Source organism: Salvia splendens, chromosome 5 (genome assembly GCF_004379255.2).
Source record: "Salvia splendens isolate huo1 chromosome 5, SspV2, whole genome shotgun sequence".
Lineage (NCBI taxonomy): Eukaryota > Viridiplantae > Streptophyta > Magnoliopsida > Lamiales > Lamiaceae > Salvia > Salvia splendens.
Window position 1 is genome coordinate 23,637,866 of NC_056036.1, and position 60,948 is coordinate 23,698,813.

General features: G+C 36.9%; 2 protein-coding genes and 2 long non-coding RNA genes across 5 annotated transcripts in view; 2 read left to right on the forward strand and 2 right to left on the reverse strand.

The window, feature by feature from the left end:
* The window catches only part of LOC121805446 (probable E3 ubiquitin-protein ligase ARI1), a 3,265-nt gene extending 180 nt beyond the window's left edge, over positions 1-3,085 (reverse strand). The window contains exons 1-7 of one of the 2 annotated variants that reach the window (XM_042205289.1): positions 2,957-3,085; positions 2,743-2,775; positions 1,887-2,166; positions 1,309-1,789; positions 554-1,096; positions 325-479; positions 1-122 (exon numbers count right to left, since the gene is read on the reverse strand). The exon at positions 1-122 is cut by the window's left edge and continues 180 nt beyond it. In XM_042205289.1, the coding sequence (XP_042061223.1) occupies positions 64-122; positions 325-479; positions 554-1,096; positions 1,309-1,789; positions 1,887-2,166; positions 2,743-2,775; positions 2,957-2,968 (1,563 nt within the window). In that variant the 5' untranslated portion in view covers positions 2,969-3,085 and the 3' untranslated portion in view covers positions 1-63. Of the gene's footprint in view, positions 123-324; positions 480-553; positions 1,097-1,308; positions 1,790-1,886; positions 2,228-2,742; positions 2,776-2,956 lie in introns of both variants that reach the window. The other variant, XM_042205290.1, reaches the window with a different exon arrangement.
* Positions 3,086-30,689: 27,604 nt separating this feature from the next.
* Positions 30,690-32,702, forward strand: LOC121802554. Its single transcript, XR_006050809.1, has 2 exons — positions 30,690-30,966; positions 31,405-32,702. It is a non-coding gene; the product is annotated as an uncharacterized LOC121802554 (long non-coding RNA).
* A 2,571-nt stretch (positions 32,703-35,273) lies between these two features.
* LOC121802553 lies at positions 35,274-42,221 on the reverse strand. Its single transcript, XM_042202241.1, has 2 exons — positions 40,557-42,221; positions 35,274-35,538 (listed from the first exon to the last, which is right to left on the reverse strand). The coding sequence occupies exons 1-2, from the start codon at positions 41,257-41,259 to the stop codon at positions 35,360-35,362; spliced, it is 882 nt and encodes a 293-aa protein (XP_042058175.1). The 5' UTR covers positions 41,260-42,221; the 3' UTR covers positions 35,274-35,359.
* LOC121802555 lies at positions 42,218-43,953 on the forward strand. The gene is made up of 2 exons (XR_006050810.1): positions 42,218-42,639; positions 43,762-43,953. It is a non-coding gene; the product is annotated as an uncharacterized LOC121802555 (long non-coding RNA).
* The last annotated feature ends 16,995 nt before the right edge of the window (positions 43,954-60,948 follow it).

Consider the following 60,948-nt stretch of genomic DNA (forward strand, 5'->3'; position numbering starts at 1 on the left):
TATGTTTTGTAAGAAGCTTAGCAAAAAAGTTGAGAAACCAATTCAGTCACACTGCCTTCATATCTAGGGTGCTTCCACAATAACAGTGGAGACCATTGCATGGCTGAACACCATTGCATCACCTGCAACGAAGAATGTCAAAAAAAGAATGAAGACACAGCTCATTCTGCCAAAATGATCCTCACATTGCAAAACAGCACTTATTATACTATACATGATAGCGGCCTAAGTTGTATCATCGCTTTATATTATATGGATTGTATTTATCTTCATCAAAATAGGCACGTTGACAGGAGTTCGAAATGATTTTCACAAAACACTCACCATCCGCCTTCTGGCCTTTTTCTTTGTCGTTTACTTGAGAGCCCCATCCGACAGTTAGCTCTCCTGCCTTCTCAATTCCTTTCGACTGGTATGGAGCAATAATTTGAACAGTGTATTGAAGTGAACCCAATAAGTCATTCTCAATACACTCGTACCTGCAAAACGAGGAAAAAGTTATGAATTTATTCGATGTTTGATAGATTAGGCCTTCTTCAACAACTTGGCTCACATTCTTCTGCAGAGGCTATCAGTAATCACTGACAAATCTATGACTTGAATCCTTATCTGCCTGACTTGTTCATCACCATACTCATCAAACGGCTCCTCAAGAATCTCAGATAGCTTCTCAACATTCGACTCGAGTTGCTGCTGCTGGTCCTCAAAAAAATGCCACTTCAGCTCACTTTCCTTTTCTTTCATCTCATCCTTAAAGAAGTCATCACCAAAAGCATAGAATGCGAAAGGATGTGAGTATAAAAGAGCCCGTCTTGATGTAAGTAGCCTGCGAAGCCCATTTGTAACCCAGCTGAAATCTCTCGATTTTAAGTCCCTTGCTTGCAGATTTGATATTTTGTCCTCAATCATCTCCCAAAGTTGAGATTCCTGCTTAAAGGAGTCTGCGTGAGCTTTATAACGGCTATAATAATGCACGTATCTGTAAAGGTTTCTTTTTGCATGCTCGGCCTTCTCCATGTCTTTATATCGACCACAACTATGACCATCAATACTCGACCGATTATGGTTACGGCCTGTAGCTCCGCCACACAGCCAACTAAACCAGGGTAAAAAACAATCAAACACTACTTCATCAAAGAAAATAATCCGACATCAGAAAACTGTGTAGCATAAACACATATAGAGGAGATCAAATCTGACTAATGGGTAAGATAATTAGTTTTCACAAGAAAGATAAGTTGAAATGTGAAGACTTGTTATCTTGTAATGTAAATAACACTTTGTTGGAGTAGGCAAGAGCAATCCTACCAAAACGATTGCCCACATACGCAACGAACTAGGTTGCAGCCACCGTTTTTCTCAACTGGTTTGTGACAGTTGGGACAAGGCATTGTATTTACAGTAATCCAATTAACTGTCTCGGATTCATCGCGCCACTTTTGTTTCCAGAGCTGCCACATAGAGCACGGACAAGGAGAATGGGCTTCCGATAAACAACTGAAACAAAACTGCAAACCACAAGAGCATTCCACCTCACAGAACTCATCATTTTCTGCCCTTATTGCATTCCCACAGTGTGGTGTACTAGGACACCATTTCACCAACTTATTGTCCTCAATATATGACTCGAGAAGAAACCTGTCGAACTTTTCAGCTAAATCAAGGCGTCTCTCACTAACTAAGCTTCTAACAGTGGCTTCATCACAAACAGTGTTACATTCATGGGCCATACACCTGATCCTCTTGCTTTGGCCCTCGTTTATCTTGACAACGAAGTGATCTGTCCAACCTATACGAGAGGCCAACAACAGACAGTTATTTAGGATATCCACAATTCCAAACTAGAAACATCAAAAGTAGATTATAAGAAAGGATGTAAATCTCACAAGTATTGCAAAAGCAATGACCACAGTCCATTCTCGACACGACATTTGTAGACACATCATCCATACAAATGTTGCAGAGCAGCGTAGAGGAAGATTCATGTGGAGTGACAACAGCAAGTTCATCCCTAGTGACTCCTACTTCAGAAAACATACGAGATTCCCCTTTCTCGAAGTATACTGTGATCAGTTTCTCAACATCCCATCTGTAATGAATGAGAAGAGTTCTAGCATGGTGTTCTCTCACCGATAGCAACTCCATCACTGTTCTCAAATTTTCCCTCTGTGAAGATCACGAAAACTCAATCGTCGAATCGGACTACATGCAATGCCATTGCCATCCTCTTTTTTATAAGAAAATACATCTCACTCTTGAATTCAAATTTCCAAAAAGATAGAGCTAGAGATATATGCATACTACACTGAAGGCTACTAAATACTCCCTTTTTCAAGCAAAATAGTTTAAAGTCTCAAATTCAAATTCCAAGAAAGCATAACTAAAAGCAAAAATAGACATACTACAACATCACAAAACTGGATACTGTAAAGTCTTCTAGGTGCCACACCCCAAAGTATAAGATACAGACAATAACTGACATTTACTCCATCCGTCCTTAAAAATAAAAACATTTGAAACTACAAGGGTATAAATGTAAAATTGATAAAGTAAGAGAGACAGAGAGAAAAATGTGTTAATGAAAAATGGGTTTCACCTTATTAGAGTGAAAGAAATTTTCTAAAAAGAAAAGTTTTTATTTTACGGACCAAAAAGAAAGGAATTTTTATTTTTAGTAAACGGATGAGTATTATCACACAAAAACAGAGGCAATTTTATGAAAAATATCCAATCTTTACATACCTGAACTACCCAGAGTGACTCTCTTTTGATCACCTGCAAATATTACGAAAAACGGAAACCCAAATCATTAAAAAGAAATGGGCATGTTTTATTCTAATAATTCTCTTATCATCTTTTACAACCTCAACAAATAGATGTGATTAATGCGTAAATTATCCTCTATTAATACAAGTAAGACTGAATTTAATAAAGATGATCAAATAAGAGAAGAAACCTTCAAACCCATGGGAACAGCAGCGAGATTAAGTCATGGAGTCAACCCCCATATTATGTTCACTCACAGAATCACTTTTCAGACAGGGTACTTAAACAGGTTTTGATCCGAATCATGTCCGGATCCAAGTACTTTTGGATTTGAAGTCAGCATAAAATAAAGTAAAATTACAGAATATGACCGGGTGTTCTTTCAGAATATGGATTAAATTTATTGACTTTGGGAGTGAAAGACCCAAATTTTTGTATAATATTTTAAGAATTAGATTGGTTAATGAATCGGAGAAGCTATTCGTTTACAATTCATTTAGTCGGATCGGTTGGACGAGCTGAATTACTATAATAAAAATAATTACATTTAAGAAAAATTATCATTTAAATCACAAAATTTGGTTGACTTCTGCTTACCTCATTACTTATAAAATTAGCTAATTAAATCATAACTTTTACACATTTTCAATTGTTTAATAAAATAAATTGGCGAAAATTTTCATATGAATCATACTTTTTTTGTTAACTTCTGGATAAATTTAACATTTTTCTATATTATGATGGTCGATTTTAGATATGTAATAATGACAAAATGTATAATAGTCGCAACAAATTTCATCTAAATTTTAATTGCATGGGATAATTGAGAAATGTACAAAATTTGTGATTTAATTAGCTACTTTTATAAGAAGTGGGATTGACCAGAAGTCAACCCAAAATTTTGATTTAAATGACAATTTTAGCTTAAATTTATAGTAGTATTATACTCCATTCGTCCCAAGGTATTTGAGTCATATTCTTTTTTGGGTTGTCTTATTCCTCTCTTTTACTTTTTCTCATCTCTCTCTTACTTTACAAATTGCAAATTAAAATCCGTGTCATTTACAAATTTTTCTACTTTTTGAGGATGGAGTGAGTATACTTTACTCTTTCTTTCTTTCTTTCTTTATCAATTATCATACTTTATTCTCTCCAATTTAATCTCTAGCTCATCAACTTTTTAAATCACTTTGCTATAAGAAATGCATCAATTAACGCGACGAAGGGAGTATGAGATAATATTAAAAAATAAGCTCATATGAAATGATAAATATACTATATTATAGAACAAGTCTAAAATTTTTAAAAATAAGCTCATATGAAATGATAAATATAGTAACTATTTTACAAAATATTTCAATAACTATAACAAATTCAACGTAAGGAAAATAATAACTTTAATTTTTACTATTATTTTAATAAAATTATTAATATTTCACGTATATCTAAACAAATCGGTAAGACCGATATATGAAAATAAGACCACATAGAGAAGTGATCAAGGTTTAACTAATTTTAACTATATAACTAGAGAACAAATCTCAGACATACATTGTATTATTTCAAAGATTAAAATAGTAAAAATTTTACATATTTAATCAACAAATAAGTACCAAAGGCCATTTATGGAAATCAGATTTTTTTCCAAATTTATGCACCCTAATCCACCATTCTCTCTCTCTCTTGTGTATCGATTTCCATTCACATTGATCATTTCATACATTAATCACTTCTGCAATTGAAGAGTCGCGAATAAATTTCTCGTCTGTGATTGATACAATCTTCATCTAGAGTCGAGCGCAATCTCTAACGAATTAGTGAACATTCTTCTCGAGCACTCTAAACACAACACCTGCAAATCGTTAGTTTCACGATATGAATCAACCTGCTTGAGTTGGTTAGTTTCATGCTATGGAATTGATCAATAATTTCCAGATTCAAGATCGAGAATCTCATCTCTTGCAATCTCCGTTGTTATTTCCAGATTTCTCACTACAAATTATCGATCAAACATTAGATTTCATGTTATGTTACATCGGAGTTTACTAGTTTAGATTTCATGCTAGAAATCGAGAATCACTCGTCATCAGTCAAACACAAAATCTCAACTTAACGTCTGAAATCGAGATCAGGTCTTCTTCACGCAATCTCCTTGTATTAATCATGGATATGATGTTTCAAAATCATATGATGTTTATAGTAAAGTAAATATGATGTTTGATATTTCAATGAAGAATATTATTTATAGTGTACTATTTATTCAATTCAATGAAGTATATTGAGCATAGACTGATGTATATTATGCATGTAATGAAGTATATTCTGCATGCCTTATCGTGTATTGTTTTTTTCATTTCAGTGAAGTATATTGAGCATATAGTGATGTATATTGTGCATATAGTGAAGTATAATCTGCATGTCTTATCGTGTACTGTATTTTCATTTCAGTGAAGTATATTGAGCATACAGTGATGTATATTATGCATATAGTGAAGTATATTCTGCATGTCTTACAGTGTACTATTTCTTCATTTCAGTGAAGTATATTGAGCATATAGTGATGTATATTGTGCATAAAGCGAAGTCTATTAAGCATGCTTTATAGTGTACTGTTTTTTTCATTTCAGTGAAGTATATTGAGCATATATTGATGTATATGATGCTTATAGTGAACTATATATTGGTATGTATATTGGCATGTATATTATGCTCACAATGATTATCTCTATAACGTATGAAGTGTATATTCTCCATGGTGATGTAAATAATAATTATAGTGAAATAAGTACATGATTAACTTTTGGTACAGTTTACTCTAAAATTACTTATATAATTATATTATATTGGCGTTGAATATTTATCGTTTACAGTGATGTGAATATTTCTTATAGTGATGTATCTGTAACAAATAGTGAAGTATAACATCATTTTTTTTAAGTCACAAATTGGGTTGAGTTTTGTCCTCTCTTCCATACAAAAGAGAGAAATGACCGAGAACTTCTACTGACTCATAAGTGCCCAATGTAATTGAAGATCATCCTCCGGATGCTGTCAATACAAAGGGAAGTGGAAGTGGAAGTAGGAAGATTCGAAGAAGGAGAAAATAGTGAGGTTATCAATGAAACCAGATTGAAAATGCCATGATATTGGACACCATGACTCGAGGAACTACAACAAGGTGAAAGAGAAGACAAATCAAAGACAGTCAAAATCTGGACAATAATAGTTCACTTTGTAGCATGTTTAATGCCCAAAACTTGTTTTTAGTTCACATTAAGTGAGTTCTATTTCATTGTAAACTTGTTTTAGTGTTCAACTCAAGAGTGATAAGTTCATTGTTTACAAGTATTTAGTTCACTTATTGGATGTTTTGTTCACTTTATAGTGAACATATACTTAAAGTGAAGTTGAAATATCATATAGTGTAGTAAATATTTTGTAGAGTGAGTAAAAATGTTTTATAATGAACATACTCTTACATGGACACTATATGAAGTGAACATTCCTTATAATGACATTACCTTCATATAGTGAAGTAATAATGTTTCATAGTGTAGTTATATTTGCTCAGTTTACAAGCAATGATAATCACGGTCACCCATCTAGTGTCTCCCAAGTAATGAATTAAACCATTCGTATAGTGAAGTACATTTGTCATATAGTGAAGTTGCATTATTGCATGAAGTGAACACCCTTTATAGTGAAGTTTAAACACTTTATAGTGAAGTAAATATGGTTTATAATGCACTACATTCGTCCCATAAAAGATGTCACACTTGTGGGACGACACGAGATTTTAGGAGGTTTTGTTTGTGTGTTAAATGGAGAGAGAAAATATAATTTTTATATTAATGTGAGAGGGAACTTTTCCAAAAATGGAAATGTGACATCTTTTGTGGGACAAACTAAAAAGGAAAGCATGACATCTATTATGGGACGGAGGGAGTAGTTAATACTATACATATACTATGAAACAAATATATAAAATTTTTAATAGAATATTAATGTAAAATATGAACTGACTATTGAATGTAAATGAACCGAATAAGGTTTAAAGTGAACTAAAAGACACACGTTATGAACCATATCACTTTGTACAATTGTTCATGAAATTTCTTGAAGTTTGCAGTAATTTTTTTCACATTTATGTTCTTGTGTTTGCTACAATCTTCATCGATGCCAAAGTTTCATTCATGATATGTTTCCGCTGCTCTATGTCTTTCTCTCTGTCTTTCTTTAAGTATATCTGCGATTTTTGAAAATGTTAATAACAACATTCAATATAAAGTCAACATTCACTGTAAACAATATACTTCACTAAAATGCCAAAATGTTACACTCACACGTCAATGCACTAGATCACTATAAACAAAATATACTTCACTATAAGCATAATATATATCACTATAAGCATAATGTACTAGTTCAATATAAACAAAATATACTTCACTATGAGCATAATATCATCACTCAAATGTCAAATGCACTAGATCACTATAAACAAAATATATTTCAATATAAGTAGAATATATTTCACTATAATTATAATATACTAGTTCATTAATAGTATAATATACTTCACTATAAAGACAAAACAATTCATTGTAAACAATATATATTTCACTATGAATACAATATACTTCACTCAAATGCGAAAATAGTACACTCTTATGCGAGTGCACTAGATCACTATAAACAAAACATACTTCACACTATAAACATGATATACTTCACTATAACTATAATATACTAGTTCACTATAAACAACATATACTTCACTATTAGCATAATATACTTCACTATAAAGCCAAAACAATTCACTGTAAACAATATATACTTTAATTCTATCATTGCAACATGCTCGAAATATACTTTTCAGTATACCTATCCTAACAATCTCCCACTTATACTCAAATTCATGTTTTCGAGTATACCCAGTGCCAAAACTCTTTCACTTATACTTTAAGCATGTCTCAGACCATGATACATTGGACTACTATACATTTCCCTTCATGTCTAAACATGTTGCCATAGACATTTTGTAAAAAAATCCGCCAGGTTGTTCTCTGATGAATCTTGGTAACTATAATGTCTTGTTGCGCACCTAATCATTAATTAATTTCATACTTCCTCTCTGTATGATTGTTTAGCTTCACCAACTCATGTTTCCCTTGAGTTAGACACGTGGCTAGAGTAATTATAACAAAATATAATACTCATAGGCATATTTGGAATCATGGTCAAAGCAATTAGGAAGTTACTGAAATGAACAACTACCTTAGCAGTTTCTTATGTAACTATACTTGTAGCTTTGATGATTGAGTTTATGATTTGATCACATTCTTTCATGTCTTAGTATTCAACTCCTAAAAAGAACACATAGTCAGAGGATGACTTGCTCGATCATCGATCAATTATAAAATTTGAGTCGATGTAACCTAAAGGACATTACATGGATGTTTGGTAAACTAGAACATACTGTTTAGTGTTCTTCAAGTACTACAATATATTCTTTACCCAATCCAATGTCCTTGGCCATGGTTAAATTGATATTATGCTACTATACCAATGACAAAGCTAATATCTAACTTAATACACATCATAGCGTACATGAGACTTCCAATTACGGATGTTGTCTCATTCTTCTTGATCTCATTCAGTGTCGAAAAACACTTAACTAGAGACAAGATAATTCCATCTAGAGAAGTAAAACCTTTTCATGAAATTTTCAATGCTAAAGTCTCTGTGTATTGTGTAGATGTAGGATTCTTTCAAAAAACATAATATTCTATTCTAGCATTAGAGAGACTTAGATGCTCAGAATGTATCTAGTTTATCATAAATCCTTTATCCTTAAATTGGGTAGACGACCAATTTCCTATGCTCAATAACACTCTTAGTTGTTTATCAATTTTATATATGTCATCATCGTAGAGTACCAAAAATACCATATATAGTGCACTTTCAACTTTATTGTACTTGTATCTATGTTAAGGGCACTAGTCAAATTCAAAAGATTTGATAACGTGGATGAAAGCACATGTTCTATGATTTAGATGCTTGCCTAAGACCATAATCATAAGTTTCCGAATCACGTATTTCTTGCCCTTCATTACATAATCATTAAGATGGTCCATCCAGATGATCTCCTCAAGACTTCTACTAAAGAAAACTATCTTAGCAATCATAATACATACATCCTAATTTATGTTAGCAACAATAGATAAAATGATACAAATCGACTTAGGCAAAATGAAAGCCGAGAATATGATTCTATGTGGGTATAACCCTTTAGCCATTATTCTAGTCTTTTAAGATCCATGTTTACACTTTGATACGCTCGGATTTTGCCCTGTTTTAAGGCCACTTTTTGGTCCATTTTGAGCGTCAAAGTTCCATTACACGTCCATTAATTGTATACTTTATATATTTTGGTATTTTGACGTGTTTTGTGAGAAATGTGCATATTTGAGCCTAAAAAGATAGATAAAAGTCAAAGTTGGAAATCTGGAACTTTCGAGACATCCAGTGGTCCGCTGCAACTCAGCCAGCGACCGCTAGGCCAATAGCGGTCCGCTCCGGGAAAGTTGTGCTGAAAAGAGGAACACGCCCAGCGACCGCTGGGGTGTGCGCAGCGAGCGCTCCGAATGATCCAGAAGCTATGGGACAATTGCCAGCGACCGCTGTTCGAGAGGCAGAGGCTACGAATCAACCCACAGCGACCGCTGGCCAATGTGCAGCGGCCCCCTCAAACCTCTTCAAAAGAGATCTTCTTTCTGCAAAATAATTCCAGAGCATATTACTTGAGAGTTCTTACTTGTTCATCAAGGTGCAAGGGTTTGAAGAAGGAATCAAGAGAAGATCAAGGCTACAAGGATTCAACCTTTGGGTTTTATTGGTATAGTTTTATGTTCACTTTGTTTTCCCTACAAACTATGTTTTTAGATTATTCTATCATGTCTAACTAAACTCATAGGATTCTAGGGATGTGTTAGTAACGACTTTGGTTATATAATTCCGTTTTTCTATTTAATAACCGTTTTGTTCCTACTTCATTTTTTCTCTAAGTGTTACATAATTGGTTCACGTTTGAGTGACACATTCTGTGATGATTTAATATAACTTGCTAAATAATCGTGAGAGGAGGTTGGCGAGTTAGATCTACTTAGTAGACATTAAAATTAGCTTCCCTTAAAACGGTACTGTTAATTGAGAGTGAGGACTTTTCAAGGGTCTTAGGAGCTTTAAGGAGTTACGGATCTAGGATTGGCAACCCTAGTGTTAGTAATCTACGTTTGTACCGCATGGGGAAAACTTAGGCGACTCATTCTACCGAAGTAGGAGCTGTGCTAGGCTATTGTAGTAGGAATTTGTATAACCATAACTGTGAACGCACATCCCTGGAATTACCTTATCTCATATATTTATCTCTATGTTTTATCTGCAAAAGTTGTTTACTTCTACTTTTAAAAGTTTTTATTTTCAAAAATCCAATTTTCTCTCGGTTTTCCAAATAATGTAAGAAGCTTAGTAGAGGATAGACAGTTTGTGTCTGTTTTCCCTATGTTCGATAACCGGCACTGACCATCAGCTATACTATTCTTACCATGTATACTTGCAGGTATTTTTAGTGCTAATAAAAAGTGCATTAAGTTTTTGGTGCCGTTGCCGGGGATAATATTCACTACGTGACTGATGTCTTCAAAAAGAATATTTGGATACTTTGAATTTTAATTGCTTTATGTTTTTAATTTTTATTTTATTATATTTTTGTTTCTATCTTTTTTAGGTTGTGTACGCGAACGTGTTCTGGAAAGAACATCTTAGAGCCGCTCAATCTCGAACTTGAAAAGACCCATATGAGAATAAGAAGTGACCGAAACACAATGGATGAAGATACTAGAGTTGAGTTAGAAAAATTGCAGATCTTAGTGAAGCAGTTAATGGATGAGAAGACTGCCCGCGTAGAACAGGAAAAGAAAAACAAGGAGATAGTACCCGTGATGCATATGTTTAATCACGAGAACATGATTACTTTTTCCGAAGGCCCTCGTATTGATGCTAACAATTTTGAACTGCGAATACCCCTCATACTAGGGCTGGGAAAATATACCGAAATACCGCACTTACCGTATCGAAAAAATACCGAAAATATAGAATTTTCGGTATACCGTACTTTTCGGTACAGTATCATACCGTACCGACAGTTTTAGGTACGGTAAAGGTATGCAATTTGTATATACCGCGGTATACCACGTTATACCACATCATACCGCAATTGCGGTATATATCACAAATAACACGGTATACCGCAAATACGGTATATACCGCAATTGCGGTATATACCGTAAATCACAGTATACCTCAATATGCGGTATACCGAAATCATGGTACGGTATACCGACAAAAGCGTTACGGTAACGATATCAAAATTTTGGTATACCGACTTTTCGGTATACCGCAATTGCGGTATACCGACAAAAGCGGTACGGTAAAGGTATGGTTTTTGGTCATACCGCACGGTACGGTACGGTATACGGTATGGCCATTTCAGCGCGGTATACCGTACTGTTCCAACCCTACCTCATACAAAGGGTTGAGCGGTATCCTTTTGCAGGTAGGGCCATAGAAGATGTCAACCGCCACCTCTCAAAGTTCGTAGAGATTGCGAACACTCTGAAATTGAATGGTGTCGACGACGACGCCTTTAGGGTAAGACTCTTTCCTTTTTCATTAATTGATTCTGCTAAAGAGTGGTTTCAGTGTCAACCCACAGAGCAAGTCTCCACGTGGAAAGATATAGTGGAAGCATTCCTCGATAAGTACTATCCGCCGACCACAATCCTAAAGCTCAAGAGTGAGATCTTTCAATTCATGCAAGGCTCGGACGATCCACTCTACGATGCTGGTGCTTATTTCAAAAGCCTCCTCCGCAAGTGTCCAACCACGGTTTCACCGTGAACCATCAGGTAGGGGTCCTCTATAACAGATTTAATGAAAATATTTGGGCTATGTTGGATTCAGGAGCCAACAGAGGATTTTTTCGGAAGATTGAACCGGATGCCATGGCGGTCATAGAGGAGTTCGCCACAAATAGTAGGGGGTGGTCGAAAGAAAGGCACAACTCAAGAATGGTAGCAGCCATCGAACAGGCCGAGGAAAGTTCATTTGCAAAGGAATTGGCCGAGCTTAGAGTCAGGGTTGACCAAATGGACACATCGAGAAGAGAGGATCCGGTTCCACCGACCTCCGTCATCGCGGTCACGAAACCGGACACTCCTCCTGCTCCTACTGAGGACGTCAACTACATTCAACAAGGAGGCGGTCCCAATAGGCCTTACAACAACAATTATCGACCTAGTCAGAGGGCGGTAATTTCAATAATTATATGAGAACCATCCTCATCCTAACCTTTCATACTCTAACAATAATTTCTTGCAACCCTCTGCAGGATTTAATGTAAGCAAAGGTGGGGTAGTTGAGCCGATCAAGAAGGAGGAAGACCAATGACACCAAGATTGGAGTCGTTGAAGCAAGGTTGAACAACCTTGTGGCTGAAATTAACACCATTGCCACCACTGTCACCAACATTAAAAATCAAATAGACCAAGTCCAACAAAAGATTGAGAAGGACAAGGCAAAGGCAGCACGAGTGGCCGACATCAACAAAAAAGTGGGTTGCGAAGCAGAAAGAGGATGAAGTCAGCACCTCCGGAATGAATTCTGGGGTCTGCCCGACGCCCAGCGGACCGAGGCATATGCCACAGCGGGCCACTGCCGAAGAGTCACAAGCACCCGCCCGCTAAACAGGAACTCGTGCAGCACAATGGGATTGTACTCCCTTTCCAACTAAAGAAGAAGTTCAAGCTTGAAGAGCAATTCAGACATTTCCTAAATATGTTCTGCAAAGTACATACTAACATTCCCCTTGTCGACTCTTTGCAGGAAATTACTAAATATGCTAAGCTACTAAGGGAGGCCGTGATGAAGAAGAAAAAGCTTACAAAGGCTGACCTTAAGTTTCCTCTTCACTGTAGCGAGATCATTCAAAAGGAGAGGGTCGTGAAGCAAAGAGATCCCGACCAATTCATAATTAGGTGCTCAATTGGAACGAGCAAGGTGGACAAAGCCCTTTGCGATTTGGGAACAAGTGTGAACATCATGCCACTGAAGTAGTATGAGAAGCTAAACATCGAACCACTCAAAACATCGAATGTGATCATAAGGTTGGCTGAAAAACCGCAATCAAAACAGTAGGTAAGAACGAGGATGTATTGGTAAAGGTAGATGACTTTATTTTCCTTACCGACTTCATTATACTTGATATGAAAGTAGATAAGAATGTACCTCTAATCTTGGGCAGAGATTTTCTAGCCACTTGCAAAGCTCTTATTGATGTAGGTAAAGGCGAGATCACGATTAGTGACAATTATAGTAGATCTATCTACAAAATTAAGAGTGCGATGCTTAAGTACGAAGAGGCGCAAAGAGATAAAATGGAGCACGAATGCAGGGTTGTCATGCTGAGCGACAAGTCTATGCCTTATAGGCCATTAGAAGGGGAAGATCTTTCTCAACCTTCTATTTTTATTGTAAATCCTTTACCTCAAGCTCTCAAAAAGAGCAAGCCTAAGCTACCTAAGACTCATTTGCAGGAAAGAACTAAGAGGAAAAAGAAGAAGCCTAACATCTAGTCGACCCCGAAGTCTACGTGATCAAAACCTCGAATGGGAAATACAAATGGTGGAAGAAAGTCTGCAACAAATTGGTCCTATTCGCGGTGTTTAGCACTAGAGTCGTTGATTCGCTCACCTAGTTGTGTCACTTCATGTCGAGCCAAAGACTTAAAACAAAGGCGCTTGTTGGGAGGCAACCCAACTTGTTTTTCTTTTTTATTTTCATTTTTCCTTAATTTTCGTGCTCTTTGCATAAAAAAAATCCGGAAGTGGTCGCTGCCCATTTTACACGTGTGCTGGAACAGGTCGGGCCCTAGGGCGGGCTGCAGCGGTCGCTGCACGAGAGTCAGTAGCGTGGAACTGCTTATATAAGGTGAGTTTTCTTATTCCTTTCTTCACCATCTTCTTCAATTCTTCCTTGCACACAACCCCCACTCCAATATATCACCAAGTTCACACACCCACACTCTCATTCATCCATTGCAATCCATTTTTCGAGCTTTCATCGTTCAAATTCTCTCCAACACAAGGTATGAATCATAATCTTAATTTCTGAGTTTAGTTTGAATTCTTTCATGGATTGTGCTCTTTATTGAAGAATTGTCCGAATGAAAAGCATGTTTTAGCATGAGGGATGATTGTGATGATGTTTTTACTTGAGTTTCAAGGTTGAATTATTGCATAAGGTGATGAGTTGTTGATTTTTGTTGGTGAATTTCCATGTTGTTCTTTGTTGATTATATATTGCATTCATGTTCATAGCATTGTGAGGCTATTTTTACTTCCATTAATTGTAATACTTGTATAGATTATAGAGATTGTTTTTTGTGTTGATTATGTTGATATGTCTCTGCATGGGGGATGGATATTTGTTGTTCTAAATTGTTGATATCGATTTACATGTTCACATGCTATAATTTAGAATGCATTTTTGATACAAACTTGCACACCCTTGTTGATTTTTGATATATGCATTGTGGGTGCAAGTTTTGGGAACCCTTGTTTGTCTATTGTTTGGTGCTCTTTTAAGAGCTTGATTTTCTTTTGTAGAAAAATGACAACAAGAGGTAAACCCGAGAATGTGAAGAGCTACGGAGTTATCTTTCCCACCATGACCACAAAGCAATGTGGAAGAGAGTCTCCACTAGAGATACAGTGCCTTCACGGTACCCACATGAGCTACCCCTCACTACCTTGGGGATTTTAGAAGATTTTTGGGCGTTGTACAACGTCGGGGAGGGAAACGGCCTCATTCATATTGTTAGCATTATTGGCTGATCAAGGCATGTACGTTCGGTGGAGCTGCAGCTTGATCAAGGTGAAAGAGAAAGGGAGACAGCTTGATCAAGAGAAAGGAATGTAGCTTGATCAAGGAGAACATAATATAACTTGATCAAGGAGAAAGCAAGATAGCCGTTGGAGGCGGTTACGAACTGACTCAACAAACTTTTGTGAAGATCACTTAAGTTCTAGTATAAATAGTTAGTTTGTTAGCTCATTGTAGATAGTGAAAATCAGTTGTATACATCTGCAATTTGATCAATAAGAGTTCTCCAATTTCGGTTTCTCAAAAAGGGTGTTCATCTTCTTCAACTTGCGTTCTTATCAAATTCTTCTTCGATTGCAATCTTTCAACAATTGGCGCCGTCTGTGGGAAACGAACAAGAAGCATAGAGTGATGGTTGCGCGTATGGAGGCTGAAAAATTCACGGGCAAGAACGACTACGGCTAATGGAAAATGAAGATGCGAGTCGTTCTTGTGCAGCAGGGCTTGGCTGCTGCTCTCACCCCAGCCGACGCAGATTCAAAGGGAAAGGCTCCTGCCCTCGACGAGAAGGCTCAGGCTAAGCACGATGAAATTCTCCTTAAAGCGCATAGTGCTGTGATATTGTGCCTAGGAGACAAAGTGTTGAGGGAGGTGCAGGCCGAGACAACCGCAGCTGGAATCTTGAAGAAACTTGATGAGGTATATCTGGCTAAGTCATTGGCTAACCGTTTATATATGAAGAGAAGGCTTTATTCATATAGCTTCTTGGAAGATAAGCCAATTCTTGAGCAGCTAGAGGACTTCTGCAAATCTATAGATGATCTTGAGGTCGTTGATGTGAAGATTGGTGATGATGATAAAGCCATCTTGGTACTCAATGCCCTTCCCAATTCGTATGATCAGATGAGGGATGCCATATTGTAACATCCCAAATTTTGTGACATTTATTTAAGATATGTCGATTGGAAATTTCATTTATGAAATTTAAATTATTGCTACGTGATTGAGTTTGATTATGTGGAATAAATCGTCATGGGGAAATTAGAATGAAGTGCTAGTTATATTTAATGTGGGAAATCAATTTAAATAAAGATCATGCATCTTGTTCTAGCCAAATAAAGTGGCTATTGTCGGCCCCTCCAATTATTGGAATTTTTCTTGGATTTAACTAATTGTTTTGGGATATTCATCCAAATTAAATCCAAATCAAATTATCCCTAAATTGTGCTACATGAAACTCGAACTCTAACCTATTATTTTTGTGAGTTTCGGATATCCTCTACTTGAATTAAGAGGATGAATTAGTTTCTTTGATAAAATTGGTACCTTGTTGATTCCTTCATTTATTTTAAATTCAATTAAATCTTGCCACATTTTATTCCCTCACCCCAATTAAATTAAGAGTTGCATTATTTCCCTGTGGCTAATTAAGCCAATTTTCGGCCCCCCTATTGGTAGAGGAGAATATATTTGTTTCCTATTTTGTGGGATTCCCTTTATTCAATACCAAATTAATACCTTAGCCAAATTAACTGGGGATGTGAATATTTTGCTTTTATTGTGTCTCCATCCCACACTTTTTTAGCTTAATTTCCTTGGGGGAAATCTATTTTATTGCTGCCTATTTTATGGGAGTCTTTTCCTATAAAGAAATTACCAAATTTAAATCCTATTCTATTTAATTGAGAATTTAAATAATTTCCTTGTGCACACCATCAAGATTTTCACCCCTCCCTCATTATTTCCTACTTGGAGATTTAATTTATTTTGTTCCCTTGTTTATGGAATATTCATTGACTTATTTCCTAAATTGTGAATCTATTGCTCTCCAAGTAAATACCAAATAAATTCCTTATTGAATTTATTAACCTAGTTTTGGAAATTTTGCCTTCTTTTTAATTGTGGGATTATATTTATTGGCCTCTATTTTATTCCTTCACAATTAATTAATTAATTTATAGGATTAAACCTAAGATTATATAATCACCTAAACTAAACCCTAGCCCCCATTCTCCCTCATAATTTTCGTGTCTCACCTCTCCTCCCTCTCTTCATCCTCTCCAAAATTTCTTCCATCATTGTTCTTGCATCCATTGGTGAATAATGTGTGGTTATATGAGAACATGATTGTGAGAACCTTTTGAAGCATGTTTGTGTGTGGGAAGCATGAAAATTTGTGTTTGGTTGAATGAGGAAGAAACCCTAATTTCGAAATTTTGAGACCTGAAAACTGTGGTGTTTGGACAGTGGATTCCGACATGTGTTTGACTGACCAAAGGATCATATTTTAGTTCGAATTTTTAACTGAGTAAACTTCATGGTGTTTTCTGTGTGGTGTGTAAATTTCAGCCCCTTTTGACGAAAGATGAAGTCTTAATAAATTGTTGAAGTCAATTGCGCAATTCTACCAGAAACTTGTATTCTCGCCCAGAAAGTTTCGTTTTCTATTTGACCGACCAAATGGCCTCATTTTGATGTGAATTTTGAACTGGATGAAATTCGAAGTGTCTTCTGTGTTTTGTGAAAATTTCAGTCTCATTGGGCATCGGATGAATATTTGGTGATTTTTTCAAATGAACTGAGCAGCGCTGCCAGAATTTTTATGTTCCGACCAGAGAGTTGCATTAATGTTTTGACTAACCAATCGACATGAATTGAGTGAGAAATTTTAACTGGATGAACTTGAATGTGTCTACTGTGTTGTGACCAAATTTTAGTTTCATATGAGGTCGGATGGAATTTTGGTGATTTTTACAAACAAACCGCGCAGTTCTGCCAGATTTGTTGTTATGTGGAAATATCACTTGTTGCGAAGTTTTAATGAATTATATGATGCATGTATGATTTGGGAAGGTATCCTGTGACGTGATTATGTGTGACACGTTGAAAAATATTATGGCATGTTGTTCCTTAGGTTGATGAATGTTGGGATGGGTAAATTAAGGGAATGATAAAATGAACGATAAGACATGCATGGTAATGTGAATTTAAGGAAGGCTGATTTGTGTTGTGATGATTGGCAAGGGTTATTGTGTGTACATGAGCACAAGGAATGAGGGTTGCCTTAAGTGGATATTGAATTGATTAAACCAACGAGGTGGGCTTTCCTTACAAATCTTTTTTATTTTCTGAAAATATGATGTGGTGTTATAAGGGTGGTTTAACTTGTTATGTCATGCCATGGATTGTTTTGATTGAGATTGTGTTCCTGATGCCTAGTTCGTCTGAGTTTACTCCGTTAGACTATATGGTTGTGTTGTGAAACGAATTCGGGTCTGAGTAGGGCCGCAAACCCTATCAGGCTGTGTACACTGGTGAGATCGGGAGCCGTCCTTGCTAGTCGGCCGGTCTCGTGGGCGAATAGTGTCGCCACACTTTCGTCGCACTGTGGATTGATGATTGTGATTGATGGATTGTTGAGAAAATGGGGAGATTATTTGACTGGCCAGTCTATGAAACGTTTTTGTGTTCTCGATGATATTTCTTTACTACGTATAAAACTTGAGATCACTAGTATGGATGACATAACTATATAAATGTTTTTGGCATGAGCCCATTGAGTACAACAAGTACTCAGCCCTGCATATGTTTTTCCCTATGTGCAGGTTGAGCGGGATGTTGCGGTGGATGTTGAGTTGGCTTAGGAACTTTGGATGCGTTGTGTCTTCGTACATAGACGTCATCCTTGATTCTCTTTAAACCTTATTTCCGCTGCTATATTTTTGAACTATGCCTCAAGACTTTATTCTGTTTCGTACTGTGTTTGAGCATGTTTGATTGTGTTAGGCATTAATCTGATGTTTACCCTGTTAATCTGAAATGGTTTTTCGTGAACTAAACCAAATGTTTTCTTTTGGAAGTTAATTGGATTTTAATAATTTTTTTCTCCGCTGCTTCTTTTGAAAAATCCTTTGCCATAAGTCGTTGCTAATTAATAATAAATTTATAACATTAAGTTTCTTTAAACTGAAAATTTGTTGTCTAAACTTTTAATGAACTAAAATATTATTCCTTTAAGTTATTTAAACTCTCATAAACTGTTATCCTTGTAAGTTGTCGTTTTTGTCGTCCCTTGGTCACGATCGCCGCGTTGTAGTACCCCTAGTATGGGCGGTCGTGACACATATTGTATGGAAGAGACAAGCATATTACGTTTGCTGAGGTTCATGCTGCTCTTATGGCCAAGGAATTGCAGAAAGGGGTAGTTAAGAGGATTGATCAGCACCCAGAATCCCTGAATATCAAGAAGTTCAATAAGAAAAAGTTTAAGAAGAAGTATGAAGATTCAAAGGCTGAAGTCTCTGGAGTAAAAGAGACCCGTTCTTGCCATTGGTGCAAGAAGCCAGGGCATTTAAAGCGTGATTGCTATGCCTGGAAGAAGAAGCAGGCTAGTGAAGGGAACTCTCACTCAAATAACGTGAATGATGAAGCTGATGAAGTGCCTGAGGTGATGAATGTGACAGATAAGTGTGAGAAAGGATTCTGGATCATGGACTCCGGTTGCTCTTTTCATATGTGTCCCACAAGAGAATGGTTTGATGATATGAGGGAGGCACATGGCACTGCGCTTGGAAATAATCAAACATGCTACATCAGAGGGATTGGAAGCATCATGATAAGGGTAGATGATGGATCTATCAAGGTGCTATCTGATGTAAGATATATTCCTGAAGTCAAAAGGAATTTGATATCTCTGGGAACTATGGAGAAGATGGGATATTCCTTTATATCACAGCATGGTGAAATGCAAATCTACAAGGACTCCCTGGTCAAGATGGTTGCTAAAAGGAATGGTAGCCTATATTATCTTCAAGCCGCAGTTATTGAAGGTAAGTCATATTCAGTCTCCACACCAGATTTGAAAGTGTGGCATCGAAGGCTAGGACATCCAGCAGAAGGAAGTCTGATAGTATTGACCAAGATGGGCTTGATAGAGGCCAATGCAGAGGAAAGGATAGAAGTATGTGACGATTGCTTGCTGGGAAAGTCCAAGAAACAAAGCTTTCCAACAGGCAAACACATCTCCTCATCTCCTCTAGACTATATACATTCAGATCTATGGGGCCCTGCACCAGTCAAGAGTTTGGGTGCAGGGAGATATTACATGTTAATCATTGATGATTGGTCAAGGAAGGTCTGGGTGTACATACTAAAACAGAAGTCTGACGCGTTCAAGACATTCAAAGATTGGTGTACAGAGATGAAAAATGAAAAAGGCTCAGCACCAAAGGTCTTGAGAACAGACAATGGACTGGAGTATTTGTCTAAGGAGTTTGATCTTTTTTGCCAAGAAAAGGGGATCAAGAGACACAAGACTGTCCCAACAAACCCTCAACAAAATGGGATTGCTGAAAGAATGAATCGAACCTTGCTTGAGAGAGTAAGGTGTATGCTGAGTTCATCTGGAGCAGGCAAAAATTTCTGGGCAGAAGCAGTCTCCACTGCAGCCTATTTAATCAATAAATGCCCAGCATCTGAATAGGTGGAGCAATCCCATATGAAAGATGGTATGGTGGGAAGTCAGACAGACTGAAGCCTTTTGGCTGTTTAGTCATTGCACATCAGAAGCAAGGGAAGTTGAATGCTAGAGCTCTCAGATGTATCATGCTTGGATACCAGAAAAATGTGAAGGGATTTAGGCTCTGGTGCCTAGAACCTGGTAACCAAAATATATTGGTGAGTAGGGATGTGGCCTTCGTTGAGCACAAAATGCCTCTTCAGAAAAAGAAACAAATTGAATCAGTTACTGAAGCTGTGGATAATGATCCTCACTTTGAGGAGGAGAATGGTGGTGCTCAAACTGCTGGGAATGACTATCTTGATCCCTATGACTCATATGTTGATCAAAGTCAAAATGAGATCATTGATCCTGCACATGAAAGCACAGATCAGCCTGTAGCAGAAGGCTTAGATGCTCAGGAAGATCTCACTGGCTATCAATTGGCAAGGGATAGGACTAGAAGAACAAATATCAGGCCTCCATCAAGATTTAGAGACACTGAAATGCTGTTTTATGCTCTCCACATAGCTGAGCAACTGGAATATTCAGAGTCTAGTTCTTATGCAGAGGCCATTTCTGGTCCAGAATCAAAACAGTGGATTCAAGCCATGAAGGAGGAGATTGACTCTCTTCTCAAGAATAAAACATGGGTACTTGTTGATAAGGCAGAGTTCAGGAAAGTGATAGGCTGCAAATGGGTGTTTAAAAAGAAAATTGAGGCAGCCCAGGCAGACAACATCATATTCAAGGCATGGTTGGTGGCCAAGGGTTTCAATCAGCAAGAATGAGTTGACTTCAATGAAATATTCTCACCAGTTGTGAAGCATAACTCTATCATAGTTTTATTGGATGTAGCAACACAGAGAGATTAGGAGCTGGAGCAGCTTGATGTCAAGACTGCCTTCTCGAATGGAGATCTTGAAGAAACTATCTACATGGCACAACCCCAGGGCTTTGAGGTTCCTGGATCAGACGGAAAGGTTTGCATGCTAAAAAGGAGCTTGTATGGTCTCAAACAAAGTAGTAGACAGTGGTACTTGAAGTTTGGAGGAAATCTGCCTAAGCTTGGATTTTGTAGATCTCTATATGATAGCTGCATTTTTGTCATGAAGCAGAAGAACAAGGAGCCCATATATCTCCTATTGTATGTAGATGATATGTTGATATCGGGGAAGGACATCAATGAGATAAGAAAGGTCAAGAGCCAGCTAAGTGTCATCTTTGAGATGAAAGATCTTGGAGCTGCCAAAAAAATACTAGGCATGTATATAGTCAGAGATAGTAAGGGGAAGCTGTGGCTTTTCGAAACTGACTACATCAACAAGTTTTTGAAGAAATTCAAGGCTGACAATATGAAGAGTACAGCTACTCCTCTAGCAGTTCATTTCAAGCTGACAAGAGATCAGAAACCAAAAGATGAGGTGGAAAAAAAAAGAAATGGAACTGATTCCCTATTCCAACATAGTTGGGAGTATGATGTACATGATGATATGTACACGACCAGACATTGCTCATGCCATAAGCTCCACAAGCAGATTCATGGTTGATTATGGAAGGCAGCCTTGGAGTGCTTTGAAATGGATAATGAGATATCTAAATGGAGCACATAATCTTGGAATCCTATTTACATCAGAAGGTGGAGTTAAAGGGGACCCTCTGATTGGATACTGTGACTCAGATTATGCAGCAAATGTTGATACAAGGAGATCCCAGACTGGATATGTTTTCACTTTGTATGGTTCGGCCATTTGCTGGAAGTCTAGTTTGCAGAGTGTAGTGTCTTTGTCTACTACAGAGGTCGAGTATATGGTGCTCACTTCGGCCGTGAAGGAAAGTAAATGGTTGCTTGGATTGATCTCAGAGTTTGGCATAGATCAGAAGTCAGTTGTTGTTCACTGTGACAGCAATGGGGCGATTTGCTTGGCTAGGCATCAAATGTTTCATGAGCATAGCAACAACATCGACGTTCGGCTCCATTTCATTAGAGATGAAGTTGAGAGTGAGAGGGTTAAGGTGATAAAAATTGACACGGCCCACAACCCTGCAGACATGCTCACCAAGCCGTTGAACAAAGATAAGTTTGAGTATTGTTGCAGGCTAGTCAACTTGTATACTGTGAGATTTTGAGTTCGTCAAGCCATGACCAGCCAAGGTGGAGATTGTTAGCATTATTGGCTAATCAAGGCATGTACGTTCGGTGGAGCTGCAACTTGATCAAGGTGAAAGAAAAAGGGAGACAGCTTGATCAAGAGAAATGAATGTAGCTTGATCAAGGAGAAAAGAATATAACTTGATCAAGGAGAAAGCAAGATAGCCGTTGGAGGCGGTTACGAACTGACTCAACAAACTTTTGTGAAGATCTCTTTCACTTAAGTTCTAGTATAAATAGTTAGTTTGTTAGCTCATTGTAGATAGTGAAAATCAGTTGTATACATCTGCAATTTGATCAATAAGAGTTTTCCAATTTCGGTTTCTCAAAAAGGGTGTTCATCTTCTTCAGCTTGCGTTCTTATCAAATTCTTCTTCGATTGCAATCTTTCAACACATATGTTCCAAGGGAGATGGCCCTCATATAGGAGACTCAGTCTCGAGTTCTTTAGCACACTTAAGGTGCACAAGAACCGCCGTTCCCGCATCTCCGAGAGGATAGAATTCCGCCTCGGCAACCGCAACCACAATTTCTCCATGGAGGACCCTTTGCTAGGTGTTCCATTGCTTCAAGCCTGCTCCCGGCGAAGAAGTGGAGTATGAATACTCTGATATTTGGGGAGCTACGACCGTGGAAGGGGAAGAAAATTAGTCCCGGCCTACGCCAAGTTTTCTTCCATCCGCAATCCCGTCTGGAGGTACCTCCACCGAGCTATGACCCAATTGATGTTTGCTCGGATAGACGGTGGAGAAGTATCCTGAACTGAGCTCGATGTGATTTGGTGTCTTCTCACCAAGAGGGGGACCAACTTTGGGATCCTCTTCACTACCTACGTTGACCACATCTCCAAGAAGGACGGGAGTGCAATTTGTTGCGGGGTTTGATCACGGAGATTGTCGAACACATTGGCATCCCGACCACAGACTTTGCCCCAGATATGGGGGAGATGTACATCACCTACGAGGTGTTGTTTTCAGTCGGGCTTTTGAAGACCGATTCGAGTGGTTAAGCGTTCTTCCACCAAGTGGAGCGGGATCATTTTCCCGTTCCTATTCCATACTTGACCAAGGTCGACACGTGAGACAACCAAACCATGTGGAAGCTCAACACTCCCGCCCACCAAAGAGACATTGAAGCAAACCCCATTCAAGGGGAGTTTAGGAAAAGGAACGTCTCGTTGCGCATCCCCGCGTTTGACCCCGAGGAGGACTCCACCTTTGATGTCATTGATCATTATCGTGAAGGCGAGGGGCATTCACATGCTCATGGGAGTGGGGAACCGCAACATCAAGAAGAAGAATAGGAAGAGGAAGAAGTAGAGGGCCACCGCCGCTGCAATTGAGCCAACCACCATCGCCGAAGGCCGAACACCAATGAGGAGTTTCAAGCCAACACCTCCGCCCGTGTAGGAGAAATGTTCTCCTACATGCAAAAGATGTCCAACACTTGGGACCGTTGGGCGGAGCCATAACAAGAAAATGCCTTCAACCAATAAGGTTGGGCGGCGGAGCAAGATTTTTGGGAGACTCAAAGGCTAGTGGATGTTCAACAACGTCAACAAATCATCGAGCTCCAAAGGATAGCCACCAAGGCTCAAGAGGAGCGCCAAACAATGAGCAACGACATTGTCTATCTCATTGGTGCCTTCGACGACCTCAACACTCGCTTCCCTCCTCCTCAAGAATGAAGAATGAAGAGTCAAACTCATGACTTTAAATGAGCACTTGTATCATATTTGTTTTTGTTTTTGTTGAAACCAATTTTTATTTTTATGTTTTAACAGTTTTTCCTTTAGTTTTTAAGTTGTTTTTGTTTTTGATTTCGTTTTTTTGTTGATTAAAATTTTTCATAGGTTCTGGACTCCTCCCAACGACCGTTGTGGCGAGCGCAGCTGTCCGCTGGCTGTTCAATGTAACAATTCTGACCCTTCCCAGCGACCGCTGGAGATCTACAGCGGCCCACTGGCCTTTCACCGCACTCCAGCCTCAATTTTTTCAATTTTTTTGAATATTTGCCCCGTCCAGCCACTACGCGAAAATTTCAAGGTATGTTTTATGTTTTCATAGTTTAGTCAAGTCCCTACTGACTCTACAAACTTATTTTACAATTTCTTGTAAATAAGTTTGGGGGGATGAAAGGGTGGACCGTGAGTTTAGGTTTTTAGTTTAGATTTTTGTTTTCGTTTTTAAAAACCCGAAGGTGAATCCATGTCATAAACATTGCATGAAGAACTTAAAAACACGCATTTTAGGGACACATTAGACCGAGTTGTCTATGATATGAAGTTCTTTTCATCCTTGATTAAGTATGGTTTGACGTCTTGATTTGATGGTTTGGTGTAGAGGTGCATAATTAGTGAATTGCCTGTTCGTCTTAACTCATGCTTATACCTTGTGAGATTTAAGCCTTAAATTCTTTCTTGTGTAATATATTTGCATGCATGTAAATGTTTCTAGAACTTGCTCATAGTCTGCCTAAGTTTACATAGTGTTTAAAATGATAAAAAAGGATGTTAGGCCATCTTTTCTTTGCTACTTTTATACCCAAATTTTTCGACCCTTATCAAATTTCCCTTTGGAGCCAATTTTGAATCTTTAAGCCTTTTCTTTGGAAGCCAAATTAATGGGGATAATTCCTTGGGTCAGTATAGTTTTTATTATCTTTTGTAAAGAAAATTGGAGAGATAAGGAGGAAAGTTATAAAAAGTAGTGTGCTTTAAACGTAGAAAAGTGCAAGTTGCGAAATAGAGAAAAAATGCAAAGATCAAGAAAGGATGCTTATGAAAAAGAAAGGAAAAGAAAAAAAAAGAAAAAAAAGGAAGAAAGAAAGGTTGTGTAGGAAAGAAAGAAAAATCAAAGGATTAGAAAAGTGAGTTGAAGTTAGAAATAATTGTCAAAAGTGTCTTGGGTTTATAAGAAAAGTGAAGTCATTTTTACTCTACTTGGGATATTTTTTATTTTTTTGAGTCACTTTTTAGCCAAATATTCCTCACCTACCAAAGAGCCTACATTACAACAAAAAATAAAGACTTTTCGGACTTTTGATGCTTAATCACATCTAGTAGAGGAGGGATAGACTTTGAGCAAGCCTATGGTAAACTTTGCATGATGCATGATTTGAGTGCTTATACACATTACCTTTATACACTTTGAGAGTGAGATATTAATACACTTCCCATCTTTGGAAGTTTGCCACATGTGAGTGCATGATTTCAAGGTGTTCCACGAGTTAGTAACGAAAGTGTACTAATAAGTCTTGCTTGATTTAATTGGGTTAATTTATGCTTAGTCTATTTTTTCCATACTTTGAGGTAACGAAGAAGTCTAGTCCTTATGCATTCCCTGCGTCTATTTTTGTTTCTTTATTGTTTTGTTTGAGGACAATAAAAAATGTAAGTTTGAGGGAGTTGATACGCTATGATTTTGCACTGTTTTAAGGTCACTTTTTGGTCCGTTTTGAGCGTCAAAGTTCCATTATACGTCCATTAATTGCATGTTTTTATCTATTTTGGTATTTTGACGTGTTTTGTGAGAAATGTGCATATTTGAGCCTAAAATGATAGCTAAAAGTCGAAGTTGGAAATCTGGAGCTTTCGAGACGTCCAGTGGTCCGCTGCAACTCAGCCAGCGACCGCTGGGGGCCACCGACACCTGAGCCAGTAGCAGTCCGCTCCGGCAAAGTTGTGCTAAAAAGAGTAACACGCCCAGCAACAGTTGGGGTGTGCGCAGCGACCACTCCAGCTACGGGACAATTACCAGCGACCGCTGGAACAACGTGCAACGACCGCTGTTTGAGAGGCAGAGGCTATGGATCAATCCACAGCGACCGCTGGCCAAGGTGCAGCGGTCCGCTGGGAAAATGCGGTGCACGATTTTGACCTATTTTCTCTCCATGATTTACCATACTTAGCCACTTTTTGTCTTAATTAATGCTGCTCGAAAATATAGCTATAAATACCCCCTCAAACCTCTTCAAAAGAGATCTTCTTTCTGCAAAATAATTGCAAAGCATATTATTTGAGAGTTCCTACTTGTTCATTAAGGTGCAAGGGTTTGAATAAGGAATCAAGAGAAGATCAAGGTTACAAGGTTTTATTGCTTTAGTTCTTATGTTCACTGTGTTTTCCCTACAAACTATGTTTTTAGATTATTCTATCATGTGTAACTAAACTCATAGGATTCTAGGGATGTGTTAGTAACGACTTTGGTTATACAATTCCGTTTTGCTATTTAATATTCGTTTTGTTCTTACTTCGTTTCTTCTCTAAGTGTTGGATAATTTCTTCACGTTTGAGTGACACATTCTATGATGATTTAATATAACTTGCTACATAATCGTGAGAAGATGTTGGCGAGTTAGATTTACTTAGTAAACACTACAATTAGCTTCCCTTAAAACGGCAATGTTAATTGAGTGTGAGGACTTTTCAAGGGTCTTAGGAGCTTTTAGGAGTTATGGATCTAGGATTGACAACCCTAGTGTTAGTAATCTACGTTTGTACTGCATGGGCAAAACATAGGCGACTCGTTCAACCGAAGTAAGAACTGTGCTAGGGTATTGTAGTAGGAATTTGAATAACCATAACTGTGAACGCACTGCAGGGGTTTGGAGCCCCTTGCACAGCGGAAGACTTGTACAAAACAAATAAATCAGACAAGAATCTATTTGACCGATTATGCGATTAATCAATTCACATGTTAAACAGATAATTGCATGCTAGAACGCAAATAATTGATGCTCCAAGAAAGTAAATCCTAAAAAATTATTTCTACGGTTTAGAGTTACCAATTTGATTCTCCAAAGAATCGTCGATTGCTTGCGCCTTCTCCACGATGATCTTCAATACTAGACCACAGATCTTCTGACTAGTTCCCAAACTGTATCTCGATATCAGGGTGGGCTGATCATATCAAAATACTAGGACTCAAATAAAGAAGACAGTAATTTCTCACGGGGGAGAGCTAAAGAACTCACGAAGGAGAAAAATTAGAAAATTTCATCCTCCATCAAAAAGAAAAATAATTGTATTTTCTGTCTCATTTATTCTCCTATTTATTTTAAGTTCGTATTGGGCCCAGTCAGGGATCTATGGAATGTTTTGGATATGGCCTCCCTCAATTAGCTTTTTACTAATTAAATTGAACCCACAATTTAATATGAGCTTATATTGGAATATTAGGTGCAACCACTACAGAAGTAATATTGCACTGCCCATCCAAATTCGAAATTACAAGTAATCCGGGTTTTCGTTTGTTTATTGTTATTTCTCGCGCTTAAGATATAAATGTCCATTAATTAATTAATGTCTACTATGGACTAAATTAATTAACATCTTATTAATTCCAATAGTGGACTTAGCAAGAAACACTTATTTATTATTCATGGAATAATTAAATTCCAACTGGCCAGTTACCGAATAATAAAACCTTGTTCAAGCTCCTCTTGAGGACATTACCAAACAAGACTCACCCCGCGCACGATTTAACATTATAGCAATCCTAGCACCGCTATATATTAATGACCACTAACAAATATATCAAGATTATAGGATTGCGAAAAACCAGCACCATTTGATAAATCAAAGTAGTGCATAATCAATACCGTATGCTCAATGCTAACGTATGTAGATTAAAAAATAGTATTTTATCAAGACCTAGTCTTTCAGTAGATAGCATAAAGACACGTCTTGCTATTAGATCCGTTCAGTGCTACACCACACCAACGTCATCTTATTTCAAAAAGGCTTAGAAATAATCAGACTGACATTGCAACCTTTCACGATAGGTAGTCTAAGCCTATCTGGGTTGTGAAATTCTTATTTTTCTTTTGCGAAGTGATAAGACTCATTTCATGCATTGGTTTGGGGGTAAAATGTACGCTACTTGATCGGTTTTATCGCGCAAAACAAGTGTTAAATGTGCAGAAATGCCACTTGACCAAGGCAACAAGGCCAGACTGATCAAGCAAATACAATAGGCGAAAAAGGCCAGAAAGCAGGGGAGTTGATCAAGGAGAGTAATCAAGCATCAAGGAGGGGACCGCTGGCTTCCAGAAGAAGGACACATGAGGCTATGAGCTGGATGGTGCGCAGCATTCTGTTATCAAGGACAACGTTCTAGAAGGGGACACGTGCTGATATATGAGACTTAAGGACAAAGCTGAGCCACGAATCTGTTACAGAAAAGCGTCGTCATTCTAGAAGGAAAGCACGTAGCAATCAATGAGTCGCTCACTCTCAGCATGAGCGAATATTCCCTGCCAAGATCATTATCCAGCTGGAAGTCATGCCAAGCCTATAAATAGAGGATGTACCACCACGCAAAGTAGATCCGATCCTTTACTTTCCGTCTTTAGTTTAGTTTAGTTTAGCTCTCTAGTCTAGTTCAGTTCTGCAGAATACTTGATATCTGTCGGCGTATTCTTAAGTTTCCCACCGAGGATCTCCCCGGTTTTACTTGCTTTCGTATTTCCGACGTGTTAGCTTAGTTTAAATTTCACGTTGTACTGTTTTGAGTTTTAGTTTTAATCAAAGTCGTTTTCGTTTTCAGCATGGTGTTTACTGTTTCACGTAGTTAATTTTCATTCCAGTCTGAAATTCACTTGACCCAGTAGTTAAAATTTCCTTGATCAAGTTAGTGACTTAAATTCTGTCTAGAGTAAAAATCAGTAGTTAAAAACTCCCAAGTTAAAGCGTGGCAGTAGCCAACCCCCTGTTCACTACTCACACACTTGATACACTAGCTTCTCTGTGGGATCGACCCCGAACTTGCCGCTTTACTGTTAAAGTAGTGTAAAATTGGGAGTTTATAAATTACATTGGTGGCATGCGATAGCGAGATCAACTTGATCAAGTGGCAACGATATTTGCTAACTGATCCATCAGGTTCAGTTATCTCTTCCATATAACTTGAATCCAAGAGAAAAAGCCGCGATCGTTAGGCCCGCCACGAAGCATTGCATGGAACCGACTGTGTTACCTTAAAGTGGATGACGCCCACAACCAGTCTTCTAAGCAAAAGACTTAGACTTTGTTTGCTTCTTATACATTTAAATGTTTATAAACATCTTATAAATGCACAAGCAAACACAATGTAATAATATACTGATCGCGACTAGGGGAGGATTAAAGAAGCGGGGAAGAAAGGGGGAAACAACACAAATCGACCATAGCTCGAAACAAATGGGAATAGCTCGAATAAAATCAGAGTAGCTCAATAATCAACAACTCAAAAATGAATATTATCTCAACGATAAAAGAACTCAAAAGAAGGACAACTACTTGGCGGAAGCATTTGAGAGGAGGAATATGCCACGTGTGAAGACATGACACATTCTAAACACATAAATTTCTTCAACGGTCTTGCTCAACACCCACCGCGCCCGTCACGCTCAACCTGCAAATTTTTAAAAAGAAAATGCAGGACTGAGTACTTGATGCACTCAGTGGACTCATGCCGAAAACATTTTATAAAATATTGCGTCAGCATTTAAAAGTGAACTCGGGGTTTTATAAAAGACCAAGTCACCCAAAACATTTTCTCGCTCAAAAGTATGGCCGCGCAGCCCATTTTTCTCGTACCATATCTGAACCTCATATGTGAAACGAGAACGTGGCCACATCCTCGATCACCGGACCGGCCAACTCAAAAGCTAGCGCACGATCCCCTCTGTGTACACTAGCTTGAATAGGGACTCGTTCCCTAGACAAACCCGAATTCGATTAAACTCATAACTTTTAGTAGGGACTCACTCCCCACTAGGGCGATCAGATAGCCACATCCTTAAAAACAAAATACGACATGACACAATATATTTCACATAAAAAATATACTTAGAGCATTGCCCTTATTTAAAAAGAAAGCCTACCTCGTTCTCTTAATATTCTTAACTTGAAAACTCTCACTTCTCCTTACTCGCTTGCGAAAGAAAACCCTTTTGAAATAATATGATATGCTAAAATCAGACTATGCAAAATAAATTAATTTAAAACAATGCATGTATTCTATGTGTGCGCTCACTTTATTCTTCGTCTTTATTACAAAGTAAACATACTTCTGTAAGATAAATTTCTATCCAACATTAGTTCAAAAAATTATTTAATTTATCGGGCTGGAGAACAATAATTAACTCCACTAAACAACCAAAGTCCAACCCATCACCAGAATACTCCAAACTACCGACCCACTCCACAAATAAACTGGCCCACTTCTAAACAATTAAACTCTATGGCCCAAACTTCTAAATCAATTTTCAGCCCAACTACCTAAGACTAATAATAAGGAAAAGAAAAAAAAAATAATAATAAAAAAAATAAACATATACTCCCTGACATCCATCGGCCATGTTTCTCCTTTATTTCATAATTGAAATCCCCAAATTATCAAAGCAGCACCTCTCTCCCTCTCCAAATCTCACGTCTCTCTCATTTACTTCTCAAAATTCCCAAAACAGAACTCCAATTTTCTTCCTAAATCAGAGACTCTCCGTCTCTTCCTCTAACTCTCTCACGCCTACTCTCCATTTCGATCCTGCAACAGTTGCCACCGTCGTCATCGGTCCCGATCCAGCCGCCACAGCCCGCTGTCGCCGCCGTCCGCCTCTGCCTCTGGTGGTGCCTCTCTCTCCCTTTATTTTGTTTTCCCACTCAAAACTAATCTTTTATTTATTCCACCGTGTTAAAATCTAATATCTTGTCCCACATCGACTTGGTGATGATCCTAGCTTGTCTATATAAGAGTGGATAACCCTCCCCCTTATGAGGCCTTTTAAGGGGTAAGTGGCCCATTTCTAATATGGTATCAGAGCGGGCCCAAGTCGATGATGGATTATATCTCTTTATCTCTTCTCTTGCCTGCCCACGTGATGGAAGTCCGATGTGTCATTCCGGCCCACACGTGAGGGGGCGTGTTAAAATCTAATATCTTGTCCCACATCGACTTGGTGATGATCCTAGCTTGTCTATATAAGAGTGGATAACCCTCCCCCTTATGAGGCCTTTTAAGGGGTGAGTGGCCCATTTCTAATACACCGTTTAATTAAATTTCAGAATCTATAAACGATTGTCAAACGATTTGATTCGAAGGGCTAAAGTACTTCATCGGGAATTAAAGATTGGAGCTTGAACGCATAAAAGGTCTCTAAAAAGTTTCAAAGTGTTGTATGAAATTCATTTGAGTGAATTACCGTGAATCATGAAAATATGCAGCAGGAATTTCATATGTAATTGGGAGGGATATACCTTTTTGGAAGGGAGAGATTTTGCAATTACAGGAAGGAATGAAACTCACGGCTTTCTCTACTCCCTTTGTTATCTCAGAATTTGGAGGAGTAAAGATTGTGGAACGGTCTGGGTGTATATATATATTACTATGGATATGTGTCTTTAAAGATTGGATTTGGTTTGTTGGAGAGATTTTAGGGAGTGGAGATATGAGGAAATCGTTTGGTGATGGGGTTTGGAGAAATATATTTGATCAAGTCAACTAGGAAAAGATTTAACTAAATTAGTTTGGTTTTTATTATATTAATTTTTTTTCCTCTCCTTTATTTTTCGGGGTGTTACATCCTATTTGTGCGATACTGCTTAAATAATACTAAATCGGGTTAAAAGTGGATTGTAGAGTTTTTCGTATACAAGCAAGATTTTATTCGCGCGAACTTGCTTGAAACATGCTTTTCAGTATACCAAACCTAACACGCACATCCCTGGAATTCCCTTATCTCATATATTTATCTCTGTGTTTTATCTGCAAAAGTTGCTTACTTCCACTTTTAAAAGTTTTTATTTTCAAAAATCCAATTTTCTCTCGATTTTCCAAATAGTGAAAGAAGCTTAGTAGAAGATAGACTGTCTGTGTCTGTTTTCCATGTGTTCGATATTCGGTACTGACCATTAGCTATACTATTTTAACCCTGTATACTTGCAGGTATTTTTAGTGCTAATAAAAAGTGTGATGGGGTTGTCAGTGGAAGCATGAATTAATCAGAGAAATAGATCGCACAATTATCATATGTATCATGCTCATAACTTGAATTAAAACATATTTTTGATTAATTGAAACCTAAAACATGTTTTTCTACGGAACAGAAGTTGTAACTTCTTGATTCTCCAAAGAATCGCGGATGGCTTGCTACTTCTCCACGTGTCGATCTTCAATACTCGACCACGAATCTTCTGACTGGTTCCCGAACCGTATTCCGATATCAGTGTGGGCTGATCTCACCAGAACACTAGGACTCGAATAAAGAAGACAGAAATTCTCACAGAGGAGAGCTGAAAAAATCGTCCACTTCTTGATGCAGGGGGGACGAAAATTTCAATAAAATATTATATATTTTTGTCTCTCCTTTATTCTTCTATTTATATTTAGTTCATATTGGGTCCAGAAAGGGATCTACGGAAGGTTTTGGATATGGCCTCCCCCAATTAGCTTAGGACTAATTAAATTGAACCCACAATTTAATAACAAGCTTATATTGGAATATTATTTGCAGCTACTACAGAAATAATATTGCACTGCCCATACAAATCCGAAATTACGAGTAATCCAGGTTTCTATTTTAAATAAAATGTTTATTTCCCGCCCTTAAGATAGAAATGTCCATTAATTAATTATTGTCAGCTATGGACAAAAATTAATTAATTTCTTATTAATTTCTAGAGTGGAATTAGCACGAAACACTTATATATTATTCATGGAGTAATCAAACTCCAACTAGCTAGGTTCTGAATAATAAAACCTTGTTTCAGGCTCCTCTTGAGGACATTATCAAACGAGACTCCCCCCGCCTGCATTTCTACATAATAGCAATCCTAGCACCGCTAGATATTAATCACCACCACCCAATATATCAGGCTTATCGGGTTACGAAAAACCCACACCATTTTATAAGTCAAAGTAGTGCATAATCAACATCGTATGTTCAATGCTAACGTATATAGATTAAGAAATACTTATTTATCAAGATCTCATCTTTCAGTAGATAGCATAAAGACACGTCTTGCTGTTAGATACGTTAAGTGTTATACCACACCAATGTCATCTTTTTTCACTAAAGCTTAGAAACAATCGGACTGACATTGCAATCTTTCTCGATAGGTAGTCAAAGCCTATCTAGGTTGTGAAATTCTTATTTTTCTTTGTTCAGAACTGACCGTGTTACCTTAAAGTGGACGACGCTCACAACCGGTCTACTAAAACAAAGACTTAGACTTTGTTAAGTTTCTTATACATTTAAACATGTAATAAAACAACCATTAAATGTAAAACATAACAACATTATCACAAAAATAATTCGCTTTATTCCTTGGAAAATAAAATAAGAGTTATTACAATATCCAATCACTCGAAAGGTGATTTCTAGTATACAAAACTCTAACATAGTGCATCACACTTGCAGATCCACTAGCTCCCACACTGGCTGAAGTAGTCTATAGGTAGTATCGCAAGTCTTTCAAACATTCTTGTCTATTTAAGATTGTTATTCAAAATCTATCATCTTATCAAAATGATTATCTAAATGAGTCAATACATACTTGCAGTTACAGGGATTAGGTTCAAGTTGATCTAAGACCGAGTCTGAAGATTCTCTTAGACCCATGAACTTGTTATGTTTGCAAGAAACACTCCCACTACGACATGACTCTTACAATTATCTTAGGTACAAGAATATAGTATTTGTGTACACAAATACCTTTTAGTTTTGAAGAATTTAAAACTTGTACTATTTCTATCATTTGTAATAACCTTAAAACATATCTTAGTCACAACTCCAATTACTTGGATACCTTTTCCTAAACATGTGTTGGAATAACTCCACACCTTGAGATGTGTTGGACTAGACTAGCCTCTAGTCCATAACTCGTGTTTTGTAGAAGGTACTGATGTTATGGTAGTTTCTTTAAGGTATAACTCATTGTTTCCAACGTATATCCATCAATAATAAGGTGTTATTGAGTAAAAATGTTCAGATATCGAACTTGTCCTAGAGAGACTTCGATATCTTCTTATGTAACTATCCCATTCTTTTAGAAGAATGCTTGGAGTAGTCAACAAGGATTTAACTCTCACTACAGATCTTAACTCTTTGCTCGTCTCCTATGGTGTAGACTATTGAGACTTGCTAGTCTTTCTATATTGCACCTCTAAATATTCTGATTCCGTTAAACCACCAAAGGATTTTAACTTATAGTGCATCAACCAGACTTTCTTAACTTTCAAGCTATTTAGCAAGTAATTTGTTATAATCTTGATAGTCACTTGAATTAGACAAAATCAATTTGATTAATTATTAAGTATTTTCTTGACTCGAAATGTGCTTTCCAGTATACCAATCCTAAAATTCCCTCTCTTAATAAATAGGATAGTTTCGAATTTCATAATTAAGAGGGGCTACGGTTTGATAATTATGGAAAGTTCCATAGGAAATATTTGACTTGGGATTCAATTCATGGAAAAAATAAAAGAAGATATAAATTAAAGCCACAAAATTAATTTCTTTCTCAAGAGCACTAGGGAATTTGAAAATTCCATGCGAATAAGCAAAAGGGTAAAAAATTCCCTTGAATAAATAGGAGAGTTTAATTTGGATAAATATCCCAAAGCAAAATATTAAATCAAAGAAAAGAATAGTTGTACTCAAATAAATAGAGAGGATCGAAAATCACCATCAAAATGACTAAAATAAATATGCATAATCCTAAATAGTTAATAACACACCTAGGAAATTAAATGGGCTTTAATTTCTGTAATACCCCGACTTTTCGTGTACAGATTTTTGGAGTATAAAAAAAATAGGATGAAGAGACGGTTGGAAATTTAGGTGCAAGGAAATTTAAGTTTTGAATTACAAATTCTGGGAAAGTAGGAATGCAAGTAGTGAAATAGAGTGCTACACAGGTACTACACGCCTATACATATAAACTTGCGACACCTTTTCACAGAAACAAATAGTTACAGTCACTCCTCTATGAAATACAAGGATTTAGACTTGACATTTAGCTACTTTGGGAGGATCACTTTCTTGGAGCAAAATCTCTCCTCCAATCCCCCAGATTCTCGACAGCTCCATAACCAAAGGAGAGCTTGTCTTCTTCCTCCTTTCCTCCTTTTCTCCTCAAAATTCAGCCCATGAGACTCCAAAGAAATTGTGGCAGCCAAGGAAGGACACCTGGAGAACCCTGCAGAATTAGCATAAGAAATGGGGTTAGAATGGACTCATAGTTGGGGGAATAGGGGAGATCAAACCACATATAGAAGGGGATGGAGATAGGCTAAACAAGACAGCCCGAAACCCAACCAAGGCTAAGAGAGCTAGCCAAACTTGGCTGTTTCAAGTTTCACCAAAAGGGAATCAAGACAAAAAGGCTTCTGTAAAGTAAGCTCATCACCAAGCTCATTGGAGCAAGAGAAACTCCATCACCAAAGCTGGAGGAACAGCTAAGAGAGGCAGCCCCAAGCTTACACCAATTTAGTATGATCAACATAATTATGGAGCTCAAAAAGAGAGGTTAGTTGTTAGCTCAAAATAGAAATTGGAGCTCTCCCATGCCTTACACCAATTTAGTAGTGAAGCTTTAAGCCCAAAATCAAAAAGAAGAGAGAATCTTTAACCCAAATTAGACACAAAATGCCAAGGAGTTTTGACTATAAATACCAGCCCCAACACCATCTCCTTCCACACACCTCTCAAGCGCCCTAAAGTTCGAGTAATACCAATGAGTATCAAGGGAGAGGCAGTGGCAGGAAGCAAGGGGTGGCAGCCAAGAAACCAAGGATTCACCAAGTGAGGTAATTCCCCCAACACCACCACACTACTCTTTGCATCATATAGAACAAATACATAGCACACGAACTTAGAATTTCCAATAGGATCCTCACATCAAGTATGGAACAGTAGCAAACCCATCAAAGTCCTTCCACAGGAATCATGTTGGTGCGGAATCGGGGTCGTTGATAGGTGAAACAACAACCGGAATTGCACCTATTTGGATTGAACCACGAAGAGGAGTAGAGAATGAAGAAGAACCAACAAATTGCATTAATTCTGAGATGAGATTACAAAATGAAGGAATTACATCTTATAAAGCAGCTAGCTCGAGTAACTAACTCAACTAATCGTAACTAACTTGAAAGCGGTTGAGCTAACTAACTACTATCCAGCTCATCTTCATGCCACGTGTACTCTTTTCCCGCATTTGTCTCGTGTGCTTGAGTCCATGCACACGTGTTATCTGAGTTGTCTTCACGCTCTTCGCTCCTTCTTCGTTCTTTGTTTCTCTAATGTCGATTACATGCATCAAATCTCCCCCCATCCAGTAACCTTGTCCTCAAGGTTTAAAAAGAGGGTAACGTTCTTGAATATCGTGAAGAAATTCCCATGTAGCATCTTCTGGAGATGAATTTGCCCAATGTATTAAGACCTGTGTTGCTGGTTTATTGCCACGTTTAACCAACCTTCGTTCCAAAATTTGCACTGGTTCGAGAAAGGTGGAGTTACCCACTTCCGGTAGTGTTCCGTGTAGCTGCTCGATAGGTCCCATTTTCTTCTTCAATTGAGACACATGGAAAACCGGGTGCATCTTCGAGTCTGTCGGTAATGAGAGTTTGTACGCCACTTCACCATATTTGTCGATAATCTTGAAAGGACCGAAATATCTAGGACTTAGCTTATGAAATTGTCGATCGCGTAGGGTATTCTGGCGATATGGTTGAAGTTTCAGATAAACCCAATCTCCCAACGCGAATGTGCGATCAGAACGATGCTTATCATGTTGCTGCTTCATACGTTTCTGAGCACGGCTTAAGTGATGTTTAAGAACTTCCAACATTGTCTCTCTAGCAAGCAAGCTTTCGTTCACATCATGGACAGTAGAATCGCCTCTAAAATAAGGAATATGTATGGGTGGAGGATACCCATATAAAGCCTCGAAAGGAGTGGTTTCAATAGCCGAATGGAATGAAGTATTGTACCAGAATTCGGCCAAACTGAGCCACTTGCTCCAGTCATATGGTTGATCTCCACACATACAGCGCAGGTAGGTTTCAAGACATCTATTCACAACTTCAGTTTGTCCATCTGATTGAGGATGATAAGCTGTTGACATGTGTAGTTCCACCCCTTGTAACTTGAAGAAATCGGACCAGAAGTTGCTCATAAAGACCTTGTCTCGGTCACTGATCAGAATGTTTGGTAAGCCATGGAGTTTGAAAACGTGATCTAAGAAAGTTGAGCCACGGTAAGGGTCGAGTATGGATGTGATAGAGACATGAAATGAGCATATTTGGTGAGGCGATCCACTACAACCAAGATAGTAAACTTACCATGAGAGAGTGGCAATCCTTCAATAAAGTCTAAGCTTACTTGAGACCATGCAGGCATAGGTAGTGGCTCAAGAAGACCAGGAGACGCGCTATTATCATATTTATAGCGTTGACAAATGTCACCTTCTCTGATATAGTTCCTTATTTGCTTCTCCATGTTCACCCAATAAAATAAAGAAGAAAGTCTCTTGTAGGTGGCTAAGATTCCTGAGTGACCACCTGTACTAGTGTTATGGAACAATTGGATTATCTTGAGTCTTAAATCCATATCATTACCTACTACAAGTCTGCCTTTCCTTCTGAGTTGGTTGCCAATCCACGAATATTTAGATTGAGCATCAGGTTGCTGTTGTAGTTCTGCAATCAGCTTCTTTAATTGGGAATCTGATTCCCATGTGGCTTGGATCTGAGGATATACATCTGTAGATATGGTAGTGATAGCCATACAGAAGATTTCAGAGGAATGAACTCGTGAGAGTGCATCAGCAACCACATTCTCTACACCCTTCTTGTATGTGATTTCAAAATTAAATGCCATTAGTTTTGATAACCAGCTAAGTTGAGCAGGTGTGGAGAGTTTATGTTTGAGTAGATGGCTTAAGGTCTTATGATCTGTTCTGACTTCAAATGGATGAGCACTCAGATAATGACTCCAATGTGTAACTGCAAACACAATAGCTAGCAACTCTTTATCATATACTGATAAAGCTCTGTTTCTTGTAGAGAGTGTTTTGCTAATAAAAGCAATTGAGTGATTGTTTTGCATCAGTACAGCCCCTATCCCGTAACTAGATGCATCAGTCTCTACCACAAAGGGCAAGGATAAGTCAGGGAGTGCTAGAACTGGTGGCGATAACATGGCTTTCTTTAAAGCAACAAAAGCTGCTTCAGCTTCTGCCGTCCAACAGAAGGCATCTTTCTTCAATAAATCAGTTAAAGGTCGACAAATTATACCATAGCCTTTGATAAACTTCCTGTAATAGCCTGTAAGTCCAAGAAACCCTCTGAGTTTAGAGACATCAGTTGGTGTAGGCCAGTCTTTCATGGCTTGAAGTTTCTTAGGATCAGTAGCTACCCCATCAGCAGAGATAATATGACCCAGATATTCAACCTTTTCTTTAGCAAAATCACATTTGCTCTCTTTAGCAAAAAGAGTGTAGTCATGGAGCTTCTGGAAAACCAGCTTCAAATGAATCAAATGAGTCTCCACATTAGTGCTATATATCAGTATATCATCAAAAAACACAAGCACAAACTTCCTCAAGAATGGTCTAAACACATCATTCATCAAACTTTGAAACGTGGCTGGCGCATTGGTGAGTCCAAAAGGCATCACGGCAAATTCATAGTGTCCATCATGAGTTCTAAAAGCAGTTTTAGGGATGTCCTCCTTTTCCATTCTGATTTGATGATATCCTGCTTTCAAGTCTATCTTGGAGAAGACAGTAGCTCCTTTCAACTCATCAAGAAGTTCATCTATGAGTGGAATAGGGTATTTATCTTTGATGTTAATCTTATTCAACTTTGTATAATCCACGCACATCCTCCATGTGCCATCTTTCTTCTTTACTAAGACCACCGGGGAAGAAAATGGACTGGAACTAGGTTGGATAAAACCTTGTTTAAGCAAATCAGCCACCTGCTTCTCAATGATAGTCTTTTGTATAGCCGAGTGTCTATAGGGTCTGGAATTAACAGGTGAAGAGCCTGGTACAAGTGTAATTATATGGTTATGAGATCTCAGTGGAGGTAGTGAAGTAGGCTCAGCAAAAATAGCCTTCTGCTCCTCCAAAAATGACTGAATACTGTCAGGAATGGAAACCTCAGAATCATCAGTGATTTCTTTAGAAAATAGTGTAGGATTACCTTCCTTGGTTACTTGTATGCAGCACAGTTGAATTCCATCAGAGTGAGTGCGGATTTTATTCATTTCCTTCTCTGAAATTGTGTGAACTTGTAGCTCATTATTTCCTCCTCTTACCACATGTCTTCTACCATTTAAGGTGAAGTCCATAGTCAAGTTCTTGAAATCCCACTGAATAACACCCAATGTTTCTAGCCATTGGATCCCCAATACCATATCACAGCTCCCCAAAGGAAGTAGGAGAACATCAGTTACAAATGGGGTCCCTCTCAACAACCAACGCATTCCTCTGCACATAGAATTACATTCCAAACGATTTCCATCAGCCACATCAACCATCACTGGATTGACAGAAGTAAGTTGGAGTCCCATCTTTTTAGCCAATTGGATATCCAAAAAGTTGAGTACTGCCCGAGTCAATCAGTATATGGACAGCTCTCTTACCAATACGACCAGTAACTCTCATTGTGCGAAAACCTCTAGATGGTGAACCGTTTATAGCATGAATTGAAATAAGAGGATTCTCCTCATCATTAATTTCTTCATCTTGATTTTCAGCATCAACAGATAACTCTCTTACTCCATCATCTATTTCCAATAAGTATAATTGTTTCCTAGCACATCTATGCCCTCTATCAAATTTTTCATCACAGCCATAGCACAATCCTTTAGCTCTCTTTTCTGCCATTTCTTCCTCAGTTAATAGACTTCTGGTTTTAACAGCAGGCATAGTAGGAGTAGGTAGTAATGGAGTAGAATTTGAAGTAGATCTAAAGTCATTGCTACTAAAACGCTTAGAGGTTGAGGGAATGACATCTCTAGCATTAGTAAATAGATCTTGCAATCTGGCTAAGGCATAGGCATGTACTAAAGTTTGTGGCATGAACATTCTTACTGCTTTTTGTACATGCGATTTCAATCCATTAATAAAATGACTGATAGCATAGGCTTCAGATAAAGACACACGACCAAGCAATAGTTCGAATCGATCATGGTAATCGGCAAACGAACCTGTTTGTTTGAGTGCCAGAAGCTCAGTCATCGGATCGCCCAGTAATTGATCGCCAAATCTGCCTTCCAAAGCTCTTAGAAACATCGGCCATGGAGTCGCCATAGCTCGATCTTGATACTTAGCCCAGTTTTGAAACCATTGAAGTGCGCGGCCTTCGAAGTTAATCACCGCGAGACGCACTTTTGCTTCATCCGGTGTCAGATCCACCGCAAAAAAATGATCACAACGAAGGATCCAACCAGGTAGATCTTCACCACTGAAAATAGGAAAGCCAACCTTTGATTGTCGAGTAGCAAAGTATTGTTGGCGAGGTTGCGCGCCACCAGCAAAGTGAGCATTCTGAGCACCATTCGGTGGTGAAACGAAGCGAGACATCAGTTCATTTTGTTGCAATTGCAGAGCAAGGAGTTCCTCTCTGAATTCTTTGAATGTGAGATCGCGTGCTTCCTCTGATTCTTCACGACGCCGATCAGAATCAGAGATCTTAGCAGAGAAGTCCACCATTGTTGTTTTGACTAGCTTTTCCAACCGCCGCATATCGGCGGAACGTGTGTCCACCATCACAGGGGTCGGATCGAAGAGGCTGATACCACTTGGTGCGGAATCGGGGTCGTTGATAGGTGAAACAACAACCGGAATTGCACCTATTTGGATTGAACCACGAAGAGGAGTAGAGAATGAAGAAGAACCAACAAATTGCATTAATTCTGAGATGAGATTACAAAATGAAGGAATTACATCTTATAAAGCAGCTAGCTCGAGTAACTAACTCAACTAATCGTAACTAACTTGAAAGCGGTAGAGCTAACTAACTACTATCCAGCTCATCTTCATGCCACGTGTACTCTTTTCCCGCGTTTGTCTCGTGTGCTTGAGTCCATGCACACGTGTTATTTGAGTTGTCTTCACGCTCTTCGCTCCTTCTTCGTTCTTTGTTTCTCTAATGTCGATTACATGCATCACATGTATAGGAGTAAGAACTCATTTCAGTGAACTCTCAAGAACTAGTATAAGCTAGGATGGAAGACTTAGCTAAGTAATTGGAGTTGCCCGATGAGGATCGGTTGACGGCGGAGCCTCGAAGGCTGTCGTGCGGACTCCACCGTGACTCCGAGCCGACGGAGCCCGACAGACAGGGATGTTCAATCTGGGTGACGACGGAGCTCCGGAGAACTCAACTGACTGTAGCGGCGGCGCTGCTGGAGCAGCAGCCCGAGGCAGTGGCGGCTGTGTCGACGCCGCCGAATGAATATAGAGCGAGGGGCGATGGTGTCGCTCCCGTCCGGAGAGCTCGACGGAGAAAGATCCCAGTGGCGAGTGAATTAGGGACGTCGGAGGGAATTCCGAGCGGAGGCGAGCGTTTTGCCGAAGGAGAAAAGAGAGAGATGGGAGACAACGGCGAACGGCACGGGACGACGGCGGACTCTGAGAGTGCTGTGGAAGGGGCAGCGATTCGCCGGGAGGAAATGAGGAAAGGGCTGCCTCTCGGCCTTACGATCGAGGAAATGGCGAAATTGAAACATAGAGCCGGGAGACGAGACCGGCGGAGCGGCGTTTTCATCGGGGTGCAGCGAGAGAAAATGAGGGAGGCGCTACTTCTTTTCGATTAGGGATTTGAGAAGAAAAGGGGGAGAGGAGATAGGTAGAGAGAGAGAGTCGACCGAGATGAATGGGAAGGAGGTGTCCATACTTGGGCTCTCATTTAATTAGTTGGGCCAGTCAATCAATAAGGAGTTGGGCCAAGGATTTAATTTAAGTTGGGCCTGAGGAAATTAAAGGAGGAGAAGAGCAGTTGGGCCGAGAATTTCTTATTGGGCTGAAGTCTTGGGTTGCAGAAATATTTGAAGATAGAGTCGGACGGAATTATTTTACGAAGGAGCTTGGGCTGAAATTAATTTGGTCTTGTCCAAGAATTCTAATTAAGTTCTTGGGCAATGATTAATTAGGGCATGCATTCTAGTTCTAATTAAAGTTTAAGAATTTCTCGAGTCTTATTAGTACGTTGTTGTTTTCAAAAGGTTATCTCCGCAAGTTAAGGGTGGAGTCGGGAAAATCCAAGTTAAGGAGTTTTAAGCGAACGAGGTGGGCTTTCGAACTAAAGTATTTCAGTGAGCTTTCAGTTTAAAGTATGTTTACAGTTTTTATGAAAAGTATTTTGTGGGCTTTCGAACTAAAGTATTTTTATGTAGGCTTCGAACTAAAGTGTTTTTATGTAGGCTTTCTGTTAAAATCACAGTTTTTACGAACAGTATTTTACGTGCTTTCTATTGTGGTATATGTTTGTAGGCTTTCGAACTAAAGTGTTTTTATGTGGGCTTTCGAACTAAAGTATTTTAGTGAGCTTTCAGTTTAAAGTATGTTTACAGTTTTTATGAAAAGTATTTAGTGGGCTTTCTGTATACTATAAAGTTTTTGCGAAAAGTATTTTAGTGAGCTTTCTTTTTATTATGAGATGTTACGTGGACTTTCTGTTTAGATTACAGTTTTTATGAGAGGTGTTTTTGTGTGCTTTCTATTTAAGGTATGATGTTATGTGTTGCCTTATTGGTGCTTATGAGGTATAGCCTTTGTTGATATTTGAGTTCGACTTTCTCCGATAGAAATGAGCTTTGATCCAAATATGTTTATGAGAAAAAAAGTGAAGTTTTGAAGGTTATGTTTTCGGATTTTGTGTTCAGCTTTTGAAAATAGAAAAATGAGTTTATGTTTCAAGAGTGTTCCTTGAGGAAAAAGGAAGTTTTGAAAGTTATGTCAAGCCATGTTTTGTTTTGAACTTTGCCTATCTGATTGTCTAGCAAGGCGATGTCCCTACTAGACTAAGAGTTTTGTAAATTCGTTTCACCAGGAGTTTCGTGAATTTATTTCACCAGGAGTTTCGTGAATTCATTTCACCAGGAGTTTCGTGAATTCGTTTCGTGAATTCATTTCACCAGGAGTTTTGTGAATTCATTTCACCAGGAGTTTTGTGAATTCATTTCACCAGGAGTTAATTCAGATACGGCATATGTTCCAGGAAAATAGATCGACAGATCGCTTTTGATAAGGGAAAAGGAAAATGTTTTTGTGTTCTCGGACCTTTTCCTAAAACCTCGAGTTCACTCAAAGAGTGGCTTGACAAAACTAGTTTTTATTAAAATATATTTCGGCATGTGTCCACTGAGTATACCAAGTACTCAGCCCTGCATATGTTTTAAAAATGTGCAGGTTGAGCAGTGATGACGGCGGGCGGTGTTGAGCATAGACGATGAAGATCCTTCGATAGAATAGTACTCGGATGCGACGTGTCTCCATACACGACGTTATCTGCTCTTGACTCTTCTGCTGCAATGTAAAAGTCGAGTTTGCGCTCTTTGTATCGTGCACTCTGATATATATTATTTGGGTTATTTCAGTTCAGGTTTCAGTTGTGCCACAGTTTTCCCCTTTCTTCCCCGCTTCTTTCATCCTCCCCTAGTCGCGATCAACCGGACTTTCTATCCTTAGAAATTGCGGTCGTAACGATTTCCTTCAAATAAGTATCGCAGACCACAATTAATAAATAAACATACATTTCCAATTAAATGGAAAATAATCATACAAAAATAAAATTGCCACGTAATAAAAAAAATTAAGGCACAAAAAAGTGGATCGATACATGACAACTGTATCTAGGGATGTCACGGGTCTGCCCGTCAGGTTTCGGGCCAACCCTATTCAGGTTACGGGTCAATCGGATTGTGATTTCTTTCGAGTTATAAAAGTTCAACCCTAATCCTAAAAGCTCGGGTTTCGGACTAGCCCAGCGTATTAATCGGGTTGCTACTGATAAGATTAACATGCGATCAATCCTATAAATAATGATGAAAATTAGTTGTATTCATAAAGTGTAAAATATTTAATTATAATAAATTTAAGATATATGCTTAAACTCAATCATAAACATGATCAAATACTAATATTTGAGATATTTAGTGAAATTTTAGTGCATATTTTAGAAATTTAAATATTTTTTTAGTGAATTTAAAGTTTATAATTTACTTATCAACTATTATATTAATAAAAATTTAATATGTAATTTATATATTTAATATATAAAATTAGAAGATATTTTTTTAGTTATTTATATTTTAAAATTAATCAATGAAGTGTCGAATTAAGAGTAGAAAAATATAATAATAGAAATTTTATCGGGTTTTCGGGTTTGACCGTAACAGGTTGCGGGTTAATCGGGTGCGGGCTAATTTGGTTTTAATTTTATCGGGCTAGAAATTTTCAGCCATAACTCAATAAATTTGGCAGGCTATTCGGGTCAACCTATGTGTTGCGGGCTACACTGACATCCCTAAATGTATCCAAAAACAATAATCAAGCACGAGGCGTAACCTAGAAATCGTTATGACCACTTACCAACCCATTTTTTCCTCCAATTCGTTCACATATTTTTGCTAAGTTAGCGTATCACATGTACGACACAATAAATCATACATTACCAATAATCCTATTTTGTATATAATTCTTTTTACTCTCAATATTATTTCTTCAATAGTATTCCATTGTCCTCATTAACATCATATGCTATATATTTATACCCTCATCTCATTTATTCTTCAGTTTTCATTATTTTAATAACCACCACAATTCACGAATTACTGTCACAAGTGAAATAAAATGTTATGTAATTAGTAAACATCTTTGCAAAATTCTCATAATTTACAAACTGTATTTGGATAATTCATATTAACATTTATTTTAGTTTCGATCCCTATACTAAGTCGTAGCATATTAGGAGGACTTAATTTCATTCCAAAATATATTAAATCATATCAGTAGGTTTTTACTTCATTCTATTAGGATTACTGTATATTGTAGTACATACAGGAAGTTACATCGTCGCGTACCGCTCTTTCTCTCTGCAATGTCTATCATCGCTGCCACGACGCTCTCTGGCCGCTGCTGTGAATCGACACCACGTACACTTGTTCTGTGATCGATCTTGTCTTCATTTGTTCTCTCGGCAAGAGTCGGCGGACGGAGATGTCAAGACTGTCTCGTCAACGATGTGACGATCCTGAAATTCCAGCTATGACAATAAAATAGTGATAGCCTAATTGAATGGTGTAATAAGCACGTGGAATGATGTAATAAACTATTTGAATGAAGTATGTGTAGAAGCATTTGAAGTCCTACTAGAACCAATTAAAAACCTTGTCCAATGAAGTAATAATGTTTTTGAATGAATTAATAAACCTACTGAAATGAATCGTATTTTCTAAAGTGAATAAAATAAAAACTCAGTTCAATGAATTCGAATGAAGCATGTGTTGAATCATTTCAAAACCTATAGGAAGTGAATAAAAACATAACGTAGTTTCAAGGTATTACGTACCGGAATGAAGTTATAAACCTACTAAAATGAAGTAAAATGAGTTTGTTATGAAGACCGAAATAATTTGTACACAAGTGCATCTCATCAAAAACACTAGATCTAATGGTTTTAATTTGATCTCTAGTTCGGTTTTTAAAATTAGTTCAACATTGATTATAACTTTATATGGAAGAAAGCAGACAAATAAAATCATGGCTTTAGCTACTTGAATATTCTCGCCTATTCATCACTTTTCATCTTTTCTAATTATTATTGATTTCTTTATTACTTCTTATAATATTTATGTAAATATCTTAATTTAGTATAGACATATCTATTTTTCTCTAGATCAGTCCATCTCCACTCTTTTGGAGGACATACATTCATCTATTGTCACACATAATTATCGACACTATGGAAAAAAGGATTTGTTCAATCAATTTACAATTATTGCATACTAAAAATAATACTAATAATAGTAGTAATTGCGATTCTTTCTTAGATTGTTGAATAGTATTATTTAACTATGACTAATATCACTCTCTTTTTGTAAATTCATAATATCCCACGGTAAGTTTTAGAATTTAGATAAAACTTTTTCCATTTAATACTCTATTTATTCTTACATGTACTAATACTATTCATAAAAATTTATCGATTAACTCCAGTTTGATGATTTTCTTTAAAAAAAAGTAAATTTGTCTAACCCCATTTTTGTAATGTTACAAGAAGTCTATAAGACTCGTAGCGGTCCGCTAAGATCAATTCAGTGGCTCGTTGAGTTTATGTGGCGTAGCTGTTCGAACTACTCTCCATCCATGACTTATCATGTTGGGCCAAAAATCATACAGTTGAAGTTGAAGTTGAAGTTGAAGAAAAACGTCCTTGAGCCTATAAATACCCCCTCATACTTTATCAAAACTATTCTTTTCCTGCTCTTTGCACTTGACTTGATCATCTTGACAATTCTTGATCTTTTGTCATTGTTCACACTTGAAGTTTGGAGCTTGAAGTAAAGAGAAAATTGAAGCTTTTAAGATTCTTCCTTTGGGTTTATCTTAGATTGTTTTTAAATGTTTTCAATGTTTTCCCTTCGATATATGGATTTATGTTATTTGTCTATGAGCAACTAAATCTGTAGAATTTTACGGATGTGTTAGTAACTCTTTGTGTTTATATAATTCCGGTTTTGGATATCCATAATTCTCGTTATTTTTATTCTAAACTATTCTATCTTCATATTTGAGTGACACATTTTATGATGAATTCTTAGTGTGTAAAGTAATCGAAAGAGGATTTATGTGTTAGATGAGTTTAGTTAACACTATAATTAATTCTCCCTAAAAAAGTAGCGTTAATTAAGAGTGAGCTTTATAATGAGCTTTATCAATCTTATCAATATTTTCAATATTTCTGGAGTTAATGATCGTATTTTGATCATATATTTAGGATCAAAATAGTACTTTTACTCTTTAATATACCACACACAAACTTGCAAATTATTCTTAGTCACCGCAAAGGTAAATATAACATCTTCACGGGTCGTGCTAATATCCACGAAGCTGCGTGTATCATCCGCATATAACAAGGACGTGTTATGCAACACTTTTATTAAATTTTAGCCCCGGCTTCTTTAAATTTCTAGTTCCGTCACTGCCTGAAGGGATAATGTGTTGCTAGAGTTCCATACGCCAACGACGAGGATCAGATCCAGTTCCTCGTCGTCTGCCAATTTGTGTGTTGCATCTTGCCGCTCCTAAAATTGATATGATACACAATAATTGTACAAAATTTACTAATAAGCTTAAGCATACAAGGAAAATAATCTCTTAGCATTATTATTCAAGACATCTTTTTAGGGCACATTTTCGAAGAGTTGAAAATAGTAATCCTCCGTCCGTCATTAGGAATCCAGTTTCAGTTTGGCACGAGTTATAAAAAATATACTGTAAAGGAAAGTGATTGAAAAAAGATAATGAAATTGTGTGGCTCATTTTTATATATTAATTTTATAATAGAATGTGAGTGAAATAAATTAGTGCAAAGTGGAGTCTACCGACCATTTATAATAAAACTAAACCAGGACTCTTAGTAGTGGATGGATTTTAAAATAATAAATTGTGACTGCTAATGGCGGACAGAGAGAATATAAAGTGATGGAAGTAGTGTTACTTGAGCTCCATTGTAAATAGTGTTGAAACTTTTGAAGTGTTCTGTAATGTTTCCAACCCCATATTTGCGCATCATGATGCTCTCAACTAATTTCCCTGTACAAAAATGATAGACATGCATCATTAATGGTTATATATATATATATATATATATATATATATATATATATATATATATATATATATATATATATATGATTGTATTCAAATCCTTTTCCCCTTATTATTCCAATCTCCTTCTTAATCTCCACCGTGTATTTAGGCTGATCTAATGGACTAAATATTTGGATGGAATTATCAGATTTCATGATTGTTTAACATGAGAAGGGTAAATTAGAGAATCTCTATTCTAGTTAGTTATGGAATGCTCCATGATTTGCTCCGTGGAGGATATTTGCACTTTCTCATCAAAATTTGTTCCAGATTTAGTTTAATTCTTTCTCCTTCTTTCCGCGTTTTATCAACATTCTGCAACACGCCGATTAATTGGTGGTTAACAGCTTTATAGAATCTAAATCGAACGCATACGGTTTTTCCACGGTATTTCGATTATCAATGGAAGAAGGTAATACAGCAATTGACGCCCATGTTTATTGATTTGGATGCTGTCAATTTTTATTTGTAATTCAGTCACATAACCCAATCCGTGTAGATCATGAAATTCGTGTTTAATTTTGGTGTGCCTCTTTACTGTTTTATCGAAATATGATTGACGTTTTATGGTTATGTGATGGGTACGGTGCGTCCATCCTTCTAGGTTTGTTATCGAAATAGGCGTTCAATCCTTCCCATAGGGTTCCCGATTTCTGGGCCTAGGAGTGTCGTATACTATGAGATTCAAAACATGTATGTATGTCCGCGATTTGGAGCCATTCGTATAGTGTCTGGTTTAATATTGAATTAATAGTTGGACGAAATTATAAATGTAATGTGTAAGGATGATTATATAATGCATTCTTTGTGTTTGGTAATGTATAGTATACTTCATATAATGCAGTTATATATAGTTATAATACAAACAATGTAACAATTGATACCTTTACACTTTGACTATATAAAACAAAAGAAAAAACAATTCATGCATATAAGAAAATAATTCATTAACATATGAACGTAATGCAAAGATTATATGAGGTAATGAATAAACAAATATTTCATTTGGCTGTTGACAATTAAAAACAGAAATGAACATAATGCATGCACATAGACAAATAATGTAAGCACATCGGCTAATAATGAAGAGCTTATACCAAGTAATGAACAAACAAATATTCGATCAACTCGTTGACAATATAGAAAAACTTTGACATGATGCATGATACATAACATATAATGAATACAAATATATAAATTAATGAACAAAATCATTTACTTAATGAGCATAAAACTTCTGCCTCCGCTATTTCAACAATGACCAACGGCAATTCATGCATATAGGAAAATAATTCATTAACATATGAACGTAATGCAGAGATTATATGAGGTAATGAATAAACAAATATTCCATTTGGCTGTTGCAATTAAAAAAAGAAATGAACATAATGCATGCACATAGGAAAATAATGTAATCACATCGCCTAATAATGAACAACTTATACCAAGTAATGAACAAACAAATATTCGATCAACTCCTTGACAATATAAAAAAAAGTGACATGATGCATGATACATGAGATATAATGAATACAAATATACAAAATAATGAACAATATCATTTACTTAATGAGCATAAAACTTCTGCCTCCGCTATTTCAACAATGACCAACGACAATTCATGCATATAGGAAAATAATTCATTAACATATGAACGTAATGCAGAGATTATATGAGGTAATGAATAAACAAATATTCCATTTGGCTGTTGACAATTAAAAATAGAAATGAACATAATGCATGCACATAGGAAAATAATGTAAGCACATCGGCTAATAATGAAGAGCTTATACCTAGTAATGAACAAACAAATATTCGATCAACTCCTTGACAATATAAAAACAACAGTAACATGATGCTTGATACATGTCATATAATGAATACAAATATACAAATTAATGAACAAAATCATTTACTTAATGAGCAAAAAACTTCTGCATCCGCTATTTCAACAATGACCAACGGCAGTTTCTTGAATGTTATACAATTGAATACAATGTATTTATATAGGCCTAAAATGTCCAGATCCAGTACATTAAAGAACACACTACCATTTAATTATTTTATAAAATAATGTCCACCAGCATACGGATAATGGATACATAAGTTAAATTAATTCGCACAATGATGAAAATAATGTACAAACTCGATTAAAACATGTGGGATTAAAATTCAAATACATAGAGCACAGAATCAGAGCAGCAGTCCAGGTATTCGAAATGCAACTAAAAACAGAAACTCACCGTCTTTCTGGGATTGTTGTGAATTTGATGATCGTCATCTTTTCGTCATTTTGACAACTGCGCAGAACACCAATGAAACAAAACCCTATAAGATTGTATTACCAAATACTCGCGGTTGATGGTAATCGGGAGTACCGTTGTGTGGGTGATGTGTTAAGGGCGAAAGTTGGGAACCGCTTGTGGGAACTCATAACGTAAACAAATAAAATACCATTCAGAAAACCCTACCTCTTCTTAGAACGCAGTGAAATCTGGTTCAAAACTGGAAGGATAATTGGAAATCGAAGGAAACACCGGTTAAATTTCTGAGAAACGGCAAGCTCTTTAGAGGTGGCGGCTAGGGTTTTGAAAGGGTTGGAAATTGAGTAGATGAATCTGGAGAGAGAAGCGGGAGAGAGAATTGGAGTTAATTCGTTTGATGATGAATGAGGTGTTGAGTAGATGGAAAGTAGTGGGTATATCCCGCTTAAATTTCGCCCAATACGTTTTCGTCAGTTTTGAGTAGATAAAATTACTAATTCACCCTCATAATGCACGAAACACACTAAATAATGAATTACGGGATGATTATCTAGGAATGTAATCCGGATCGTCTATCGTCCCAATCCAACGCTCCAAATTGAGAAGGAACTTAAATCTAAGGAGAGAAAAGGAGTTTAACACTACCCTATATATATATATATAGGGTTGTGATCAATGTCGAACCAATTTTAAAGACCGAACTAGAGACCAAATCTGGGCCATTAGATCTAGTTTTTTTGATGAGATGTGCTGCTGTGTAAATTTTTCAGTCTTCATTACAAGCCCATTTTACTTCATTGTATAGGTTTATTAATTCATTCCGTACGTAATACCTTAAAACTACAACATGTTTTTACTTTCTTCTAGTAGGTTTTGAAATGATTCAACATATGTTTCATTTGAATTCATTGACCTGAGTTTTTACTTTATTTACATTAAAAAATGCAATTTATTCAAGTGCGTTTATTACTTCATTCAAAAACGTTATTACTTCATTGGATAAGGTTTTTACTTCATTCCAGTAGGACTTCACATACTTCATTCCAATAATTTATTGCATCATTCCATGTGTTTATTACACCATATCAGCGTTGTGGCGGTGGTGATAGATATTGTAGAGAGAAAGAACGGCACGACGGCGAAACCGCATTTACGTACTGGAATGAAGTAATAATCCTACTGGAATGAAGTAAAAACCTACTGGAATGAAGTAAAAACCTACTGGAATGAAGTTAAATCTTTGTAACATGTTTGTATGACTTATTTACCTTCGGATGAATTAAAATAGGCTCGTGATGAAGGCGAAAATAAATGATAAATTTGTGCCTCTCATCCATAAAAAACTAGATCAAAAAACCCTAATTTGGTATGGTTCGGTGGTTCGGTCTTTAAGAGTGGATTTGTGAATAATGGGACTCTATATATATATATATATATATATATATATATATATATATATCAAATATTAGGAATTTATGTAATAGAAATTGATAGAAGAATAATGAATTTTGGTTCGTTCAACATCTCTAAAAATCAGCCATCATCACAATTATTAATTTTAATATTTTTTACAATTTTCCTATGATGAAATACACCGATTTCTAATATGCTGCTTACTAAGTATTGAGAAAAACAATTATGTGACCAAGTTATTTACTAAGTCTTTTAAGAAAAATGATAAAATTTCATGGGTGATCTTATTCTAGTAGGATGTTGATACGAGTACTTCTAATATTATTATTTTGTTTAGATATATTAATATTATTATTTTGTTTAGATATATTAGGTATTTGCATATCTTTTCATATATTTGTTTCTTGTTCATTAAGTTAGGGTAGTAGTTCTAGTATTATAAATAGGATAGATTGTTATCTTTTTATTCATTCAACCAATTAATGAAATCAGTATTTCGCCCAACTTGGCTTGAATCACAAAATTCTATTTCTCTATCGCTGCCGACGAGAACTCCTCGCTCTCAGCTACAATTTTTGCCGTCCAAGTCACGACCCAACGTTGGGCGCTCGACAAAAGACGACACCTCGTTCTTGATTTTGCGTGGAAATCGACGTTAAGGAATTAGGTCCTTAACAACTGGTGCTTTCATCCAGAGCTCAGCATCCTCTGTCTGGGTTCATCCATATCCCCAAATAAATCACCACCATTTCTACCGCAACCACGATTCAGTCCGTCAACATGTCATACGACTACGCCGGCTATCGCCTTCGTCAATACGACTTCCCTCAGGCCACACAGCCATTCCGTCCCTACCAGCCGGCCCAACCTCGCCGTGTAACCAGTTGGGACCCTTCGAGCAGCCGGGTGGAAGTACTCCGCCCGCCGTCGTGGCCTGATCCAGAATCACCCTACGTCTCACACCACTTGGATCCACCTGATCGCCGCCCACGACCGAGATACCAGGCCATCGGGTGCCGGGATCGCGCGCAAGACGCTTGGCCCCGACACCGCGGTGGCTACGTCGAGGGGGGTGGCCACCTATCTGATCGCGGAGATCATCAGACCCAATTAGGGTTTGATCGCTACCCGACAACCGCAACGCAGCGGCACCGCCCAACGTGCTGGGACCCACCAGCGCAATAGCAGGACCGCGGCTACCCGACCGTTGACCGGGCCCGACGCTCGGAGACGTGTTGGGACCGACCTTGCCCTCGGGAGGAGGTAAGAGCGCGAGTCCAGCCCGCCTCCCACCAGCCCCGCTACTTCACCGAAAAGCCAACGCGGGACTTGTACAGTCAGCCCGCACGTGTGACCAGTCAAACTCCGGAGCTGCCACGCCTGCCGCTAATACGGGTCTCCCGGGCGGAGAAGTCAGAATGGTCCAGGTTGGGTCTCTGCTAGCACTGTCCCGAGAAATGGGTGATGGGACATGTGTGTAAACAACGCATTCTCTGTTATGCGGATGATGGGGAGGAGTTTGAGGAGAACATTCAAGATGAGAATTTAGCCGAAGAGAAAACTGATAATACTCCCACGATAGTATTCGGTGATGCTGTTCCCAATGACATTACCGATGTTCACAATGATGGCACTCCTCTTGATGTTCCAAACAACGAGTCCCATGGAGAGTTCGTCAAGAACAAAGGGATTGTCATAAACGACAATAAGTCACCGCAAGTGCTCGTTGGGGTATATGATGAGAAGATTGGTGAAAAGGAGGAGACATTGCTAGAAGATAAAGAGGAGGATGGTTCTATTGGTGAAGTGGAGAAGATAATCGCATCGTTCAATGTTGCTCAAATGTCATCGACGGATGTTACGAATTGTTGGTTTAAGAGAGGAAGTGTTTGCACTGGTGTAAGGATAATTGCCTATTTCTACGTGGATTTCGTTGATGGCAATGTCCCAAGTATTGTTCATCGTTCGACATCACTCGACGTCGATACACGATTCATCCCTCCGTGCAATGACACGCCATATTTGAGCATTCTTGGAGGTGATAAAGGGAGACATTCAGCTGTTCGATATGTGTTTGATCCAGGAGGAGACGTCTAGCTAAAGCTTTTGCTTTCAACTCTCATCCTTGGTTCGTGGTTCTCACCTTGAGGACAAGGTGGATTTTAACCGTGGGGGAGTTGATACGGGTCTTATACTATTATTATTTAGTTTAGATATATTAGGGATTTGCATATCTTTTTCTATATCTTTGTTTTCTTGTTCATTAAGTCAGTAGCATTATAAATATGAGTTATTGTTATCACTTTATTCATTCAATCAATATATGAAATTATCGTTCTTTTGGCTCAATTGATTAGCAAACAAGAAACATCTCCTAAGGTTGCCGACGAGGCTGATCTCGCGCTCAACCGCCCCTTTTTTGCCGTCCAAGTCACGACCCAACGTTGGGCGCTCGACAACGACGACATCTCGTTTCTTGATTTTGTGTGGAAATTGACGTTAAGGATTTAGGTCCTTAACAGATGTTTTGCAACATTTGATACAATTTCTTCCAAATTCGTACAAAAATTGAGAAAAATGTTTAAAATTCATGAATTTTAAACAATTTTAAAGTTGCAGAACCAACTAATAATCAACTCAAATTCATAATTTTTTGACAATTTGATATTTATATATATACAAAATTTACCAATATTCTCTGTGTCTCTCTTCAACATAGTAGTTTGATTCGGAATTCCAACCTTTTCAAGATATTTATCAGGATCAAACCCCTTGGATATTGCAAATTTGAATTTCTGCACAAGAATGGGTTGGTTCATATTACAATACATATACAGATACTGAATACTCTTATCTTATGTATATTAAATAGAGCTTAAGGCCACGAACATATATGTATGTAAAGATACAGAGACGTATTCAATTAATAACCAATTCTTATTGCATAACTATAAACAATGAATATTGCATGCACTTGTAATGAACATTTTATATTTGTAATGAACAATATATGCTTATAATGAATATTTTATGCACTTAAATATCCCAATAATAAATATTATGCATATAATACATTACAAGGGGACAGTTCATTACATGTATAAATGTATAAAATTTAATAATAAAAAAAGGTCACTATTAATAGACTGTCCATGTATACCTCAAGAAATGCTTTTTTTTTTTGTTTAACCACATGTGTATCGAATCTGCCTTTTGGCGGAATCCGACTAATCCTGCTTGACGCTGGATCCATCAAGTCCACCACCTAAAATGTAATCACATATGTACGTTGCCTGCAAGTAACATTGTACAAAATTTTTAATTACTCCAAAGCGTCTGAAATAAGATTTATTAACATGTGATATATCTAATCAATCATAATTGTAAAAATTTATTACTCTTTTTATTATCATTATTTATTACTCTTTATTACTCTCTGCGTCTAGGGATGTCAATCAGGCTAACCCGTTTGGATTCGGGCTAATCCACTTGGGTTGCCGGGTTATTTGGGTGCGGGCTATTCGGATTATGAATTTTTCGTGTCATACATTTTTTACCCTAACCCTAACCCGTTGGGTTTCGGGCTAACCTGTCGTGTTATTCAAACCTAGAAACTTTAAAAAATAATCCCTTGTATCAAAATTTTCCTCTATAAAATGATGTTAAATTTTTGATATTTTTTTCTTCTTAGTTTTAAAATTAGATATAATCTTCAAATTTTCATAGTTTTCTCCTATAATAGTTTGAGAGAAGACTTTCATATCTATCAACTACAACATAAACAAAATAAATCAAAATTAAATCAATCAATTTGAATTAAAGCTTGAGTTACTGTCATTATTTTGGCATTGTTCATAATTAATTCTTTATGAATATTAAAAATCATATCTTACATAAATCATTATTTAATGATAAATATATTGAGATTTTGATGGGTTAGTTCTTAAATTTGTCTTGATTGGCTTTGGTGGTGGTAAGACAGTAGTCACAGATGATGGAACGAGTGAATAATAAGTGGAGTTGGAATTTGAAAGTTGATAGTGTGAGATCGAGTGGAAAAGTGTAGAATAAACATTAAAGAAGACTATTGATTGTGTCACATGAAATTCAAAAATTAAAAAAAAAACCGCTAAAACTTAATATTTTTTAATTAAAAGTTGCAACCCATCGGGCCAACCGGCAACCCGTTTGGGCCAACCCGTTTAACCCAACAACCCATTCGGGCTAACCTGTTTAGCCCGTTTTGTATTCAGGTTACAAAATTACAGCCCTAACCCATTAATTTTACCGGGCTATTCAGGCCCACCCACAGGTTTCGGGTTGGATTGACATCCCTATCTGCGTCCTACTCAAGATGTCCACATTTTTAGTGACATAAGATTTTAGTAAGAGTTGTTAAGTGGAATAAATAAAAAGAAAAATGATAATAATAATAATAATAATTATTATTATTATTATTATTATTATTATTTATTATGTTGTTTAAGTTCATACTTTTCAAGAACGGACTAATAAGTAAATAGTTCATACTTTTCAGGAACGAAGGGAGTATTTAATTTATTTTCATTTTATTTAAAAGTATGACACATACTTAGTTATAATAATAATAATTATTATTATTATTGTTATTATAGTAACTACTAATTTACTAAAGAATTATAATATATGTATTCAAATTACATGAAATATTAAATAATAAGAGTAATTATTACTATTGTTATTATTTTATCATTAATTAATAATTAATCAACGTCTTCTTAATGAATTTTAAATTATGAATATATTCAATTATAATACCAATAAATAACTATAATTATAATAATAATTATGTTACTACTTTTCACTTATTTTTATGATGTTCGCTTATTAAGAAAAGTTTAATCTAGTTATTTGAATTATGCTTATAATGAATTCTTATTCTTATTCTTATTATATTATCAATTATTAATTTATTAAAAAAATATTATTAGAATTTTAAAATTATTGATTGCATTATTATTATTATTATTATTATTATTTTTAATTTTGTTGATGAAAAATTGAATTTTAATATTTTTAATTTGGTGTTTATATTAAATTTAAATTTTAAAATCTTGATAAATTTTCAACTAGGGGAAAATAAAGTTGTTAGGAATCATATTTTTGGGATTCATTTCCCTAGAAATCATTTTCCCTGCCAACTAACTTTACTTTCCTATCACACTAACATGACCTAAAGTACTAGTTCATCGCGAATATCAGTGCTAAGGGACTGACTATGTTTAATATTAGTTCGGACAAGACACAACACGAAAATCAATACTAACACGCATGAAGTTAATAGATTTAGGTCAAGTCTTAGGTTTGGGTCCTTGTTGGATCAACCTAATAAAAATCAGATAATTTCGGTTTGGTTGGATTGGATTCGGATAGCCCATTATAAAATAATTTTACTCCCTCGTCCCATAAAAATAGACACTATTGGGATGACATGCGTTTTAATGTACAATTGTTAAAATATGATAGATATACAAAGAAATAGTGATTAAAGTATTGTTAGTAGAGAATGAAGTTCAACTTATTAGATGAAATGAAAGTAACTAAAAATAGAAGTTCACTATTAATATAGGACAAACCAAATTGGAAAGAGAGTCAATTTTTGGGATGGAGACTATATTTATTTTAAAAACTATACTCCCTCCGTCCCAAAGAAATAAGCTATTTGGGATTGACATGAGTTTTAATGCGTAATTGGTAAAATAAGCGAGAACGATAAAAAGTAGTTGAAATTGTGTAGTGGATGGCAGACCCATAAATGATAAAGTAAAAGAGGAGAAAAAAGTTGTCATAAATGAATATGAACTATTTCTATGAACATAGAACACAAATGAAGTTAATAAGTTTAGGTTCTTATCGGATCGATTCATTAAGAACTCGATAATTTTAGATTATATTTGAGTTAAGTCCTATTAAGTTGGGTTGATGTAAGATTGATTTGTTAGTGGTCATGCAATACTGTTGAGTAATAAATGTTGGTATCATATATTTTTAAAAAGTCTATATGATACTATAAATAAGAAGAAGAAAAAACACAGACATTCATGCACGTAGAAGGTTTGAATGGAATTGACCGAACAAAAGTCATGAACCTACTACCATAGAACATGATACCCAAGAGTTAGGTAGTTATAAATATGCCGCCGGAAATAAATTTTAATTTGGGACATACCTAGCTCAATTTTCTCCTGCATGGAATGAGTATATATGGCTTTAGAATTATGATAATATGCAACTAACATCTTTCGCCATAACAGATACTTTCTCTATTTCAGATTAAATGAAACGTTTTCAATTTTTAATTATTACATTAAAAATAAAATGTTTTCTAATATGAAAATATCACCATCTCTATTTTTTCTTTCTTTTATTTTTTTTCTTCATTTTATTTATAAAATAATAAAGTACTACATAAAATTTAATAATAAAAAATAAATATTTTATTTTTAATGAGGCCGAACCAAATTATAATCAAAATTAATCATATGATCAAAAGTCAAGAAACTAGTACCATAGGACAGGATACCCATGACTTGGGTAGAAAAATTATAAATATGAATTTAATTTTGGATAGACCAAGATCAGTTTTGTCGTGCATGTAATTAGTATATATAGCTCTAGAATTGTGATCATATGCAACTAACATCTTTCACCATAACAGATAGTAATTAATATTCGTACGATCACAATATCTATTGTTCGAAATCAGTGTTATATGTCAAATTGAAATTATGTAATTTTAATAAATGCTAATTATATCATTTTGTTTGGTTTCCCGAGGTATCCCTCTGCCGAAAGCTAAAAAACTAATTCTTCGTTCCAACGGCCAACACATTAAGCGGTTGGGGACTAACTAAATGGTTTGTTTCATTCACATAGGCAGAGTAGGGATCCAACTCTAATAAGATGCTAAATACTTCTTCCATTCCATAAGAATATGCAATTTTGATTTAACATGAGTTTTAATGCATAATTAGTAAGTAACTGAGAGACAGAAAGAAAAAGTAATTAAAGTATTCTTAGGAGAGAATGAGTCCCACCTCAATAGAGAGAAAAACGAGTTTCCAAAATTAGAAAGTATATACTCTTGTGAGATGGACTAAAAAGGTAAGAGTGTACACTCTTGTGAGACGGAGGAAGTATATTATAAGATGACACCACCCTCCTCCTGAAAATGGAGTATGTCAAAACTTATACTCAGACGTGTACATATCACATTTTATTACACATGAAATGGAGTCTGTCAAAACTTATACTCCATCCGTCTCACATTTGACTCGACAAGGGTTTTAAGAAATATAAAAAAAATGTGGGTTGAAATAGTTGGTAGAATATGAGTCTCATTTTTATATACTTATAGTTTTATACTCCCTCCCCATAAAAATATGAGCATATGATATGACACAAGAATTAAGACAAAATTGGTAACGTAAGAGAGATGATGAAAATGCTAAGTAGTGTTAATGGATAGTGAGAACCACATTATTATTAGTATTTTGATGGTGATATAAGTTGTAAATAACTTGATGTATAGGGGTAATAAATTGGTATAACTTTCAATAAATGGAAATGTCCATATTTTTATGGCACAAACAAAAATGAAAAGTGCACATATTTTTATAGGACGAAGGGAGAAATAAAATGTGTATGATTGAGTTAGTGGAATGTAAGACCTACTTGACATTTACTAGTAAAGAGTAAAATGACAAAAATGAAAACTTAATAGGGGACTAAGGAAGTAACATCCAACAATGTGATAAAAAGACAACTACTAGTATATCATATTATCAAAACAAGAATTACAGAGAATCCTATGAAATCATATTCATTAAGAAAATGAGAATTACAGACGACATAAATCCCCAAAAATACAGACCATGTATTAATTCAGACAGTCAATGAGAGAGGGCTGAAAAAAATGCAACATCTGCACCTCTTTGCCACAGCTTTTCATTCACATTCAGGGCTTAGTTTGGATAAGGTGTCGGGGTACATGGTGGTTTCATCTCCTTGTACCTGCGCATTGAGAAAAACTCAAACTAATACGTTGTATTCATCTATATACTCCGTATGTCCTACTCCACTGAGTCAGAATATATAGCCATTACAGAGGCTATGAAGGAGGCTATTTAGTTGAAGGGAGTTCTCTCTGAACTTAAATTCTTAAAGTCTTCTCCTATTGTGTGTTCTGATAGTTAGTCTGCCATACAATTGTGCAAAAATGCCATTTTTCATGATAGGACTAAGCATGTAGATGTTAGCCTCTATTTCATTAGAGAAGTTGTTAAAAATGTCAGATTTTGCTGTATAAGGTGCATATTGATAAAAAAAATCCCGTTGATATAGGTACAAAATGTTTGCATGTTGAAAATTGCTAACTTGCATCAAAAGTTTGCATTTTGATTGTGGCTAGCATGTGCATGTCCCGGGGGTATAAGTCCTTTAGACTAAGTGGCTTCGACTATCTTGATGTATAAAGGCAGTGAAAGTCCAGCAAGACTAATTGGTTTACCATTCGGTGTCTTGGTGGCAACCTGGTCTTCCTTTACTAATGAACTTTGGTTCTCTAGTTTTTAGGAATGCCTTGTAGGCTATGAAGAAGTAGCAGTGGGCCAAGGCTCTCCCCATGATCTCCTGATGTGGTCCAAGGTGGAGAATGTTGAATTTTAATGGACCAATTTAGAGTTTGGGCCATATCTGTTATGAAGCCCAATGAGAAATTTAACTAGTCCAAGTTACTGAGGCCCGTTACTTACCGGATCACTTACCTGACTGCACCGATGGTTGACACCTGGCAACTCCACGCGGATCCTGAGCGTGAGCCGTCCGATTGATTGTGTGTTTGTTGAGTGAGGGTAAATGCACTCTCATTCCTATTCACTCATTCATTCAGTCCATATCATTTCTCTCTCTCTAGTGTGAGACTCTCCTCCTTCTCTCTAGAACTTCCGCTCTCTCTCTCTTGCTCAGATCATCTTCTCTGATCATTCTCGTGTGTTTTTCTTTGATA

Bases quoted from the DNA above. Each gene is read 5' to 3' on its own strand.
- LOC121802553 (XM_042202241.1), bottom strand. From the start codon at position 41,259: ATGCAATTTGTTGGTTCTTCTTCATTCTCTACTCCTCTTCGTGGTTCA. The intron at 35,539-40,556 runs GTTCGTTTGCCG...CTAATTCTGCAG, and splicing joins TCTGGCACTCAAACAAACAG to GGTTCTCCAGGTGTCCTTCC.